Source organism: Erythrolamprus reginae, chromosome 3, assembly GCF_031021105.1.
Source record: "Erythrolamprus reginae isolate rEryReg1 chromosome 3, rEryReg1.hap1, whole genome shotgun sequence".
NCBI lineage: Eukaryota > Metazoa > Chordata > Lepidosauria > Squamata > Dipsadidae > Erythrolamprus > Erythrolamprus reginae.
The window spans coordinates 101,063,044-101,135,132 of NC_091952.1; the positions used below are offsets into that span (position 1 = coordinate 101,063,044).

General features: G+C 40.3%; 2 pseudogenes; both read right to left on the minus strand.

Moving 5' to 3' along the window:
* Positions 1-33,479: 33,479 nt before the first annotated feature.
* LOC139165354 (mucolipin-3-like) lies at positions 33,480-45,813 on the minus strand (annotated as a pseudogene).
* A 16,346-nt stretch (positions 45,814-62,159) lies between these two features.
* LOC139165355 (mucolipin-3-like) overlaps positions 62,160-72,089 on the minus strand; it is a 17,940-nt pseudogene continuing 8,010 nt past the window's right edge.

Sequence of the window (72,089 nt, forward strand, 5' to 3'; positions counted from 1 at the left end):
TTAAAAGTTTTCTATCCTATATCCTATATCGAGGGCTGGCAACAGAACAGAGGGAAATGATTACTGGAAAGCAACATCGGTACATTCATTTCGCACTTAACAACCAGTGATCCGAATGTTACATGGATTCAGGATCCAACAAAAGCAAATAAGCATAGTTCGCTCTTACACACCGACCGTTCATCGGCATGCTAAAGGCAAAAGCATACTGGAACCTGTAGTTCGCTCTATGCTTTTGGCTCCATTCTGCAAGAGGGGGAGGGCTAAGCGTAAAACAGTGTCAAACAGCTGAATGAACCCTGAGACTCGCTGGTAGTATTTTTGCAGCATTGCTGGCTTTTTGTCAATGGGACCCTAGGGCAGTGTTTCCCAACCTTGGCACCTGGAAGATATTTGGACTTCAACTCCCAGAAGGAAGGAATGAATTCTGGGAGTTGAAGTCCAGCTGTCTTCAAGTTGCCAAGGTTGGGAAACACTGCCCTAGGGCATATAAACTGCTCAAAAAATAAATAAATAAAGGGAACGCTCAAATAACACATCCTAGATCTGAATGAATGAAATATTCTCATTGAATATTTCATTTGCACAACTATTCCATTTGCACAACAGCATTTGAAATTGATTGTAAATCACTGTTGCTTCCTAAGTGGACAGTTTGATCTCACAGAAGTTTGATTTACTTGGAGTTATATTCTGTTATTTAAGTGTTTGCTTTATTTATTTATTTTTTGAGCAGTGTATAAGAAACTGAAAGGAAAGAGTTGGTTCACCTTGATCAGGACCATCCTAAGTAATTTTGCTACCTAAAGTAGAGCCTATTTGCTACCTAAAGTAGAGCCTATATGTCCTTCCTTTGCGGAAGGAAGGAAGGAAGGAAGGAAGGAAGGAAGGAAGGAAGGAAGGAAGGAAGGAAGGAAGGAAGGAAGGAAGGATCATGGCATTCTAAACCAGCTAACACTGTAGCTTATTAGGTAAGCCACCTCGAGTCTTCGGAGAGGGGTGGCATACAAATCTAATAAATTATTATTATTATTATTATTATTATTATTATTATTATTATTATTATTAAACTAATATTTCAAATTCCTGACTTAAAAGTGTTTCTTAACCATGGCAACTTCAAAGTAAATAAACTTCAATTCCCAGAATTTCCTAGCCAGTATACTCTGGGAACTGAAGACCATCAAGCTTAAAGTTGCAAATATTGAAAACCACTGATTTAGTGTGATGTGTGAACCCAGGTATTATCTTGCTCTGACGGAGTTGAATAAACTGACAATCAAGTGGCAATATTTAGCTGACTTGGGGCCTGGTGCGCATTTGGATGGTAGCCCACTGGAAAATCGCAGGGCTATATGTTTTTTCTAGGAGGTGGGGAAATATCTTGGAGAAGACAGGAACATATCACTTCTCTATTACTAATGAGACCATTATATAGACATTTTCCTGGAATCATCAGGAGTCAAATGTGACTCAAAGATGACTTTATATTTTCCTTAATCGAATGCAATTGATTGTATTAAAAGTCATTTGCTTCTGATTGCTTATTACCTCCAAGATGGAAAGGATTTGTGCAATTTCTAGATTATACTTTCATCTTCTTGAGGAAATATCTGGAGACACAGGTGAGGGAAGAAATATGAGGAATTGGGCAAATTCTGCAGCATTTTATAGCATATTGAAAGCTACATATAATAAGAAGGAATAGTAATTTTAAGATAGGACACTAGAGTAGCATCTATAGGTTCGGGGCAGGCTACCAACCACAGTCCTATCGGAACACGCTGGGAGCGCACCACTGCAAGCGCACCCGGCATGCACCCGTGCCCGGCGCACAGTTTGGCTTCTGTGCATGTGCAGAAGCTAAATATTGTGCAAAGACGTGTGCATGATTTCCGGGATTTTTTGCTTCCATGCATGCTCCCCTTGCTGAACCACTTGCCCTCACTCCCCCGCTGCATTGCTCACCCTCGCTCGCTGCGCCACTCACCCTCGCTCCCTCCGCCATGCCCCTTGCCCTCACTCCCCTCGCCAGGCCCCTCGCCCCGCTTACCTGGATCACCTCCTGCAGGGGCTATGGCACAGGGAGCAGGGTGGGTGGCCCCAATTCTGGCCGCACGGCCTATTCTGTGCTCTCCCACACTGCAGGCATCTCTCCTGTGGCCCGGGAGATCAAAGAGCAGGCCACATGGCCGGAGCTGGGGCAGGACGCTTTTGCTGCTGGCCCCAGCTGCTGCTCTAGGCATGGCAGCGAGAAATCTCCTTCTGCATGTGTGGAAGCAAAAAACCCATTAATTTTTACCGCAATCGCGCCATTGCGCATGCACAGCGCATGCACATCCAACAGCAATGAAGTGAGCCTACACGCTCCATTTCCATCAATGGAATGGCATTCCCCCCGTTCCGCCTGGGTGGGTTCTTCCCGGTTCGGACCAGATCACCCAAACCGTTAGCAACCTGCTGGTAATGTAATTTAGGCGTCATAGATCAGATTCTGTCTTTGCCGGTCTGTGCTTTCCACCATCTCTCTTTTTTTGGAATTTTCAGTGATTTTTTTGGTTGTTGTTTGCATGGCTTCTTCTTCTCTACTGTGGAAAAAGCCACCCCTCCTGCCCGCACATTATTACCCACCTATATTTCTTCATCCGAAGCACAGCTGAGTGGGTCCACAGCTGTGTTTCGGCTTGAAACCACCTTCTGAGCATGTCCGGAAGTGAAATTGCGTGTACGAGTGTGGCACCTGCATTCATGCAACATCACGATGCGCACTGGTAGCGAAGGTAAGTTGAACCTGCGCCTGATCCATAGATATTCTTAGTTTTCCCTTAAAAAAATAATACAGTGGTACCTCTATTTAAGAACTTAATTCGTTCCGTGACTAGGTTCTTAAGTGGAAAAGTTTGTAAGTAGAACAATTTTTCCCATAGGAATCAATGTAAAAGCAAATAATGCGTGCAAACCCATTAGGAAAGAAATAAAAGCTCAGAATTTGGGTGGGAGGAGGAGGAGGAAGAAGAGGAGGAGGACAGTCACTGCCCAGAGTGAAGGGAGCATTTCTTTTCTCTGGGCGCTGGCAGAGGTTTATTCCCTCTCCAAGCGCCCAGAGAAAGGAAAATGCTTCGTTCACTCTGGACTGCCAAAGCCTCCTTAAGCGCCACTGAAAGGCTCCTCTGGCAGTCCAGAAAAGCCCGAGATGGCAGGATTAAAGGGGGAATGGCAGGAAACTGGCCAGGCCTTCGTGCCGCTCTCAAATTCCCTGGGAAACCTTTCCGGGCTCGGGTTCTTAAGTAGAAAATGGTTCTTAAGAAGAGGCAAAAAGATCTTGAACATCCGGTTCTTATCTAGAAAAGTTCTTAAGTAGAGGCGTTCTTAAATAGAGGTACCACTGTACTTAAGTGTTGGCATTTACTGAACGCCCTAGTAACCTCTACACAACAGTTAAAGTGAACCCACTTACAAAATTGCCACCATTTAGAAACAAATTAAAAAAGTTTTTTAAAAATGTAAATGTAACAAAAAGCAATAATTAAAAGAACTTAATACTAGACCCTTTTTAGATTTGGCCCAAGAGCAGGTGGCATCTATCCAGTGGAACAAACAGGGAACCCTAAAAGCTGAAACATCTTTTTTTAAAAAAAATTCTGTTGCTGTTGTAACTGGCTTTTAGGGTTAAGATGGGATTTATTTTACACCTGTGTCTTTTGATGATTCAGGGGTTTTTTTGCCCCAAAACAAATTACAATCTTTAATCTTTAATGAGTAAAACGTCTACATGGGACATTAAAGCATTTCAATCTCAGTGCTAATTTATCATTCTTCCTTCCTGGAACAAACAACATTCATGTCTTTGCTGTTAACTAATTAACTATCCCCATCCTTGCATACTTAGCAACATGCTGGTTCAGTTGTGTAAGGTTAAATATTTTACCCCATTAGAATGTGATCTTACTCTATTTCTCCCCCCTCTTTCTGGCCTAAGATAACTGTCAGTTTTCTAGCACAACAACCATCTGTCAGTCATTTTTCAACACTGGAATGAGGGAAGTTGAGTGCACAAATCAGTCCATACCACTTTACAAAGAAAACCAAAAAGATATTTATTATTTATTTTTATTTTATTTATTATTTATTATTTAGATTTGTATGCCGCCCCTCTCCGCAGACTCAGGGCGGCTCACAACAAGACACAACAATTCGTAACAAATCCAAATAAATTTAAATATTTAAAAAGTTTAAAAAGAGTCCCAATATACTAACACACACACACACAAACATACCATGCATAAATTGTACATGCCTGGGGGAGGTGTTTTAGTTTCCCCATGCCTGACGGCAAAGGTGGGTTTTAAGGAGTTTACGGAAGGCAGGGAGAGTAGGGGCAGTTCTAATCTCTGGGGGGAGTTGGTTCCAGAGAGTCGGGGCTGCCACAGAGAAGGCTCTTTCCCTGGGGCCCGCCAACCGACATTGTTTAGTTGACGGGACCCGGAGAAGGCCCACTCTGTGGAACCTAATCGGTCGCTGGGATTCGTGCGGCAGGAGGCGGGCCTCGGAATATCTCGGAGATATTCTGGTCCAGTGCCATGAAGGGCTTTAAAGGTCATAACCAACACTTTGAATTGTGACCGGAAATTGATCGGCAGCCAATGCAGACTGCAGAGTGATGGTGAAACATGGGCATACCTAGGTAAGCCCATGACTGCTCTCGCAGCTGCATTCTACACAATCTGAAGTTTCTGAACAGTTTTCAAAGGTAGCCCCATGTAGAGAGCATTACAGTAGTCGAACCTCGAGGTGATGAGGGCATGAGTGACTGTGAGCAATGAGTCCCGTTCCAGATAGGGGCGCAACTGGTGCACCAGGCGAACCTGGGCAAACGCCACCCTCGCCACAGCTGAAAGATGGTTCTCTAAAGTGAGCTGTGGATCGAGGAGGACGCCCAAGTTGCGGACCCTCTCCGAGGGGGTCAATAATTCCTCCCCCAGGGTAATGGACGGACAGATGGAATTGTCCTTGGGAGGCAAAACCCGCAGCCACTCCGTCTTATCCGGGTTGAGTTTGAGTCTGTTGACACCCATCCAGGCCCCAACAGCCTCCAGACACCGGCACATCACTTCCGCTGCTTCGTTGACTGGACATGGAGATAGCTGCCTTTGGGCCAAATAAAAGGTGATTGGAAAAGTGGAATTATATTTTTGTTGTTCTAAAACATAAAATGTTGGCTTCTAGCTGATGTGGAAATTAACCAGAAGCCATGAGCTTAATGATCATGTATTTATTGAGTTTGTATAGTAGTGTAGCTCAACAAATCACTCTTAATGGTGAACAAAATTAAAATAAAAACATTGCAAAAATTAAAATACAAAGCAGTTGAAAAACATCCAACCCAAATTATTAGTACAACAAAGAAGCTGGTTCCCTGAGCCCAGAACCAGGCCTTCATGGCTTTATGAAAGGCCAACAGGGTGTGGGGCCATCCTGATATATGGAGGAAGAATGTCCACAAGGTGGATGCTATGGCAGAAAAGGAATGTCCTCTAGGTCCAGTGGTGGGCTACGAGCCAGAATGCTAAATTGCGCTCACCGCCGCGGCTCGTATGTTCTTCTACCTTTGGAGGTAGCAAAATTGTGCATGGGCCGCAGGTGTGCCTATGTTTTGGTGAGGGTTTTTTGCTTTCACGCATGCCGAAACACGGGTGCACCTGTGGCTCCATGCACGATTTTCCCTCTCACAGTTCCTGTTTTTGAGCCAGGTTTCACCTAGTCTGTACTTATACCTTTGGGGTTTTTTGTTGACATTAGCAGTGGTGGATTCTAAATTGTTTTGTTACCAGTTCACATGCTCACGTACGTGCACAATCCTGGGTGGGTGGGCGGAGTCTCCCACTGCCACTGCTACCAGTTCAGACAACCAGGCTGAACCGGGAGCAACCCACTGCTGGACATTAGACCAGTGAAGGGCCGCACTTACCTTCTTTCCCTACCGTATCAATCCCGGATGCTGATGTGGGTGCACACACTCCCGTGCAAGAATTTGCTTCTGTACATGCGCAGAAGCAAAGAAATCAGTGAAAATTGCCGAAATCTCAGGTGAGGACATTCACATGTGAGAGATTTCAGCTATTTCTTTGCTTCCGCACATGCGCAGAAGCAAAGAAAGGTTGAAAATCGCCAAAACTCGCCGATTTTTGCCAATTTATTTTGTGCTTCAATGTGACCATCTTTGGAAAAAGCAACTTTGAAAGGCAACTTTATCCTGAATAAATAAGAGTAGAAGGCAATCAAAAGAGAGATAAATATAGTCATACAGGGGGGAAATCAACTAATGACTTATTTTTGTAATGACCACATAAAACCTCCAGGATTAGAAGAAATGGGATTTCAAATATGGGTATGGATTGCAAATATGGATTGATGGAGAATATCAGCAGATGGAACCTGTTGCTTCTGTGTGCTGTTTACACAATACATTGAGAGGCTTCTGACTGGCCATAATGGAAACGTGATCCTGGGATAAAAGTGCTTTTAGTCTGATCAAACAGGGCTCTTACGATTCTTTTTCATTTTCTATCTGTCTGCCTCACAGTACTGTAATATAGAGCAGGTCTTCAGCCAGAGGTAATATTCAGATGTGAGCGTTCTTCCAACATTGTTGCACATGATGGTGACTCCAGGATTGCTGGGTTTACTTTGAGACCACAAGTTGCACACAAATGCAGAGCATTATATCTGTGGAGAAAGTAGCAGATGTTTGAAAATCACATGTACATGATCATATATCTTAGAGACTCCAGGTGCAGTCTATGGTGTGCTTTGTGATAGGAGTACACCTATTTTTGTTAAATACGTAAGCAAAAAGTTCCAATGCAGAAAAGTAGATATATGTTGAGACACGCACACACCCAGCAGCTTGTGCAGCTGGTAGCGGATCCCATCCGAGATGACGCCAATGAGGTGATGCTGGCACACAAGTTGGATAGTGAGGAGGCTGGTAAGGATTCGGTGCCAGTGGCAGAGGTTCAGCCAGGACTTCTGAACCTCCAGCACCTCACAGCAGAGATGAGGAAGAAGAGGAGGAATCCCTTCTTAATGCACATGTGCTAAGTTTTCTCTGGTCTGTAGTTGAGGCGGAGCAATATAACAATTAATTGTGGCACCACAATACTTGTTTTTTTAGGTTGCTAGCCAGTACGGGCCACACTGCGTACCGGTAGCGAAAAATGGAGCTGCGCTTGCAGCTCTGTGTTGCCAGCATGTGTGCGCCCCAGTGAGATTTTGCTTCTGCGCATGCGCGGAAGCAAAAAAAAAATACTGAAATCTCACGCGCACATGCCCTTTCATGAGATTTTGCTTCCTTCCATATGCAGAAGCAAAATCTCGCTGGGGCATGCGATCGTACACACTGGCGACGCAGACCTGCGCACGCATCATACCAGTAATGGCGGTAAGCACCAACCCCACCTGCACTGCAACATTATTTGAGCTAGGAAGTAGGCAAGGTAGGACCTGGTCAATACTTGATTAAGAAATTTCTAAAAGGCTCAGGATCTAGTTTAGGATCTAGTCAGAAAAAGATTATAATGGTAAGAATATTATAAATACATAGAGAAAATCCTATTTTCCTCTTGTTTCATTTCATTCACTAAATTTTATTATAGACCATAATCATCTGCTACTTAGTAAGTTTATTCTAACTTGTTATCTAACTTGACTCATGTAAAAGTTTTTACGTGTAACTTAAGTTATTCTGAAAATAATTCATTTTAACTATGTGAGAGCAATCCCGTAGGAATAAGTAGGAACTTTCTTCATGGTTTTGCAAATTGCTTTCTAAAAATAGCTCGGTGATTAATCTCTGAAACTACAGTGTTGTCCATGTGACTCAAGTGTTTGGATGACTTGATAGAAGCAATCATATTTTCCAATCTGTGGGTTATTTCAGTTCCTTATTGTCATAACAATAATCCTTGTTTCTACAATATCCGGTTTTTTATTTTCTATTTAGGAGCATTGAGCATTCTTGTGCGTTTCTCCCATTTTCTGAAATCTGCTGTTACATCAAATTTAGTACTTACTTTGATGGGATGTCTGTCCTGTAATATGCAGTTTCAGGAATGACATCCGAGCAAACCTAAGGTCTTTTAATTAAATGAATGCTAATGCTAACCTCAAAGTAAGCTAATCTCATTCCTGGGAAACTTTGGAAAGAAAACTTGTTTCTGTCCTATTTATTTATTTGTTTGTTTGTTTGTTTGTTTATTTATTTACTTACTTATTTATTCCAATACAGAATGAGGGTTTTAGTGAGTATATATCAATATACACATAGTAAAATACATGATGAAGGTTATAGAGGAGATATTCAAAGTAAAATATATCTAAGAAATAATAGAAAAGAAGATATATGAATAGAATATATATGAATAGAATATATAGAATATATAGAATATAGGAATAGAAGAACCGTTGTACATACCTGGACGGTCTTCTCAGTGCTCTGGAAGGAGAGTCCATCATGGGTTGTAAACCAATCCTATTGGTAGAGACTGAGTTAATTTAAATAATTAATTAACTGGCACCGCCCCCTTAGCAGCCCCCATGAGCCAGTTTTAAAAACGAAGACAAAATACAAATCAGAAAGTTTTATTAACTTCATAACAAGCATAAACTTGAACTGTCCCAACACTCCGGCGACCTGGCCAAACACCATGCCGGGCGGGTATGGACTCTCCTTCCAGAGCACTGAGAAGACCGTTCAGGTATGTACAACGGTTCTTCTCCATTGACTCTGGAAGGAGAGTCCATCATGGGATATACCAAAGATCAAATCCCCTGGGAGGGAAAAGGCTGGGCCGAGGTCGGTGGAGTGACACACACTCGCTGCAAGACCCGCCTGCCAAATGAAGCTTCTGCAGAAGCCAATGAGTCCAGTTTATAGTGGCGTATAAAAGTAGAAGATGATGCCCAAGTAGCAGCTCGACAAATATCTTCCAAAGAAGCTTGAGTTGACCAAGCCGCCGAAGTAGCTGCACTTCTAGTGGAATGTGCCATAACACCGGTGGGAGGAGATTGAGACCTTGATGAATAAGCCTCAGCAATGCAATCCCTAATCCAGCGACTAAGCGATTGGGAAGAAACTCCAAGACCCATCGTGGCCTGAGCAAAGGAAACAAAGAGCCTTTCAGTCTTTCTAAAAGATGCTGTCCTCCTGATGTAGAGCTTCAAGGCTCTTCGGACATCAATCTTGTGCCAACGAAGTTCGGAAGGATGTTGACCATGTGCGCAGAAGTCCGGAAGCACCAGCTCTTGCCTTCTGTGAAAATCCGAATTTACCTTCGGGATGAACGAAGGATCCAACCGGAGCACCACTCTGTCCGGGTGGAACACACACAAGTCCGATCTGATGGACAGTGCAGACAATTCGGAAACCCTTCGGGCAGATGTAATTGCCACCAGAAACAATGTCTTAATGGATAACAATCTATATGAAATGGACCTCATGGGCTCAAAGGGAGGTCCCGTGAGTGCACGTAGCACTAGGGTAAGATCCCACGTAGGGAATCGCCGTACTGGAGGAGCGTGTTGATTAATAGCTCCCTTGAGGAAATCCCTCACCCATGGATGGTGAGCCAAAGACCTAAAGTCTGATACCTGAATTATAGTGGACAGGGCAGCCACTTGTCGCTTCAGGGTGTTAGGGGCCAATCCCCGCTCGATCCCTGATTGGAGAAATTCCAGAACTACAATGAGTGAGGCATGCTTTGGATCACAGTGGCGGTTAGAACAAAAGTTGCAGAATGCAGACCATGTTGCCTGGTAGATCCGCACTGTCGACGGCCTCCGAGCCGCCTGCATTGTTGCAATGACCGTGTCCGGAAGGTGTTGCTGCGTTAGTCTCTCCCGCTCACACGCCAGGCGGCTAACTGGAACCATTGAGGATCCGGGTGACAAATGGATCCTTGAGTGAGGGAGACGAGCTGATCCGGTATCCTCCAAGGAGGGGACACCGAGAGGGCTACCAGGTCTGCGAACCACGGCCTTCGGGGCCAGTATGGAGCCACTATGATGATCTCGGCTCTCTCCCGGATTACTATGTCCAGTACTCGTTGAAGGAGACACGTCGGGGGAAATGCATACAACAGACCTGTGGGCCATGGAGACAAGAGGGCGTTGACCCTTTCTGCCCTCGGTGTTGGGAACCGGGAATAAAACCTCACTAACTGTGTGTTGGCTTGAGATGCAAACAGGTCCACTAGCGGAGTCCCGAAACGTTGACTTATCAGATGAAATAGTCCGGGATCCAGTCTCCACTCTCCGGGGTCCAGGGTAGACCTGCTCAGCCAGTCTGCCTGAACGTTGCTGGTCCCGGCTATATGCTCCGCCGACAGTGAGGCTAGACGGGGTTCCACCCAGTTGAACAGGGCCGCCGATTCGACCATCAAACGAAGAGACTTCGTTCCCCCTTGATGATTCAAGTGGGCCCTGGTAGCCACATTGTCGGTTAAGACCAACACATGTTTGCCCAGAACCCAAGGGAGGAAGGCCTGAAGAGCCAGAAAGACAGCCCTGAGCTCCAAATAGTTGATGTTGATTGGGCTCAGATCTTCCGGAGACCAAAGACCCTGGGCCATGTGTTGTCCCATGTGGGCCCCCCAACCGGACAGACTGGCATCCGTTGTGAGGATTAGGCGGTCCCGGTTGCAGAAGAGTGACCCGTTGCCCAAGGCAGGGGAAATCCACCACCTCAAAGAGTCCTTGACTGAAGAAGGGAGTCGGACTAATCTTTGTGAGTGACTCAGTTTGGCCTTTTGCCATGGCAAAAGGAACCATTGAAGGACCCTGAGATGATGACGGGCCCAAGGCAGAATTCCGATAGTTGAAACAAGGGTGCCCAGGAGCTTGGACAGGAATGCGAGAGACACACGGTGCTGGTTTCGAAGATGCAGGATCAATTGTCGGATGTTTGCCATCCTTTCCGGAGATAAAGTCACAGTCCCTGTGGAGGTGTCTATCACGGAACCCAGGTGTAACAGCCTGGCTGTCGGAAGAAGATGACTTTTTTCTTCGTTGATCGTGAACCCATGGGATTCCAACGTCTGTCTGGTGACTGCCAAATCTGCCAGAGCCCTCTGAGAGGATCTGGACAGGATAATGAGATCGTCCAGGTATGCTAGAACCCGAATTCCCTGCGATCTGATATGTGCCGTCAATACGTCGAGCAACTTTGTAAAAGTGCGAGGGGCCGAAGACAGGCCGAATGGCATTGCCCTGTACTGGTAGTGAGAGCCTCCCAGGGCGAACCGGAGAAATCTCCGATGAGACTGCAGGATGGGCACATGCAGGTAGGCCTCTTTTAAGTCTATGGATGTTAATAGATCCTGCTTCCGGATTGCGGCCAAGATGGTTTGAAGGGAATGCATCCGGAATCGCCGATATTTGATGTAAGTATTGAGGTGCTTTAAATTGAGAATCATGCGCACCCCTCCTGATGACTTTGGTACAAGGAAGACCGGTGAATAAAAGCCGGTACCTATTTCGTGCCTGGGCACCTCCTCTATTGCCCGTATCTCCAACAGACGGGCTACCTCCAGCTGAAGCTGAGACCTCCTCTGGGGGTCCCGCTGAACCGGGCACTGCACGTAACGGTAAGGTGGGGGCTGGAGGAACTCCAAGCGCAAGCCCCGGGAAACAGTTGCTAACGCCCACCTGTCGGAAGATGTTGTCCGCCAGGCGGCCTCGAAAAACCGAAGTTTGCCTCCCAGGGGTTGTTGAAAAGAGTCACTTAGAGCGCTTGAAGCCCCTCTGGTTGCCACGAAAGGGACGCCTGGACTGTTGATACCCTCTCTGGCGATCCTGGAAGGGCGCTCTATCACCTCGGAACGTGTTGGAACCATACTGGGCCTGGGAATAGGGCCTTGTATTTTGACCCGCTGGAGCAGAAGAGTCCCACCGAAAGGACGGCCTGCGTTGGTAGGGAGTATAGCGACGCTCCTGGCGCCGGTAGGCTCTGGGGAGGGACTTTTTCTTATCCTTGTCTTCCACAAGGACTGGATCTAACGCCTCCCCAAAAAGTTTTTCCCCTTGAAAAGGTGCCGAGGCCAGGTTCCATTTAGACTTCAAGTCTGCTGGCCAGCTTCGCAGCCAGAGTAGGCGTCTCGATGACAGTGTGGCTGCCATACTCCTGGCCGAAAACTTGGCAGCATGCAGAGTGGCGTCCGCTGAAAACTCTGCTGCTGCCAACAGCTTCCCAAGATCCTGTCGCAAGCGACCCTCTTCTGGTCCCAGTCTGGCCTGCATCTCTTGCAGCCACACGATAGATGCCCTTGTGAAAAAGGAAGCAGCCGCCGGTGCTCGAAATCCCCAGCTCGCCATCTGGTGCGTTTTGCGTATCAACACCTCTGCCTTTCTGTCCTCAGGTTTTAGGCTGTCGCCTGTCTCAGAGGGCACGAAGGACTTGGAAATCAGCTGCATGACAGGCTGATCTATAGGAGGGAATTCCAATAATTTCTCCACGTCCTCTTTCTACTGCAGAGGGACCCTGAGCTGCAGCTGGGTGTTGCCAGGGTCTTTTCACACTTTGCACAATAATATCAGAGGATGGAATGTGCTCTGACTCAGGTTGGGGTTCCTTAAAGAGGACTGTAGCTGGTTTGGTCCCATCTGTGGTGTCTGTTGATTTTCCAGGACCTGGCAAGTCTACAGTCTGCTTGGCCTTATGAAGCAATACCCTGAAAGTTGATGCTTTAAAGAGCCCAACAGCCACAGGCAGTTCTGGTGGTGTCTCATCATCAGAGAGCTCATAGTCCTTTTCAGTTTCCTCTATAGGGCTTGCTTCCTCAGCCCAAGACCCCAAGCCTGAGGGGGGCGGTGCGCACCACAGGTTTTTTGATTGCACCTGGCGAGGCTGCTGCGTAACTTGTTGCACCCCCGCCGCCATCCCCTGAGTATAGGCATTGTTAATTAAGTCCTGAACCGAAGGGGACATCTGAGGCCAAGTATCTGGCTGTGGTCTAAGTCCAGTAGATGGCCAAGTCTCAGGTTGACCTCGAAGCCCCGCTGCAGTGGGCGTGAAAGTGGCTGAGGGTCCCTGGCCGCTCCTTAGAGACTGACTTGCTGACCCTGGCCTAGGCTGGATAGGCCCAGGGGAAGGGAACACCTGAGGCATAGTTGATGTTTGCCTGTCTGGAGACCAATCGCGGTCTGACAGCACCTCTGCTGGCCTTATGGCGGTATGAGGAACTGATGTGTCCCTGGCCAGGGGCAAATATTGCGCAGACAGTGGAGAAATGGTTAAGGGGGTGTGAAGGGCCGCTTCCAGCCTTTTTTCCAAGGCCTGAATCCTCTTTTCTGCATCTTTAAGTGAGGAAGAGGAATGCTGGGACTTGGCTTTATCTTTAGCCTTGGCCTTGGCCTTGGGGGCTGTGCTAGGAGAAGGCACATTCCCTGGATTCATTTGATCTTCCATTGTACTTACAGTAACACCGGAGATTAGAAATTGGCAACTAGCTCACACCAACACCACGCACAAAATGGCGACCAGGCACCTCTGGGGCTAGCGCATGCGCAATTCCTGCCCCGATCGGTTGATCGCGCCCATTCTCTGGGCGGAGAGCAACTTTCCCGCCTAGGGACAAAATGGCGGGCGCGGGAAAGACTTCTGAGGGAAATTAGCCCTCCATGCCTCCGCGCTGCCCCTGTGGGGGGGGGGCAACCCCCCCAGGGCAATGTCTCTCCACTTTGAACAGCCGCCGGCACGCTCAGTAATTTTGAGTTATTTTCGCCGCTCTCGTGCGATCCCAGCACGAGCGACGCGGCGGCGGCTTCAGCGGCGGCTTTTTTACGAGCCGCCGAACAGCTGAGAGGCGCTGGCTCCGCGCCAGCCCTTTCCTTCCAGGCAAAGCTGCCGGCGGAGTCCTGGAAGCCTCTTGATCTTGCTGGGGAAGTGGAGATTCCCCCAAGCCTCCCAGTGGGGGGGGCGGACCCCCCCACCTTCGGCTCGCAGCCGGGTCTGGCCTCGGAGGCCAGGGACCCCAGGCTGTGTTGCTCCTCGCTTGGGGTGGTACCCGCGGAGGGAAGGGGCCCCCGAGGAGAAAAACGGTGGGGGAGTGCCCACGGAGGGCAGAGACCCCTTACTGGAAAGTTGACCTGTGAAAACACAAGAGAGAAAACATTAAAACGGTAAGGTATTCAATTTTAAATAACAAAACAATTTTAATCAATTTTAATTAACCAATATGTCAAAATAACATAAGGTAACTCATAAGACAAAAACTCAAACGTCTCTACACTTAGACTGAGTTTTTAAAACTGGCTCATGGGGGCTGCTAAGGGGGCGGTGCCAGTTAATTAATTATTTAAATTAACTCAGTCTCTACCAATAGGATTGGTTTACAACCCATGATGGACTCTCCTTCCAGAGTCAATGGAGAATATACAAAATTCAAGTCCAGGTGGGTATGGCTAGCTGATGAGGCCAAAATAAGGCCGAAATAGATCTATCCTAGTCTCCCTTAATTTTCAAATTCAGCTAAAACATGTGACACATATAGATAGAATTGTCGGCTATCAATAAAATTAACTGCCTTGGAAATGGCCCTGGGTTGGGCCGAGAGGCAAAAAAGGAGCTGTGATGTTCCTTCAATATACCAGGGTGATTCGACACAAAAATGTAACCCTTCCCTGGTACAGAGCTGAAGGGATTGGATACTGTAGCCTAGAGGATAAATCTCTGCCTTACAAGGCAAAGGTTGCAGGTTCAAGTACAGGTGGGTATGGCTAGCTGATGAGGCCAAAATAAGGCCGAAATAGATCTATCCTAGTCTCCCTTAATTTTCAAATTCAGCTTAAACATGTGACACATATAGATAGAATTGTCGGCTATCAATAAAATTAACTGGCTTGGAAATGGCCCTGGGTTGGGCCGAGAGGCAAAAAAGGAGCTGTGATGTTCCTTCAATATACCAGGGTGATTCGACACAAAAATGTAACCCTTCCCTGGTACAGAGCTGAAGGGATTGGATACTGTAGCCTAGAGGATAATTCTCTGCCTTACAAGGCAAAGGTTGCAGGTTCAAGTCCAGGTGGGTATGGCTAGCTGATGAGGCCAAAATAAGGCCGAAATAGATCTATCCTAGTCTCCCTTAATTTTCAAATTCAGCTTAAACATGTGACATATATATATATATATATATATATATATATATATATATATATATATATATATGTTTTCGTAGATTTTCACGGGTACAGGTATGACGGTCTTGGTATATTCGGGTTTCTTCCCGTGTAGGATTTGGAAATTTCTGGCGACGTTTCGATGAGGTCCCACTAATCATCTTCAGGCTGGTGTTTCTGTCCTTGTTCTCTTCGCCTGAGAACAAGGACAGAAACACCAGACTGAAGATGAGTGGGACCTCATCGAAACGTCGCCAGAAATTTCCAAATCCTACACGGGAAGAAACCCGAATATACCAAGACCGTCATATATATATATATATATATATATATATATATATATATATATATATATATATATACATACATACATACACATACACATACACATACACATACACATACACATACACATACATACATACATACATACATACACATACACATACATACATATACATATATATATATAAACATACATATATATGTTAAATGTTTTTTTAGCTGGAATTTTAAAATTAAGGGAGACTAGGATGGTCCCATTTCGGCCTTGTTCTGGCCTCATCAGCTAGCCACACCCTTTCCTTTACTGGGATTCGACCCCTCTCTTGTAGATATACATATACACACATACATACATACATACACATACATATACCTATATATATAGGAATAGAATATATCAATGAAAGAATAGAAGAAGAGATATAGGAGATATAGGAGAGTAATAGGACAGGGGACGGAAGGCACTCTAGTGCATTTCTACTCGCCCCTTACTGATCTCTTAGGAATCTGGATAGGTCAACCGTAGATAATCTAAGGGTAAAGTGTTGGGGGTTTGGGGATGACACTATGGAGTCCGGTAATGAGTTCCACGCTTCAACAACTCGGTTACTGAAGTCATACTTTTTACAGTCAAGTTTGGAGCGGTTAATATTAAGTTTAAATCTGTTGTGTGCTCTTGTGTTGTTGTGGTTGAAGCTGAAGTAGTCGCCGACAGGCAGGACGTTGCAGCATATGATCTTGTGGGCAATACTTAGATCTTGTTTAAGGCGTCTTAGTTCTAAACTTTCTAGGACCAGGATTGAAAGTCTAGTCTCGTAGGGTATTCTATTTCGAGTGGAGGAGTGAAGGGCTCTTCTGGTGAAGTATCTTTGAACATTTTCAAGGGTGTTAATGTCTGAGATGTAATATGGGTTCCAAACAGATGAGCTGTATTTGAGGATGGGTCTGGCAAAAGTTTTGTAAGCTCTAGTATGTAGTGTGAGATTGCCAGAGCAGAAGCTACGTAGGATTAGGTTTACAACTCTTGAAGCCTTCTTGGCTATATTGTTGCAGTGGGCTTTGGCACTTAAATCTTTTGTTATTAGTATACCAAGGTCTTTAACCGAGTGGGGATTATCTGTGATAATTTGATTATTAAGTTCGTATTTGGAGTTTAGATTCTTCTTCCCAATGTGTAGGACAGAGCATTTGCTAGTTGAGATTTGGAGTTGCCATGTGTTAGACCACTCAGAAACAGCGTCAAGGTCTTTTTGGAGAGTAGTTGTGTTATCGGTGGTGTTGAAGAGTTTTACATCATCGGCGAAGAGGACACAGTTGCTTGTGATGTAATCGCAAAGGTCATTGATGTAGAGAATGAAGAGCGTTGGTCCCAGTACACTACCTTGGGGAACACCGCTTTTAACTGGGACAGGGGTGGATATGGTGCTTCCTATTTTGACCACTTGTTGTCTGTTTGACAGGAATGCTGTAATCCATCTGTGGAGGGATCCTGAGATGCTATAGGATTTGAGTTTTAGGAGTAGTTTGTCGTGGACCACTGAATCAAAGGCTTTGCAGAAGTCAATATAAATTGCATCTGTAGATTTCCCTTGATCTAGATGAGTTGTCCATATATTTTTGCAGTGGAGGAGCTGCAGGTTGCAGGATAGTTTTTTTCTGAAATCAAATTGTTTGTTAGAGAGCAAATTGTTAGTTTCTAAATGGAGAGTAATTGATTTGTTTATCATTGATTCCATAACTTTGCATGGGATGCAGCATAGTGAAGCTGGTCTGTAGTTATCTACAAGAGAGGGGTCTCCTTTTTTGAAGATGGGGATGACCATTGCTTTCAACCATAGTTTAGGAAGTGTGCTGGTTCTGAAGGATTTTTCAAAAATTATGCTTAGTGGTTCAGCTATGGCAGAAGAGAGCTTTTTTAGGAAGTATGCACATAGACCATCTGGTCCGACTGATAGAGAAGGTTTAAGGTCTGCCATGTGATGTAGACCATCTTCACACGATGGTGCTACAATTATTCTTTACTCTTATTCCCCATTAATCTGGCCATTCATTTACTAAGGAACAAAACAACCATCTCAACAGACCTGTCATTTCTGACCCTGACATTTAAATAGTATTAAATGGCTATTACTGTATATAGGGCCACGTTAAAAAAAAAATTCCTTATCCACATAACAAATACAAGCAGGCTTCCACAGCCCCATAACTGGAGACCAAAAACGATCAAGGGTGTTTGAATCTTCATAGGAAGGTTGTTTATAAAGCAGGAATCTTGAGACAGAAAGCACACTTCCTAAATCCTATCTGTAAGCCCTGCGTGGAAACCAAGACTGATGGGACACAGAACTTATCCACCTTGCCTGATAGAATAAAATAACATTCTTGTGATCAATGTTCCCTCTAATTTTTTTTCGGTGTGGGCGGAAAAGTATAGTGTCTGAACGGCAGTCCCCTTGGGACTGGGCCGCATAGAAATAAATAAACAAACAAACAAACAAGAAATAAATAAGAAAAAAATCCCTTCTTTTTTATTAAAAGAAATTAATAATTTAAAAAAACCAAAATCCATTACTATTAAAACTAAAACAACCAGCAAAACCAAAAACATAACTATTAATAAAAACAGGTGAGGGCTGGGGTTTTTTTTCTCTGTTATTATTTAAGTGCTTGCTTTCTCTTTCTGTCTCTCTCTTGCTTGCTTTCTTCCTCTCTCTCACTCTCTTCCTTCCTCTCTCCTCTCTCTCTCTCTTTATCTCCCCCTCTTGCTCTCTTTTTTTCTCACTTTCTCTCTCTTGTTTTCTTTCTCTCTCTCTCTTGCTTTCTCCCTCTCTCACTCTTTCTCTCTTGTTTTCTTTCTCTCACTTTCTCTCTCTTGTTCTCTCTCTTGCTATCTCTTTCTCTCCCCCCTTTCTCTCTCTCTCTCTTTCTCACTTTCTCTTTATCTTGCCCTGTTGCTCTCACTCTCTCTCGTTCTCTCTCCGTTCTTCTCACAGCGGAGACCGGCGAAGGTGATTTTCAATGTCGGGCGCGTGGGCGGGCGCGCGCACTCCCCATCCCCCTGCCAGTCCGCCCGGAACATTCAAAGTAAAAAAAACCTTCGCCGGCACACCCGACATTGAAAATCACCTTCGCCGGTCTCTGCAGTGAGAATGCCCGCCCCGCCTCTCCTGCAGCTCCCTCGCTGAGAGGGGAAAGAATTCCTATCTATCCATCCATCCATCCATCCATCCATCCATCCATCCATCCATCCATCCTCCTTCCTCTCCATTTGCCTTCTCTATCTTTTTCCTCCTCTCTTGAAAATGGGACTCTCTGTCCTCCTTCCTCTCCATTTGCCTTTCTTTCTCTCTTTGGAAAACGGGACTCAACCCTGACTTTCTCATCGTTTCTTCAATATTTCAATTAGTTTTAATTTTAAACAAGTTTTACAATTTGAATAAAAAAACCTAAGGGGGCTAACTTCACTCTGCTCTTGATATTTTACAGGAAAATTACTTCAGAGAAAGAAGAGGAGATTGAAAAAATTATAAAACAAAATGAAAGTCTCAGCTGAAAAATTTAAAAATATGCCATCGAGAAAGTAGAGCTCCTCCACGAAAATAATGAATTGAAAGAAGAACTGTATAGGTGAGAAATGTTTATTTTTATTTTATTTATTTTATTAATTGGATTTATATGCCGCCCCTCTCTAAGGACTCGGGGTGGCTTACAACATATAAAAACATATACAATACAAATACAATAGCAAATCCAATTAAGTTAAAACTATAGAGACAATCTAAAACCCTCAATTATATTAAAAATCAGTCATACCCATTCAAACAACAGCCATACAAACATTTGGTCGGCCAGGGCGTAAGAGAAAACATTTGTTCATACGGTGTCACAGTAAATGTGTGATGGAACATATAGAAATTTTAGGCAGATAGTTAGGTAGCTAGGTAGGGATAGATAGGATAGATAGATAGATAGATAGATAGATAGATAGATAGATAGATAGATACAGATATTCAGTCAGACAGACATATAGATAGAAAGAACAGTAGGTAGTTGGAGAAACACAGATAGACAGACAGATAGAATATGAATTGTGATTTCTGTTTATCCTCAGTTGACCGTTTAGGTTTTTGTTTTGACCTTTGAAATACATTGTTAGCTTGCATTAGCAACCCAAGAAAGCCAGTTTGGTATCGTGGTTAAGGCGTCACCCTGCGCACCCAGAGACCGGCATTCCTTGTCCCACTTTAGGCACAAAGCCAAGTGGGTGACCCTGACCCAGTCACCTTTTCTTCCCCTAGAAAGGAGGCAACACCAAACCACTTCTGAAAAATCTTATTAGGAAAACAGCAGGAACTCATCCAACCGAGAAGAAACTGGACTTTCCTTTTTCTTTGCTTGGTTTTTTTTGAAAAATTGTAGACCGTAATCCAAGAAGTTTCTTCAGTTTTGGAAGAATAGTAAAATGTTATTTTTTTCAGTAGTGTGAATTTCCAGGCATGTGTCAAAGTTTAGATGGCAGAGATATAGTTGGTACCCCAGATTTGAAGAGGAAACAATGTTTAACATCAACCCAAGTCATTTAGAATTGTTGATAGAAAAATTAGTGTCTTTAATCACTGTCAATTTGCTTTTTTAAAATAGGGTATTTTGTCTCCGGAAGGAGAAAGTTCGAGACATCGTCTTCTGGCACAAAGACATGCTGAGGTATATAATGTATACTTGCAGCTCACCTTAGAATATTACTATGAGAAAAATGAAAATAAATGATTTTTTCACAATTGGTAATGGTTAATAATGCATGTGCAGCATATTTTATGTAGTATATATGTTCGCTTTATATTTCTATTGCATATATGAAATCCATACACACATCTATACAGACTAGTTTATTTGTAATTTCTGTAAAAGAATGGCAATTATCAGAGCTGATGCTAATTCTTGGTCGGTTCCTTCTTTGCTACATTAGCTACTTTCCTTGGCCACATACAATACCAATAGCAGTGAAATAAAATTTAGATGATTCATAATTGTTTTGAACCACTGTGTTTTACATTTCCTAAAGAAATTAACTAAGACTATTTTCTAGCCCAGCATAAAGTTGCGTTCCCATCAGGTAAGCAATCTAGTACATAAGGAACCTGTTGAGTGTGCATGACTGAGACATAGTTCATATCATAAAAAGAGGGGGGGAAAGCCCAGTGTGACTAATTGGGTAGTGAGGGGTAGCAAGTGGGCTGCTACGGAAATATATTCCTGACTTATGATCTATTTTGGCTTCTCTAGATTGTTCAGACAAAAGCGCAAAGATCAGATGCTGATTTGAAGAGAGTGAGGGAGCAGAGATATATGTAAGTCTTCACATAGTTAATCAAATCTTTGCACAATCCTCTTAAGTTCACCCTGTCTGTATGACATTCATAATTTCATAAGGTATTTTTAATGTGTATTTAATAAAAATTGAATAAAAAGGTTGATAATTCAAGTTAAAAAAAATCCTAGGGGCTAATTTCTTTCTGGTCTTCATTATTTGCAGGAAGACAAAGGACATTTCTAAACTGCTAACTGGAAAAAATGAATTAGAAATAAAAATTAATGAACTTCTTAAGGAAAATAAGAAACTTTGCCAAGGAAAAAATTGAAATTTGTGAAGACTTTGAAGAAAAGTTGAGGTGAGAAAATTTTAGATAGCAACCCTGACTTTCTCATCGTTTCTTCAATATTTCAATTAGTTTTAATTTTAAACAAGTTTTACAATTTGAGTAAAAAAACCTAAGGGGGCTAACTTCACTCTGCTCTTGATATTTTACAGGAAAATTACTTCAGAGAAAGAAGACGAGATTCAAAAAATTATAAAAGAAAATGAAAGTCTCAGCACAAAAATTAAAAAAGATGCCATCAAGAAAGTAGAGCTCCTCCAAGAAATTAATGAGTTGAAAGAAGAACTGGATAGGTGAGAAATGTTTATTTTTATTTTATTTATTTTATTTATTGGATTTATATGCCGCCCCTCTCTAAGGACTCGGGGTGGCTTACAACATATAAAAACATATACAATACAAATACAATAGCAAATCCAATTAAGTTAAAACTATAGAGACAATCTAAAAACCTCAATTATATTAAAAATCAGTCATACCCATTCAAACAACAGCCATACAAACATTTGGTCGGCCAGGGGGACTGAGATCTAACTGCCCCAAGCCTGGTGGCATAAATGAAGGGGGGGCAGAGCGAATCTCCAGGGGGAGCTGATTCAGAAGCCCCCACATAAAAGGTCTTCACCTACGCACCACCAAACGACATTGTATAGTTGATGGGACCTGGAGAAGGCCAACTCTGTGGGACCTCACCAATTGCTGGGATTGATGCGGCAGAAGGCGGTCCCACAAGTACCGCCAAGTACCGATGCCATGTTTGGCTTTATAGGTCATTACCAACACTAATTGTGTCCAGAAAACAATCAGCAACCAATGCAATCCACGTAGTGTTGGAGAAAGAGGGGCATGTCTAGGAATGCCCATGACCGTTTGCACGGCTGCATTTTGCACAATTTTAATTTTCCAAACACTCTTCAAAGTTAGCCCCATGTAGAGAGCATTGCAGTAGTTGAATCTCAAGGTGATAAAGGCATGAGCGACTGTGAGTAGAGACTCATGGTCCAAGTAAGGCCGCAACTGGTGCACCAGGCAAACATGCCCGTTGCCACAGCTGAAAGAAGATGGTTTCTTCCCCCCCAGAGTAATGGACCAGCAGATGAAAGTATCCTCTGAAAGCCCTCTGGGTCCATCAGGCGCCTGGGAAGGAATCACCTAATCAGTTCCATCTCCCTGCAGAGGAGGATTGAAGCCTTGAAATCAAGCCGTAGCAGAAAATGACAAAGGCAAAATATTTAAGACCCTTAATTTCAGATCATTGCTCAACTGCTCTGTGGGGAATACCATGTCAGGAGCATGCCCCCCTCATGAGTTGCACCCTAAATTACTTCGGTCAGGTCCATGGTTGCCATGGTGGCCATAAACTCCTGCACCAATCCAGAGGATTCTCCGAGCAACAGGTTAATGTCCACCAAGACAATAAGCTTGGGGAACTCCACTGCCAGCCCAGCTACCTCCTCGAGTAGCACAGGCAGGGCTGTTGACACGCAGCTGGGAGGCAGGTACATGAGCAACAAGCCCACCTGAACCCCTAGGTTCAACTTCACAAAGAGGGACTCACAACCCGTAATCTCAGGCCAGCAAGCCTGCGTAGGCTGAAGGTCTTTTTCGCTATAATAGCCACTCATCCCACCTTTCCTGGGGTCGTGGCTGGCGCCACACCTGCAACCCAACTGAGCACATTTCAGAGAGATGGACTCCTCCTTCTGGGCCCAGCCAGATCTCAGTAACACATGCCAGGTCAGCCTCCTCATCTAGGAGTAAATCCTGGATGAGGGGAGCTTTATTTACAACTGACCTGGCATTGAATATCAACAGCCTGAGCATATGGTTCGAGATTTGCTTGTCGCCAGTACCCCGAGCTAAACTCATGGGGCCGGAACAAGGGATTGCTTTCAAGCAGCGAGCTCTTGTTCCCCGAGAGCAGCCTACCCCATGTCTCCCAACATATCTTCCTCTCCCCAGCAAAACCGGGATATTCCGGCCCTGTGCTACCCTAGATATGGGCTCCTCCACTCCTCCCGCCTCTATATTGCAAGAGGGCTAATATCTCTCTGGTCCTTATATTTTGCAGGAAAATGGCAGTAATAGAAAAAATTACCATAGAAAAAGAACAAATGAAAATTGAAATGGAAAAAAACACATTCCAAAAAATTGAAAATATTGATAAAAATGAGGAGCTCTGCCGAGAACATTACAAATTGCAGTGGAGGTGAGAAATTTTTAGATAGCCACTAGAAACTACAGAGGAAAGGCTCGTAAGTCTTCACATAGTTCATAGAACCTGTTGAGTGTGCATGACTGAGACATAGTTCATATCATAAAAAGAGGGGGGAAAGCCCAGTGTGACTAATTGGGTAGTGAGGGGTAGCAAGTGGGCTGCTACGGAAATATATTCCTGACTTATGATCTATTTTGGCTTCTCTAGATTGTTCAGACAAAAGCGCAAAGATCAGATGCTGATTTGAAGAGAGTGAGGGAGCAGAGATATATGTAAGTCTTCACATAGTTCATCAAATCTTTGCACAATCCTATTACGTTCACCCTGTCTGTATGACATTCATAATTTCATAAGGTATTTTTAATGTGTATTTAATAAAAATTGAATAAAAAGGTTGATAATTCAAGTAAAAAAAAACCCTGGGGGCTAATTTCTCTCTGGTCTTCATTATTTGCAGGAACACAATGGAAATTTCAAAACTACAGAATGAAAAAGAAGAATTACAAATAAAAATTAATGAACTTTTTAAAGAAAATAAGAAACTTTGCAAAGAAAAAACTGAAATTTATCAGGAGCTTGAAGAAAACTTGAGGAGATGTTTCCGTTTGCGTCGAGGCTTGTAGACCAGTGATGGGCAACCTTTTGAGCTTATTGTGTCAAAATTCGCCAAAAAAACGAGCATAACTCGGGTGGTGTGTCACCTTGAGAAAAAAAACATAATTTTGTGCTAAAAGTGTCTGGTAACCGATTCCAGGAACTCCAAATTTCCCGTTCATAGTGGCACTCCTCTTGATTCTCCAAGCGGCACCTTTCTACATTCTCAAGCTTTGACCTCAAGTCAACAAACAAGCTTCTCCGAGTCTTATTTTCACTTTGTGGAATAGTCCCCGAACTCTTTTTTTTAAAAAAAATCCTGCAGGAGAGGATGGGGCGCCCTTGTCCCAAAGACTCACTGAAACGGCGAATTCTCACGTGAATTGCAGGTTATTTCCAGAAGCCTGAGACAGATATCCTTGCAAAGGTTTGACAGAAAAAGCAAGCAAAGAGCAAACTTCAAAAGAAGAGAAAAGACGGGAGGGAAGGAGGAGACGAAAGGAGGAAGGGAGGGAGCAGAGGGGAGAAGGAAGGAAGGAAGGAGAGAGAGAGAAAGAATGGTAAGAAGGAAGGAAGACAGAAAGAAAGAGGGAGAGAGAAAGAGGGAGAAAAAGAAAGGAAAGAAAGAAAGAAAGAAAGAAAAATCCTGGATGAGGGGAGCTTTATTTACAACCGACCTGGCATTGAGTATCAACCGCCTGAGTCTAGGGTCTGAGATTCGCTTGTCGCCCGTACCCCGGGCTAAGCTCATGGGGCCGGAACAAGGGATCGCTTTCAAGCAGCGAGCTCTTGTTCCCCGAGAGCAGCCTACCCCATGTCTCCCATCATATCTCCTCTCTCTAGCAAAACCGGGATATTCCGGCCCTGTGCCACCCTAAATATGGGCTCCTCCACTCCTCCCGCCTCTATATTGCAAGAGGGCTAATATCTCTCTGGTCCTTATATTTTAGAGGAAAATGGCAGTAATGGAAAAAATTACAATTGAAAAAGAACAAATGAAAATTGAAATGGAAAAAATCACATTCCAAAAAATTGATAAAATTGATAAAAATGAGGAGCTCTGCCGAGACTATTATGAATTGAAATGGAGGTGAGAAATTTTTAGATAGCCACCATAAACTTCCTGGTCCAGAATTTTGTATTAGGTTCTCCTTAACTGAGAAAATTCAGAAAAATCTCACATTCTCCTTATTTTAGAAAAAAAAAGAATTATAGCTCATTATAATTTTACATCTATAAATCTAGTAGATAGCCTCATTCAACTCCCACTGCCCAACTATAGATATATACTTTAGGAATGAGAATTTCCGGACATCAAAGCAGTTCCCATTATTTTTAACTAAGAATACTTCGTTGTTGGTCCAGTTCATAGCTAACCTTCTGCTTTTTTTCAGAGAGGAACTACAGAGGAAAGGCTCTTGCCCATTAAGGAATGAAAAAACTGAAGAAAAAAGAAAGCCACATCAGCTCAATAAAAAATGGCTGAAAATTTCAGTGGATGAACTTAAAACAAAAAACCTTAAGAAATCCATTTCAAATATGCTGAACTGGCTTGAAAAGAAGAAGAGAGGATTCGTGTAAGCTGTCAGGGTACACCCTGCCCCAATGGCTTAATGAATGCCTAACCAACCTGCCGAAGGAATGCGCCGAGGATGTGAAAGGTTGGTTAGGCATATCACTAAGTAATGTCCAAGAAGAAGGGCCAGAAACATGTGATTTAGATGTGCGGGAATGGCTTGAAGCATTAATTATAGGCATTCAACCTCTACAAAAGTCCAAGTCAGAGTTTCAAAGAAGCCGAAAAAAGAGATGGCTTGAAATATCATCAAAAAACCCCAAGGAGCAATGTCCTGAAGAATCTGTGAATATATCAGAATGACTTCAAGAATCCTTAGAAAGCCTCCCACTACCTGGAGAACCTACCATGTTTCCCTGAAAACAAGACCTCGCCCTAAAATTTGACTAGCAGTAATTGTGTAGAGCTGTGGAGTTTCCTGTTTCACTCAGAGATCCTGTGGAGGACTGTGATTTTTGAATTTGTGCCACCCTAGATACGGGCTCCTCCACTCCTCCCGCCTCTACATTGCAAGAGGGCTAATATCTCTCTGGTCCTTATATTTTACAGGAAAACGTCAGTAATGGAAAAATTAACAAGAGAAAAAGAAGAAATGAAAATGGAGAAAATCACGTTCCAAAAAATGGATAAAATGGATACAAATGAGGAGCTCTGCCGAGACTATTATGAATTGAAATGGAGGTGAGAAATTTTTAGATAGCCACCATAAACTTCCTGGTCCAGAATTTTGTATTAGGTTCTCCTTAACTTAGAAAATTCAGAAAAATCTCACATTCTCCTTATTTTAGAAAAAAAAAGAATTATAGCTCATTATAATTTTACATCTATAAATCTAGTAGATAGCCTCATTCAACTCCCACTGCCCAACTATAGATATATACTTTAGGAATGAGAATTTCCTGACATCAAAGCAGTTCCCATTATTTTTAATTAAGAATACTTTGTTGTTGGTCCAGTTCATAGCTAACCTTCTGTTTTTTTTCAGAGAGGAACTACAGAGGAAAGGCTCTTGCCCATTAAGGAATGGAAAAACTGAAGAAAAAAGAAAGCCACATCAGCTCAATAAAAAATGGCTGAAAATGTTAGTGGATGAACTTAAAACAAAAAACCTTAAGGAATCCATTTTAAATATGCTGAACTGGCTTTAAAAAAAAAGAAGAGAGGATTCGTGTAAGCTGTCAGGGTACACCCTGCCCCAATGGCTTAATGAATGCCTAACCAACCTGCCGAAGGAATGTGCCGAGGATGTGAAAGGTTGGTTAGGCATATCACTAAGTAATGTCCAAAAAGAAGGGCCAGAAACATGTGATTTAGATGTGCGGGGATGGCTTGAAGCATCAATTATAGGCATTCAACATCTTCAAAAGTCCAAGTCAGAGTTTCAAAGAAGCCGAAAAAAGAGATGGCTTGAAATATCATCAAAAAACCCCAAGGAGCAATGTCCTGAAGAATCTGTGAATATATCAGAATGACTTCAAGAATCCTTAGAAAGCCTCCCACTACCTGGAGAACCTACCATGTTTCCCTGAAAACAAGACTTCGCCCTAAAATTTGACTAGTAGTAATTGTGTAGAGCTGTGGAGTTTCCTGTTTCACTCAGAGATCCCGTGGAGGACTGTGATTTTTGAATTTGGACTTTGAATTTTGGATCTTAGACCTTGGATTTTTGGATTTAGGCCATAGGACATTGACTGGTGACTTAGGATTTCAACTGGAGATTTGGTCTGGTCAGTTCTTTTTTCTCTTACTGGATTAAAATTCTGAAATTTTATTTATTGGTGGATTTAGATGAAACCCTGTGCATAACTCTATCCGGTTCTACCACCACCACTCCCCCCCCCAAAAAGAAAAGATAGAACAGATTTACTTTTTGAAAGGTAGAATTTGTCTTACTTAACTAGAATCTCTATCCTTCCTCCAAGACTTGCTTAAAACTCAAACTCCTAAACTAATTAAATTGTGTTTGATCATTTCCCCTTCTTCCTCGTAACAATCGGATATATTGAATGATAAAAAGACTAAAGCACTAGAAATGGTGTGTATATTTATAGTAATTTAAAGACTATAATTTAAACTACTAATTATTAAATTAAATTACTAAAAGAAAATGGCTTCTAGAACATTTACCCAAAACAAAGGAACAAAAAACCAAACTCTCTTACTGACGACTCAGACAAGACAAAGATTTCTTGAAAGTACGTTAACAGAAGAGAAAATATCACCTCAAAAACTTGAAGTTACTCTAAATACACTACAAGAAACTCTACTAAAAATGCAAGACAATATTACAAAAAGCAATGACGGAGTGAGAGAAGAAATTAGTCAACTGAAGCACAACATGGGAAGAATGGACGAGAAGATTGGAGTAATGAAAACTCCTTTAACAAGAAACCAACAAGAGATAGAAGCGGTGAAGAAGAAAACAGCAGAAATTGAAAGGAAAACGGAAAGAACTGAAGACAGATTGGAAGTTGTCAACCATAACTTAGAAGAGGCCATTCTTCATCTCAAACTCGAAAAATCACCTTTCTTTTTACGAATACAAAACATAGATGAATTTAGAGACGAGAACCTCCCTGACCTGATTGCTGAAATTTTAGGTCTTGTACTTGACAAATCAAAAGAGGAAATGAGTAAGGAGATTGACAAAGTTTATAGAATTAGTATAAGCCGCCCCGAGTCTACGGAAAGGGGCGACATACAAATCTAATAAATGAATGAATGAATGAATGAATGAATGAATGAATAAGTTATGCGACAAGCTTCAAATACCCAAGAGAGATCCATGTCAGACTCTTAAAAAGAAAGCTACGAGATGAAATCTTAAATACTGTCAGAGTAGAATCACTGAGATATAAAGGAAAAGAGATTTTGATCCTGAAACAAATTCCCCTCAGAGTAAGAGAGAAGAGGCGCAGGTTCCAATTCTTGTCAACACAATTGAACAGAAATAATATCCCTTTCAGATAGTTAGTCCCGGAGGGAATGTTCATTACTTGGAAGGAGAAAAAATACAAAATCGATTCTATAGACAAGGCACAAGAGCTCCATGAGATTATTCTGATGAAAAATGAAGATTTCAATAGAGAAGAAAGTGGAAGCCGTAACTTGGAAGAAGTAGCAATAGGATTGAGAACAGGGGAGGGGGAGGTTATGGAACCTGGAAAACCAGTAAGACAGGAAAGTGAAGGAGCCAGGGCCACAGCTCCAGTGGAAACAAGGTCTAAAACCATCATTAAATCAAATAACCAATAGGCAGGCTACAGGGGGTGAAACAAAAATGTTGTCTGTTAATGTCAATGGATTGAATTCTTTAATTAAGAGAAAATGTGTTTTCTTAGAATTGGGTAAACTAAATTCAAGTATTACCGTATATACACGAGTATAAGCTGAGTTTTTCAGCCCCCAAAATTGGCTGAAAAACACAACCTCGGCTTATACTCGGGTCATTGACAAAGTCACCACAAGAGGGCGCCATTGCTTGAGCAAGAGCGAGGAGGCACCAGCTTTTTTCCCCTCTCGCACGCCGTAGGAGCTGTGGGAGGGGTGGGGCTGGTGTCTCCTCTCCCTGGCTCAAGCAAAGGAGGCAGCCATTTGCTCCAAACGGGAGGGGGGAAAAGCAATGGGAAGCTGGTGAGGTCGTGCGTGCGTGTGTGTGTGTGTGCATGCCCCCTCCCTGCATTGCCCTTAGTTGGATTAAAAAGGCCCCCTGCTGTAAGATTCTTCCCCCCCTCCTTTGTAAGGATTTAAACTGTTTAAAAAATGGTATTTTGTGGTAGTTGATGTCCTTGCTTGGATAGGAACTAATAAGGCAAGAGCTAGACAGGAATTCCTAAAGTGTGTTTGTGGATCTTTAAAAGTTGCCTTTTATAAAGTGGGTTTGAGAGCAAGTTTCAATTAACAAGTATGAGGGGAAGCATTTTACATATTTTAAAAATGAGTTTGATTCTTAATAGGACCTGCATATTTAGGATACAAAACCACAAGAGCTGTCTGTGTTGTGCAAGTTTTGCTTGTCTCACTAGTCTGTCTGTCTGTCTGTCTATCTATCTATCTATCATCTACCTACCTACCTACCTACCTACCTACCTATCTGGTTTTCTATGCTGATAACCTCACAGCAGCTAATGCTGAAGCTCTGTTTGGATATACAGATTTATTTATTTATTTATTTATTCATTCATTCATTCATTCATTCATTTATCTATTTAATTAACTGGATCTGTATGCCGGCCCTCTCCAAGGACTCAGGGTGGCTCACAGCATATATAAAAACAGAACAATAATGTAAATCCAATTAATGATGAGATGATGAGAAGGAATCCTGTTTTAAATTTACAGAGCTAGTTTACTGGTTTTCTTTAAAATAAATATTCTAAAACATGTAATCTTCTGATGTTTCAATTAATGTAATTTTATTGGTTTCCATTTTTATAAGTTACCATTAGCCACTGCATTTTCTAACCTCGGCTTATACTCGGGTCAATAAGTTTTCCCAGGTTTTTTGTGGCAAAACTGGTGCCTCGGCTTATACTCGGGTCGGCTTATACTCGAGTATATATGGTATTTGTAGGCAAGAAACAAAGACTTGGAATGTTCAAAATTAGGGAAAATGTTCTGTGCCTTGGCACGGGTAAGCAAAAAAGGTATTGTGATATATGTCAAAGAATATTTAAATCCTAGCATAATTGATAAAGATGTTGAGGGAAGAGTATTGATGGTGGAAATTTGTACAGATAAGATCAGACAATCAATTGGCATTACTTTTTATTGATGTGCAAAAAACCTTCGATAATGTAAACCGAAATTTTCTAATGACATTAATTAAAATGATGCATTTTGGAGATAAATTTAATAATTTGATGGAAACTATATATTCAGGCCAAACAGCTAATATAATAATAAATGGAGATAAGACATAATTAATATTGAAAAAGGAGTTAGACAAGGTTGTCCAATCTCTCCACTACTATATATTTTGTACATTGAAATCTTATTGAACTTTGTGACAACAAATCTAGATATTAGAGGTTTGAAAATTAAGGATCAACATTATAAGACACAAGCCTTTGCCGACGACCTAATCTATATTATACCATTAAATTCAGGATTGGAATTGTTAAGGGAAATGGAAAAATTTGGAAAAGTAGCGAGGCTCAAAATCAACAAGGATAAAACAAAGATGTTAACTAAAAACTTGTCCAAGAAACATATAGAGGAATTAGAGGAAAGAATAGGAATTAAATCAGTTAAAAAAGTTAAGTATCTGGAGATTTGGCTTCCAGCCAAATGTACTTTGATAAAAAAAGACAACTACCCAAAATTTTTAAAGGATATCCAGAAAGATTCAACGAAATGGTCTAAATTACAAATATCTCTGTTAGGGATCTCAGTAATTAAGATGAATGTACTTCCAAAGTTACTTTATCTATCTTCCTTGGTGACTTCAACCCACCTCACATTTCCCAGGGGGAAAAAAACAAGGAATATAAAATCTTACTGGAGAAGATTTGTCCAATGTCAGCTAAGTTATGGCAGGCGCTGCACTCTTTTGGACTATTTTCAATGGATCTTCACTGTTGATCGTTTTGTTTGCTTGGAATCAAATCAGCTGTATGTATAAATTGATATAGAGAAACATGTGTATCTGGCATTGAAAAGCCAAATTGAAAGCTGGACATTTTGAAAGTGAAAAGGAATGAACCAAAATCAGGATTGCTTCCCTGACTGCAACATTGCTAGCATAACAGTACAGCCTTTGTGGAAGGGAAGTGCTGCCTTATGAGGAGAGTTCTCAGACTTCCATGGCCATCTCACAGTTATAAGCCATGACCCTGGAATTTGGGTGCCAAACTTTAATTAAAAAGTTGAAATTGGATTTCAATTGGATTTCAATTGAAAGGCCATGAAATTGCCCTTTCAGCTCTGAGCTTTGCAGTTGAAGTCCAATTTCAACTTTTTAATTAAAGTTTGGCAGCCAAATTCCAGGGTCATGGCAAGACCAGACCACGGCTTATCCAGGGCCTCAGAGTATCTCTGTTGCTTGAACTGGAGTTCCCAGCAACTATAGAATGATCTTTGGACTTGATATGTCCTCCATTTAATTTGCCTCCTACAGGTACTTAATAAAGCTTGAAATCTCATTATGAACTGGTGTGTTTGTTTGGTTTTGATTCTCAAAAAGCCATTTATTTGGCAGCTGGCCATTGCCTGACACTTGCACACACACACACACACACACACACACCACAGAAACATATCAGATTTATTTACTTTGAATAACAAGGTAAATTTACAAGTCTTCAGAGAGGGGTGGCATACAAATCTACTAAATAATAATAATAATAATAATTATTATTATTATTATTATTATTATTATTATTATTATTATTATTTTTATTATTACAAACAAACCAAGGAGCCACCCACACACATTTAATGTTCAGAAGCAATTGTGCCAAGAGAACAAGATCACTGGTAAACCAGGCTGTCACCAGAAATCCATTGTATCCGTAAGGTACCTGGGATGGACCACCAAAATGGATCTGGCCTTGCATAGGCAGTCCAAAGCAGGCTGCAGCACTACCAAACCATCAAGCCACACCGTGCCAAGGATAGGAAGCTTTGCTTGCTTTCCTACGCAGTAACCTCCCCGGCTGAGCAAAGATGCTGGAGAGGAGCACAAGCCCCTTGCCACTTTGTCTGAAAGGGAAGAAGCCAGGCTCTGCTCACCCCTCCTGAAATGGAGCACATCATCTCCATGCCAGGAGAAGCCTTCCTCCCAAGTCATTTTTCTAGAAAGCAGAATTCTGGGCTGGCTCCTGGTTCTACAGCCATGACAGCTAGTATTTGGGCACCAGCAAAGAAAGCCTTCCGTTCCTTTCATTCTAGGTTAAGCTGAAAGAAAAGAGCCCACAAGGGACCACATAATGCTATACTACATTTGCCAAATGACCTCACCTAATGGTCTCATCTCCTTTTAGTATTAAAAGGAACAGGAACAAACCCTGATCACTCAGACCATGCTATTCATGTGTTCACACAGTGCTTGGAAGCTTTGAATTTTGGATGAGAATTTTGTGGGCGTGGCTTAATTTGTAGAAGTTGCTTGTCGGTCATATAACTGGGTGGGAGCGGCTTTGTGGTCATGTGACTGGGGTGGGGTGGCTGGGTGGTCACGTGACTGAGTCAGGGTGGCCAACTTGACATCACTAACATCAAGGGTTAGTTAGGGTTAGGGTGTCTGACCTCTCCTCACCTCAATGAGATACAATTTCCCTATCTATTTACTATTACTGAGCATGCAAACTATGTTATTTAATCCTATGTATATATGCCATATGTAGACTTACATATTACATACAGGCACACAAAAATATACATTATCTACTATGTGTACTGTATGTGCATGTACACGCACACACACACACCTCTTCTGAAACTATACATTTTCAATCTCACTTATTGCATTTGGAAAAAACATACCCAGAGTTCACGCTCTGCCACACATTTAACTCTGACTTCTGTACATTAAAACATTCCACATGCCTTCAGATTTACTTCCCTAGTTTGCACATCACTATTAGAGCCAGGAGATGTCATGGATTGAATAAAATGTGGTGAAACTCACTTAACAACGCTCAATTGGGCTCAATTGTGGTCATAAGTTAAGGACTATCTCTGCCTTCCTCTGCATGGCAGCCTTGTCCTAGTAAACTCCTTCTTCTTTCTGGCAATTGTTCTCTCTGTTAGAGGCACCAAAATAATCCAGACAGTGTAAGCTTTCCTGCTGCAGCAGGGGGTTGGACTAGATGACCTCCTAGATGTCTTCCAGCCCTAAATTGCTGTGTTGTTTCAAAGTGTCTTCTGAAACGATGTCTAGAACCACAGTTTGTGGTGCTTCCTTCCTCTTCTCTCTCTCTCTGTTTTCTTCCTTTTCCCCCTCCTCTTTCTTTCTTTCTTTCTTTCTTTCTTCCTCTATTTCTTTTTTCTCTTTTTTGTCTCTCTTTCCCTTCATTCCTTTCTTTCCTCTTTGATGATTTCTTACTGAATCTGTGATGATTGTCCAGCTCCAGAATCTCCAACTACTTTCAGCAATTTTTGCCAATGTTTTTATTAAGACCTAAAGAAGGGAAAAAGGTACAGAGATGTTATCCAGCTGCTCAAAAATATAATAAAGAAATCAAAATGGTCCCATTTTATAAATCAAACAAGATCTATTGATCTAAAGAAAATAATTTTAATAAAAATAAGTCACCCTGAATAAGAAGTGCAAGGTTAGAAACCGTACTGTTAAAAAACCCCAAAGAATTAGTGGGGATAATCACAATTGCTCACTTTACAAAAGTATAACTGACACCAAAGTTATTTTATGCACCATTATTTTAAAGGTTCACTGGTATCTTTATTCCTCAAACCTCAGAAAGTTTAAAATAAATCAGTAATTGCTTTCACTTTTAACCATTTGCAATTCTGAAAAATTGGTATCTATCTATCTATCTATCTATCTATCTATCTATCTATCTATCTATCTATCTATCTATGACATTGGGGGATCATGGGAATCCAGAGCAGCTTTCAAAACAGTGTAGGGTCACTAGGCTAATGAGAAAGTACCTACAGTTTCACTAGATTCAAGACTGATGTTCTGTTAACCTGCTTTCTATTCTCACAGCAGTCAACTTAATTAAATATTGAAGAAACAAAACTGTCAGATGATGCATCTGTCACCCAGGCCTTTAGTCACCAACCTTTTACAACAACAGAAAATATTTATAGGACTCTCCTCTTCTAATCTGTATCTTCCAGAGTTTGGCAGGTCTTTGCACTGGGCTATGAATGAATGAAGTTCTGTCTCTGGAAAGCCTTCACGCTGGTAATGCTAAAAAAAAAAAAAGTTGTTATGTAGTACAACTCCAGTGGATATTATATGGCTATGAAAAACACAATTTTTAAAGAGGGGTGAGGAAAAATAGGAAAGGTCAGGTTTCTCTTGGTGAGTTAGAAGCCATTAAATGAGTAGAAAAGTGAGGTTCTTGAACCCTATTTCTCATCCACCTTCCCCCAAGTTTCCACATGAGATTGGGAAATTAGGGTGGACTTGTAATCTGCATTTTATTGGTCTTGAAACCCTGGTAGAAATGACAGGGGAACACAACTTTGAGACTCAGGATTCCAGGCAGACTCTAGTAGCCTTGGAGGAAATATTCAGATGTCTTCCAAATGATGCTGCCAAATTATACATTTTCATATGAGAGAAGAGGAAAATTCTGAAATCAAAGAGCAAAGCCATCTTCTCTGGACCCTTGTGATTTACATGGATACATCCATTCAGTTTTATTGCCCAGGAATGGTAAGAAAGTGATGTGGTTCTGCCCTCTTCCAGGATGGGTTTTCAACCTCCCACAGCACTAGATTTTTTTCAACTTCCGATATGAAAGCTAACCAGAGCCAAATCTGCTTTGTCAAATCGTACGTTAGCTACCTGAGGATGCGGACGGCTGTTAAGGCAGTAATAAAATAATAGAGAGGGAGCAAGGCCTTTGAAATATGGTGCTGGAAAAGACTTCTGCGAGTCCCTTGGACTGAAAGGGGATTAAATCGGTCAGTCCTAGATATCAACCCTGACTGCCCTTTAAAAGGCCAGATGCTGCAGATAAAACTCAAATACTTTAGCCACCTAATGAGAAGGAAGGACTCACTGGAGAAGAACCTAATGCTGGGAGAGATTGAGGGCAAAGGAATAAGGGGATGATAGAGAATGAGGTGGCTGGATGGAGTCACTGAAGCAGACAGCGTGAGATTTAATGGACTTCAGGGGATGGTAGAGGACAGGAAGGCCTGGAGGAATGTTGTCCATGGGGTCACGATGGATTAGACACAACTTTGCATCAAAAACAACAAAAATCATAGGAATTGTGTTGAATTAAATATCCTTGTAATTCAATATAAACATAACATTAACTTAAAATATTGTCTTGCTCCTGGGTTCTTCTCATGTCAGTATTGCAAGAAGAGTGCTTGAGGGCTTTTCATATTTTTTTTGTCTTTAGGGCCTACAGAGGACATTAGGAAGTTGGAGCACCCAAACTATCTTCTGAAGAGATTCCCTCATATTATAGGCAATGGGAAGGGAAAAACAACTGTTATCATAGTACATGTCCTCTTGCCCAAGGGAAATTAAGCATAGTAGTTCAGATTAGAGTTGGAAAATTAAGCAATAGGTTATAGCCTTAAACTTCAGTCTTGGTTGTTCTAAAGAACTTGCTCAGTTCTTTAGAACCAGATAAACCATGCTAACAAAAAAAAATTAAATACAAAAAACTTATCACTCAGCTATGGAATAAATCAAACAGATGGCCTGTGATTTGGATACATTATGCGCAGGCCAAGCCCACCCCAGTTCCGCAAAGGGGGGAAACATCGCAATACATTATATGACGGTAACATGACTCTGTGAGTTTGACATAGACTGAATAAATGATGACACTGCATCATGATGTCATCATGCAAATGGCCCTTTTTTGCTTACTTGCAGTAAATATGAACTTATCAGAGCTCTGTGTCATTTGTATGACGATGTCATGATGTTATGCTGAATTCTTGCAAAGGTGTAGAATATCTCTGTTTGCACAAGAGACTAATGAAATGAACAAAATCATTTGATATTCAGAAAACTATTTCAGAACTTTTGGAAATTCACATTTCAAAAATTAAACGTAACATCCTATAGTGTTGTTTATGTACCTTCACTGTTTCATACGTGTCTGTAATTAAGGCAATGAAGAGACTCAGGACCATGTAGATAAAGAGGCTAATGAAGGAGTAGAGGTAGATCCGGCTGAACAGCCACACCAGGTATCTTTTCTGTTGCATTTTTGCAAAAGTAGCAAACATGTCATCTCCATTTATCAAAGAGAAAAGACATTCAGAAACCATATTCAAGGTATGGAACTAGAAGAGAACAAATATTCAGGAACAAACAGACAAAAGAAAAGAAAATTATTTCCATTTTTTGCTCAAGTTGTTTAAAAAATACTGGTCAAATACAGTAAACTACAAATAAATGTTACATGTTTTACTCAATACCAGCCCATGAAAATCTCTGGATATTACAATATTTTATTAATGTGCATCAGTGCCTCAGATAATGCAGAATATATACCTATACGTGACAACTCCATATTCTGGTGATCATGTATAGTTACATAACTAAAGTGATAAACTGGCCTTTCAGATATCTTGGCAGCGTGCTCATTTTGTTAACATTTGCGCAAGACCCTTCAGATACAAATCTAGATGACAAACATCCAACTCACAGTACCTTAGCATGATATGGGCCCAGCACAATCCAGCCACAGAAACAATAACCCAGATAGATCATAGCCGCACAGGAGCAAAATCGAATGACATCGGGCAATGCTGCACGGAGAGTTAAAATAAGCAGCTGAAAAACAAGGCCCAAGAAAAACCCAGAGATGCTCATTAGACTTTCCAAAGACATTCAGCATTGCCAGGTAATAACAGAAAAGAATACCAAGAGCATGAGTGTTCCAGAAGATCCTTACATTATATTTCTTAAAGAAGCTGAGGTAGCGGATAACTCCAAGCCACACAAGCATGGTGGAAGTTCCTAACAGGATACTGCAGACGTCATAGTTTGTCAGACTCTATATGAAGATTAAGATGATGTTCAATAAATTACACTAACGGAATTTTAGGGGGGTGCCCATAAAAAAAGGACCTTTTATATTCATTTTAACTCTTGGGGATACCATATTTTCTTTTCTTTTGACACTGAGATGGGAGACATAAAGTTCTGCTACGTAGATTAGGAGACCGTTGTTGGGAGGTGAGTAAACCTTATTCCATTAAAAAGAAATGGGCTAAAAATATCAGGGCTGTTTCCTGGTGGACAAAGAGCACAAATGCATTGCACAGCAAATTAATAGACTTTTGATGATATGCACATACTGCTCATTTCTAATTTCTAATGATATTAGCATGGATAGGTAAAATATACAGCTAGAAAAATGCCTTCTCTGGAGCAGCAGTTTTCTCAATGTGACCATTTTCCCCAGTTGAAGACTCAAGTGAACTATAAAAATAACAAAATTCAGGTTGGTCAATAAGATTTCAATTGGGACTTCCAAAACTGGAACACAGGCCATCTAATCAGCATTCAAGTCACTTACCTTAGCTTGTATCTCCATCTTTAATGTAGAACCAACTATGGTAAGAAGGTCACTAACGATGATCATGATATACCATCCATTGACAAATTCAACTAGATCAGAGAAAGATACTTCTTTCTTATAGTGATGTTGGAAAAAGTCACAAATTCCTAGGATACGTGAGAGGGCAAGAAAAGAGAAATTGCTATTGAAAAGCTGCAATTAAATTTATTAAGAGATACTGACAAACATAAGCTTACCCTTTGTAGATAAATTCCTTTAATTACAGATCGTGTGCAGAGAATCAGTGATGCAAGACATGTCAGTATGACAAAACCATCAAAGATCATCATATAATGGGTATTCTTCTGTACTGGGAAAAAAAGATTGATTTACTTGTCTATGCATAATAGTCAACCTGATACACTCATAGAACACATACTCATTTGTTTCTGAGGGGAAATTTTCTTCGTGAAATTGCCTTGAGAGAGTGCTAATAATGGAGAAGAGGCCTCCATCTTACTTAATTTTTCAATACAGGGAGAGGTGGATAATTAAAGGATTCAAAGCCATCAAAAAGAATGAATGCTTCACACTTTTGGTAGTCTAAAGAGGACCCCTCCTCCCTCAAGTTATATAGTTATTTGCACTTGGGGCAAATTTCCCATTGTGGGGAATTCCCTTCTAATATACTGTAAATCAGAAGTGAAATTCAGCAGGTTCTGACAGATTCTGGAGAACCAGTAGTGGAAATTTTGACTAATTAGGAGAACCGGCAAATACCATCTCTGGCTGGCCCCAGAGTGGGGTGGGAATGAAGATTTTGCAGTATCCTTCCTTGCCACGCCCACCAAACCTCACCCACCAAACTGGTAGGGAAAAATTTTGAATTTCGCCAGTAATGTAAATATTAACCATATAGAAAGAGACTTTTTTAAGGACTATAGGTGAAATGATGTAACACACATATTCAAATTGCGTGCTCAGTTGACAAACATACTTTTAAAAATATAGTTACTACAGATCATAGCAAATACTATATTTAACATCATGCATCACTAGGCCTTCAATAAAACCTAATAAGCACTAAATAAGTAATAACAAAAGTATGTTTTTTAAGCTTACTTGATCCAGAAACATGCCAGTCTTTACATTCCTTGATGGCAATATCATTGTCTAGGCTTATTTTAATTCTTCCACTATGAGCTTTGTTATCAAAGAGTATCTGTAGATATTGTGGAGATACAAAAGATGCTATTATTCTTATTTCTAAACACTCGTTAGTTCAGATAGAATCTGAATAGTTTATACCTAATGCTTGGTAATAAAATCAAAATCTATATCTATCTATCTACCTACCTTCCATCCATCCATCTATTTATCTATCTACTATTCTTCTCAAAAAAGCCATAAAGTCTTATAGTTAGCTTGAAGTATAACTTTGAAGCAGTGATGGCATATAAAAAGCATGTTTTGTAGAAAACAGAAAATGCTTGGAGTTAGTTTAGTTCTGTCAGTGTACCATTCTCCCCCAAATCTAAGCAGTTTAAAAATAAGGTGGAGAAATAGAATAAAGGAAGACTATATCTGAATAATCCTCGAACAAAACTTAACAAGAGAACATGACCCAATGTCTTCATCTTTTTAATATTGTTTCAGAAATATTGCTATTCTTATCACTATTTGGGTTTTATTGCACTTTTACATCTGAGGAGTATTCAAGTTGATCGCCAGCCACAGTCAACCAAAAATAAATAGAAACAAATTTTAAAATGTACAATTACAATATAGTTACACGCATAATAAAAGTATTAATATTATTGTTAATATTATTGTCAAAAAGCTAATACTATACAGAATTATGTTTTGAACTTAACTAAAAGAAGAGTAGGTGAGTTACCGCGAGAATTAATGTGAATTGTAGGGGACACACACACACACACACACACACACACACAGAATAGCTGATTTACCAAATGGGTATTTGTAGCTGTGGGCAGGCAAATCTCTGGTAGCAATAGATCATTGGTGCCTGCCTCTTGATTAGCTTCAGCGTTATCATTTCACTTTATTCTCTACTTCTAAGTTGCTAATGTATATACTGCAATAGTCCACTTTAAGAAGAAGCTGACACAATCTAGGCCCATTTCTCCCATCCCAAACCTGCCCTTCAGAAAATGACTAATTACAAGTCTTCATCAGTTCAATTTTTTTTACTTGCTTCCTAGTTTATCTGTACATAAACAACCAAGCTCAGAAAGTTCCAAGGACTCCACCTCCGTACTTACTGTTAGTGTGAAATCATAGCAGTCTGGGAGTTCATGTTGTCGAACGGTCTGGAGATTAATGGCCTTCAGTTTGAACGTGAGTGTCAGAGTTACAAGTCTAGAACAGAGACCGGAGCTTTATTTCACCATTACTAAAAATATTCAAGAATGCCAGCAACTTTTATTTCTCCTCACCTCTGGAAGTCCAAAGTAAAATTGAAAGGAGTCTTCCTCAGTGTCCCATTTTCCAGAGGTAGCATTGGCTCCACATAAAGACACTCTGTGGGAAGACAGATGCTTTATGGCATATAGAAAATACTCAATATTTAATAAGATGAGGAAGACAGAAAATCAGTAATAAGGAAATTGAATCCAATCTGGTCACTAGTAGTCTTATCTAAATAATACGAGATGTAAAATCTTTCTTCATACTTGCAAGAAAAAAGCAGCTATGTTTTTTCATTAATTTAATGCATATATTTACTGAACTTCTGCCTTATGGGAATTCTTATTTGATAAAGAATCCCTGAAAATATCTGCTTGTTAAAAATAAACCCAAAAAGGAAATTTTATACTTGATCCAAAGATCAGTACCCTAATACCCTAATTTCTATGGTTACAGGCCCTTCTACTTATGACTGTAGAATGATGTTTCAATGCAGTTATGAATTACTTCCATCTGAATAAAATGAAGAAACAGTAATTCAGAAAGTTCTTGTACTGTAATTATTTGTATATGTTACACATTGCTTCATGTAATTGCATACATATATCAAGAAAAGACCCTCAATCTTTCAACAGTCCTTTAATATCTTTCATACCCAAGAGGTTTAAGCTAAGATATCCTTACAGAATTCAGCTTTTGGTATTGTTTGGAAATGTTGTGCACATATGTTTACTACATTAGTTCGCTAAGAGATTATTATTTATGTCACTATTTCCAAACTCCAAAAATAAGTCACAATGCTTCTGAATTCTCATAACAGACAATACCAATAATTCTATATGTTCAGTAATCAATATTCATGTTGAACAGTTAAGACTGTCCACTCAAATTTATTCACAAAGTTTCAGAGGCCAGTAGAGTCAGCCAATATATTTCGGTATTTGCCTAAAGCACATAAACATGAATGGCTCAGGCAGGTAAACTAACTGGATTTGTAAGTGCATTGTAAGGTGACATTTTCTTCAATACTTCAGGGCAAAAGTAAGAGCACAAAATAATCCACACAGCAAACATTTATGTCATCCAACAGGTTACTAATGCTTTCTATCACATGTCTACAGTCTGAGGGCACTGCCTCACTTTTCCTAATAGTAAAGTTCACCATGAACCTGAATCACCAATTAGTGTTGGTGATGTTTGCAATGTTGAGTTGGCAAGACACTTTTGTGGATGAGGGACATCAATTGCTTCAATTTTGATTATACTATAGTATCTTCCAAGTAGATGCACCCTTAACTCTGTTCAATAATTACCAGTATGAAGAACCTGCTTCAGATACAATAAAGTCAACACACTGGGCTATGAGTCAGCCATTTTTATCAGCAGGGTATCAGGCCACTTGGAAACTAAACCACGTACACCCTAAAGGTGCTTTTTCAAGAGGCACCTGGACTTTCTGGTTTTTCTTTCAAGATGTTCTGTTTCTCATCCATGAAGCTTCTTCAGCTGAGAGCTGAAGAAGCTTATTGGATGAGAAGCAAAACATCTTCAAAGAAAAACCAGAAAGTCCAGTTACTTCTTGAAAAGCACCTTCAGGACAACCATAACCTGGATGACTGAGAATCTCCATAGATATAAACAATGTACATCCACTGTATATGGAATATATTAGGTCTGACAGAAGCTGACATCATTTGAGTGAAATGGGGCAAGGAATTAAATGAAGCACCACTACTGCAGTTTTCATGACTTAAACAAGACTCTAATGTACAAGTAGTCCTCACTTACTAATCACAGTTACTAAGTGATATAGTCATAAAGTGAAACATCCCATGACAGTTCCACTGCAGTCATTAACCAAATCACCTCAGGTTGTTAAGCAAAATGGCATGTGACTTTTGTGACTTCCTGCCATTTTCCACAATGATTCTGCTTGTTGGAAACAAGCTGAGAAGGTGACAATGGATGTTGCAATAGCTGCAAGTTCAGGGATTGGTCTTAAATATACCTTTTCACTGTTGTCGTAACTCTGAACTGTTACTGAATGAAGCAATTGCTAAGTGAGGACTATCTGCAGTAGTTGAATTTCTTCCTGTACAAATAAAACATCTGAAGTGTCTACCCATTATATTGTAATGATACTGGAAATTACTATGTGTTTGCTTTTAAACACTATGACTTTGCTCAAGTTGTCTTTCTTTCTGACCTCCGCCCACCCCACTCTCATTCTTCTCTCTCACACACAGAAACAATCTATCTGATTTGAGTAGTTCAGTATATCACCAGTTTCAATTTCTGGGTCAATATCAAAAGTGTCATTTCCAGGGCTGATAATTCCTCTCTTGTAGAAGTACTGACATATGGCCATGGGCGTCTTTTCTGATCCTTTCTTTTCGTAGGCGTGATTTCCAACCGAATTAGCAAGCAGCTGTAAGAACTAAGCGACAAGGTACAACCAGTTAATGGAGCTGCCCGATAATTAAAACTGAACTAATTGGAGACGCAAGAGAATGTCTGCGATGGAACATACTGCTTTTCAGATTTATTGATCTCATGAATAGAATTACAAAGACTAAGCTTCAAATAAAACTCGGTGAAATGGATTCAGTCATAGAAAACCTCATTTTTATGGGCCAATTGCCTGTGTTACCTTTATCTCATGAGGTTACTATGGAATTAAAAGGTCTGCATCTCTTGCCTCATTAGAGCCAATGCAAGCTCTATGGTATAGGAAACCAATGTGATTTTCCTTCCATTCATATCTGTTTACATATACTGACTTGGCTTTTTCAAGCTTAGTTTAGGTTCAGTGTACAATATTTTATAAAATACTAGCTGAAAACCCAGCGCTACACGGGTATTTATAGACCTCAAAGCATTTGTCTGACAGGGAGCCATTGAGAAGGGTCTTTTGCCCCCTACTCCCATGCCTATCACCCCTGCCCTCCCCTTCCCATGTGATCTTTCCGCTCTTTCTACAATCTTGGCACTTTGCCCCAAATCCACCAGGGGGCATCATCTGCCTCTAACAAGGAGTCATTGAGAGGGGCCTTTCTTCCCCCTACTCCCATGCCCATCACCCCTGCCCTGTCCCTCCCCCCTCCAACGCACTCCTCTTTCCCACCCTTTCTACAATCATGGCACTTTGGGCCACCTTCTGTCAAGAGAAGGGAATATCAAGTGCTTTCCCATTGGCCCAGTGGAGGGCAAATGTCATGGCTGGCTTTCTAGAGGAAGCTGTGACAGAAGTGAATCATAGACAATGTCCACTCTAGGACGCTGCACTCGCTCTCATTAATGGCCCAGATGTTTCAGAGTTATGCTGGAACACAAACACACACTAAGGGGTACTAGGGTGTCTTACTCCCACAGTATTTGTTTCCAGAGGGTAAATCATCTGTGTACCAAGCTTGTTTAAAATTGCTTGAGTCATTCCAGACTTATGCTGGAACATACAGCCGATAGATAGATAGATAGATAGATAGATGGATGGATGGATGGATGGATGGATGGATGGATGGATGGATGGATGGATAGATAGATAGATAGATAGATAGATAGATAGATAGATAGATAGATAGATAGATAGATAAATAAATAAATATTACCTGGTTTATTGCGAAAGAGATCTGGTCATAGACCTCTGTTTGCGTGTATACTGCATAGGTGTCATCCATGCTGTCCATATAGCCTTTCAGGAATAGATGCTTAAAGGATACCGTGTTTTCTTCTTTAAATGTAACCACCATTTGATTGCTTAAACCAAAAACTACAAGCTGAAAATATCAATAGAAAGGGAATTCTTCAGCTAAAATACTCAAAAAGTCCATTCTGACCACAAGTACATTAAATTTTTTAATTGATGGAGCATTCGTAGCTACCGTATCTTTCAGAGTATAAGACACACTGGAGTATAAGACGCACCTTAGTTTCGGGGGAGTAAAATAGAGGGGGGGAATCTACCTATCAGGTATTCATCTGGTTAGTGTTCTTAGTCAGTTCAGCTCGAACACATTATTTTATCCTCTGGTTAGGGCTGAAAAAGCCTTTTTCAGAGGGGGTAGGAATGAAAGCAAGCCTGCAAAGACTTGGGGCTGGAAAAAACCTTCTTCGGAGGGCATAGGAAGCAGAGAAGATTGTCAGCACCTTGCTAGGGCTGCGGAAAAAAACTTTGAAAAAGTAACATTCAAAGTATAAGTCACACCCAAATGTTCAGCCTCTTTTAGGGAGGAAAAAGATGCCTCTTATCTGTATATTCCGAAAAATACAGTAGTTCTACCACCATTCCCTACTCATTCTCTAGGTAGTTTCATTTTACCCTGAGAGTGTGAAAGGTAAATAAATCAGGAATTGAACATATAGGAAAAAAGAACTGGGTACCATCCCTCTGATTTACAACTTTTATTTTCATTCAGTGGTCAAAGACTCCTCCTATATTTATGTAACTATGTTACACTTATAATTTAGCCCAGTTCAATATCATGACTATTTTATTCTTTTTGATCTTGGATCTGTTTTGCTAATAAAAACATAATATAATATTAGTATAGTTCATATTGGACATTTTCATACTATATTCTGAACACACAGATTTCCTTATAGTTGGTGAACAATGAGCATTTAATTAGTAGAAGGCTGAAGAGTGACATATATAATAATGAAATGAAACTGCAACTATAATCTTGATATTGTTCATTGTCTCCACTTGACTAATAGCCTATTCTGTTTATTACCCCAATCCAGCATCCATCAAATATTTGGACTAAAAGTACTATAATTCCTAAACGAGATAGCTATGTTAGCTGGCACTTATGAAAGTTCTTTTGCAACACAGATGGAGAACATATGATGAAGATACATATATTATTAAATTTGTCAATACTAAATACTTGACAAAAATATTTTCTTCCAAAATATTCAGTGTGTAAGAACACAGGTCATTTCAATACTTACAGATGGTCCTTGATTTACAATCACAATTATGACCAACATTTCTGTTGCTAAGCAAGGCAATTATTACATGAGTTGTACCTGATTTTATTTTTAAAAATGGGGGCGGGCATAGTTTTTAAATGAATCACTGCAGTAATTGATTGAATTATGCAGTTGCTAAATAAACCCAGCTTTCCCTATTGACTTTGCTTGTTGGAAGCCAACTGGGAAGATTGCAAATGCAGGTCACATGTTTCTAGGATGCTGCAACCATCATTAGTATATGCTGGCTGTCAAGCGCCCAAATTCTAATCACACGACCATGCCCTTGTAACTTTAGACAGTTGCTAAACAAATGGTTATAAGTCGAGGACTGCCTGTATTAAGGTCTGAAAGTTTCAAATACCAACCGTACAGATGGTTCTAAAAACACAAGTCTCTAAAGAAGCAGTAAATCAGAGGTTGTCACTCAACTGGTTATAATTTCTTGAATTTATATAGCAGTAGCTAAAAATGTGTAAGTAATAATTGTACTGAAGCTGTGTATCTCACCTGGATAGTGACCATAGCTATTTTCAGAATTTGTATGCCCAGCTTCCACGGTTTCCTTCCTCGGCCCCAGAACTTTTCACAGGGATTCATAAAGAAAAATTTAAGTTTTCTTCTTAACTGATCTTCCAGAAGCTGGCACATTGATGCATGATGTTTTACGCTGTATAAATGTTCATCATCCTGAGTACTGCAGCTGCCTACAAGCACTTGAGGATTTTCCATTGCTGGAACAGAAAAAAACATTAGCAATATTGGAATGATTAACCAAAAATGCTATGCATGTATTTGTGAGCATATCTAAAACTCAAGGTGTGATTGTCTCCTTTAACAATGAGAGTTTCAACTCCAAACTACAAGTATTACAGCACCTTCCATGCCAACTTATAGCTCATCGATGTTATTTCATCAACTAATCACAGCAGTGAAAAAGATATTAACAGTGAAGAAAAATGAGTTCTCCCACAGTTCTCATGTTCCTATCATAGAAAGCACTATTTTTGGAACCAAACATAAGGAGGTTTTTTCCATAAACACATTATTTTGTTTATCAGTTTTCCTGTTAAGATTTTACAGGATATTGTTTCAAGAGTTATTTCTCAAAAAAATCTTCCACATTTCTCCCATCCTCCCCCTCTCTTACGTGCACATTTATCCTTGACTCTTGCTTGATTTCTGCGCCATCATAAAATGGCTGAGAATCACGGCTTCTGAATGGTCTAGAAGTCCAATAATGAATAACTGTGGGTTCTTTAAGACATGTGTATTATATGGAACTCCATTCTATGTCTTACCGTCATACAAATCACCCTTTCAGAGAAAAGTCACAGAACCAATTTTTAAATCCAATTCCTTGAAATGCTGTGAGCTAAGAAACTTTAGCACATTGAGGGAGTTCCATAAACTTCCTGGGCTTTTTAGTATTAGGAACCCTAGAAATTACAATATATTCTGTTTGCTCTTAAGAGTACAAATGTCACAGAATCTGCTTAAACTTCCTTCTAGTTCTAATAACCCTCTAGTTCCACAGAAGGCATGTGAATTATTTAGTTCTGTATTTGCAACATTGGCCTTAATGTATTACAAATTGTTGGTAGAGGACAACAACAATGTTAAAAGCAGGTGTAGCTCCATTCCAAAATAAGTGTGCTCAGAGGCAGGTCTCTCATCTGAAAAATGGAGCTTTCTTCCATTCATGTCTGGGTAGAAAGACAATAGATAGGAAGTAGATCCACTGTGAGAATGAAGACAAGATATTATCAACATCTTCAATACTGAAGATACCAGAAAACCAGGTTAACTAAATTCAAAGAATTTATTATTGAGAATTGTATGATACTCAAGAAATATAATTGCATTACTGGTATTGCTATGAAAAACAAAAGAAGCAATATTTGGGGAACAGATTCCTGTGCATACGAAGGACAAAGAAGCTAATCTATAAAGCAGTAGCTCACTTCCCTTATCTTTCCCTCCTCTTCCCTGGTCCAGGATCTATATTATATGTGGCAGATTCCTCAATTCATCTCTTTCTGTTTCAAAAAGCACCAACGCACAATTGATATATTAAGATAAATGGGAGGAAAATCATTGTTATCTCATTTGACACTGGCATTTAAATGGGACATAATGTTGTGCTCATTTTAAAGCAGTACAAAAATATTTTCATATATAAATTGTTTTGTGGGACCTATCATATTTGTACAAGGTGACTGTCTATTCCACAGGATTATTAATGTCATATCGATCCTGTAATACTGCCAACCCAATAGAGATGCTCATAATCTCACAAGATACAGTAAAACCCATGCAAAAACAAATTATTTATATAAATGTTGCAGTCAACTTATCAAATATAATGCTAAACATTCTCTTTATTGACTTCAATTGCCAAATCAGAGCCAGAGGAAGTAAATGTATGCATAGAGTTAATTAGTGAATATACAGTCCATTTTTGGTATCATCATTTGAAAGGAATACGCCGCCTCCGAACTGATTTAACTGTTGCTCATAAAATCATACATCACAATGTACTCCGTTGGCAACTACTTCACCTTTAACAACAACAACGCAGGAGCATGCAATAGATACAAACTAAATGCAAATCGCTCCAAACTAGACTGCAGAAAATACAATTTCAGCAATAGAGTGGCCTGGAATTCACTACCGGACTCTGTTGTTTCTTCCCCCAATCCCAAAATCTTCAACCTTACATTATCTACAATAGACTTCTCCCCTTTTCTAAGAGTACATAAGTGCCTACCGTTCCTGTCCTAATGTCTCTTTATCTTTTCTATCTCTACTTTATACTTATATTATGTTAAACATACTACAATACAATACTATATTTGTAAGATAAATAAAATAAAATAAAATAAAATAAATAAATAAATAAAATAATCAGAATTCAGAAAAATCTTCAAAGAACGGGAAGGCAATAATGTACCGGTAATCAAATCCTTGAGTTGAATTTTATTCCTGATGACAACATAGGTAGATTCATAAAGTGGGGTTTTTTGCGGGGGTGGAGGGCTACAATCAGTGAAGGGCTATCAAACTTTTTACTACCACACTGTGGGCGTTGTTTATGCAGGACTCCCTGCATTTTCTTTCATCATCTTTCAGTGCAAATTGGATGCTCTGGGATGGAGCTCCATTTTTGCTACCCCACTGCATCTCCCCCCCTCCCAGTCCGGGCAGTAGCCCACCCCTGGCTACAATATGGAAATGGTCTTGCCATTGCCTTCTAGGATTTTTTTTCAGCTAGTCTAAACATGAGATCCTTCACAGACCAAGTGTTTCTAAGTGCTAAATACAGTACGCCCTACTCCACTGTTCAACTAGACAAGATTTGTTGAAATTTTGATTTAGTTGGCCAGATTTTTCAATTCAATACAATTAGTATATTTTTCATGTATTTATTAGATTTGTGTTTAGGAAGTTCAGAGTAGGTTTATAAATTAAATTAGAGTGGTAGATTTAGCTGGCCATCTATGGTTTGCCAACACTACTATACGAGTGTCTCATAGAAGCAGAATCTAAATTTCTGACACTGTCTCAATACTAGCCACTGATGATTATTATATCATACCCTATAATTAAAATCCATTTCAAAAAACTGAACTGTTCCAAGCTAAAATTAAAAAGCCAGATGAATTTGAAAAAGGGACTATGATTAACTTGCACCACTCAGTTGAAGTTAAAAACAAAGTTCTAGAAAGCTTTTGTTCATTCACTTAGATATGCAAGTACAGTATTTTAACTTTTTCCACAATTCTGAAAATTATTCAACTATCCTTCAAATAAAAAATAAGCCTCCAGAAAGATGTGGATTTTTTTTCTTTGTAGTTATTCAGCATCATCATGTTTGTGGGAATGATAAATAGCCATGATTCATCTGCATAACCAATAACATAGTGTCATTTATTAAAATGATTTCAAAGAAAGGACATATAAAATTAACATTACCTCTATAATGTAACATAAGGCAACAATAATTCCATAGCAATTTTAATCTGAATGGAAGGAACATATTTTAGCATCATCCAGAGTTTTTTTTTAATTTAAGAACTCTCTAAGTTGTCCAGTTGAAGAAACTTAACACCATTTACCTAAAAAGAAATCTACTGTACAAAGAAAGGGCATATAGATTTAATATTACCTCCACAATAAAACATACGACAGCGACACATTCATATAACTTTCATATAATTTATTTGAATGGGAAGGAAGGGATTTGATTATTATTATTAATATTTATTATTATTATTTATTAAATTTGTATGCCGCCCCTCTCTGCAGACTCCAGAAGACTTCCCCAAATCCAAAAGACTTCCAATTGAAGAAACTTTTTTAAATGTTCATTTATCTAAGGAGGAATCGAAAGCAATGCCCATCTATCTAAGAACTTAACCTTAATTAGAATAATGAATATTTCCATTAAGTCAACATAGGCTTCCACTGATGAATTAAATTAGTTTTTAACAGTCGATCGCTTCTATACATATTGCTATCGGAGTGAAAGTATAATTTCTGAAGGAAAAAAGGATGCCACCTTCATGTTTAGATGGCATATGCATTTACGCCCAGAGTCCTTCAGGAGTTGGGCATCATATTATTTATTTCTTATTTATTAATTGGACTTTTATGCCACCCCTCCCCAAAGACTCAGGGTGGCTTACAACACATAATGAAACAATATATAACGTCCCAAATCCAGTTAATTTAAATTATAATCTTATTATAATTTATAATCAAGTCTGTGGAGAGGGGCGGCATACAAATCTAAATAATAAATAAATCAATAAAAATAAAAAAACCCAAACCATAAAAAGTCAGTCAGTCAGTCAGTCAAATCAATCAATCAGCATGCAATTTTAGAAAAATCATTCCCTTCACATAGCAGCAAAAGTGGGAGGATGCAAACTTAAGAGTTTGTCCCAAATAAAGCATCTCTTTTGAGAAAAATGAACAAACGTGATATTAAATAAATATTAAATTATTCTTATTATTATTTTAAAAAAACTCAAAAAATCACCCAATCAAGAGGGAGAAGAGGTTTTTTAGTTCAGCAGAAAGGCTTAGAAAAATTCAATTCAGTTCAATACGTTGCTTTCTTCCTCCTTCCAGCCACAGCTCTCAGTCCTGGAATTTTACCGCTTCGTCCTTTATTGGTCCTTCGTCAAAAGATTATCGGGGCCACCACAAAAAAGCAAGCTTCGTCGCCGGGAAGGGTCTGCCTTAAAACACGGTCAGACCCTCTCGATGGCTTAGTTCCATAATTCAGAGGCGGATCCCATCCGAAGCAGCCTCATTTTTTTCGCCTCTCTCTGTGCTCAGGAAGCCCCTTCCTCCCGCCATCCCAAGGAAGGACAGAAGCGGCCGCCGACCCCAGACTCACCTTCCCAAAAGAAAGGAGCCGGGCAGGGGAGGGCCTTTTTTAAAAAAACTCCTACTTCAGCCCTAGCAGGTGAAGCTGGTTCCTCAAAGCGAGCGAGGGAGCGAGCGCCGGGCTTGCCTTACATCGCCGCCGGGCAGAAGAGTCACCTGAGCCGCACGGCAAAGGCAAAGCGACGCAAGACGTCGGCGACTTCGCCCTGACTCTGCTACCACAAAGCCGCGTCTGGGGAGCATCCCCAGAAAAAGCCGCGCGATGAGCAGCCGGCGGAAAATTGCAGGCGGCAGAAGCTGCTCCTCTGCGCCGGCACCACGTGACCGAGGCCGGCTTCTGCCGCCCGCCTCGTCGGTCGCCTCCTCCTCCTCCTCGCCCAAAGGCAAGGAGAAATCCGAGGCCAGTCAGCCGCCCCGCCCTGCGCAAACCGCAGCAGGCCTGAGGGGTTGTTTGGAGAGAAGGCGGCATTTAAGTTCCCTCGCCCCGATTCTCAGCTGCCTTTGTCTCTCTCCAGACCAAATCTCAACCAACAAATGCTCTGTCCTACACATTGGCAAATAGATCACCAAATAAAGGCTGAATAAAAAAGACCTTGCAGACAACCCTCACTCGCTAAGGACCTTGGAATACTCATATTCCAAGGCTAGTATGAAAGGCTAGTATGAAAATAAGGAACATAATATCAGTCTGTCAAATATAAATTGAGTGAGGATAGGAGCCACTCAGGAAATGGACAAAATAAATAAATAAAATAAATAAATATTAAATGGCCTAAGTGTCAAAGCCCACTGCAAGGACATCGCCAAAAAGGCTTCAAGAGTTGTTAACCTAATCCTACATAGCTTCTGCTCCGGTAATCTCATACTAGCCAGAGCATACAAAACTTTTGTCAGACCAATCCTTAAATACAGCTCATCTATCTGGAACCCGCATCACATTTTGGACAGAAACACTCTAGAAAATGTCCAGAAATACTTTACTAGAAGAGCCCTCCATTCCTCTACTCACAACAGAATACCCTACGCAACTAGATTTACAATCCTAGGTTTAGAAAGCTTAGATCGATGTCAGCTAAAACACGACCTAAGTATAGCCCATAAAATCATCTACTACAACGTCCTTCCTGTCAACAACTACTTCAGCTTCACACACAACAACACATGAGCACATAACAGATACAAACTTAAAGTAAACTGCACCAAACTTGACTGCAGGAAATATGATTTTCATAACCGAGTAGTTAATGTATGGAATTCACTACCTGACTCTGTAGTATCATCATCTAACCCCCAAAACTTTACCCTTAGACTATCCACTGTTGACTTGATTGCTAAGATATCAGTAAGAGGCGTGCATAAGTGCACCAGCATGCTTTCTGTCCCCTATACTATTGTTTCCTCTCTTATTAGTATCATGCATATAAACATTGTTATATCTTTGTATACTACCAATATGTACTTGACAAAAACAAACAAATAATAGAATAGAATAGAAAAGAAAAGAATAAAATAGAATAATAGAGCTCCACAAGAAATGATAGTTAAAAAAATTAAGCTATAGCAATATTTTAAAGAATAAAAATTGAATTAATTGGTGGTTGGCCCAGGAGACAAAATTAGGGGATTAGGTGACATTAGAGTCATGTAACATATGCCAAGGTTGTAGAAATTATAAACATAGCAATGAAACAAAAATAATAATTTGAGAAGTGGCACCGCAAGTATGAAAATAAGGAACATAATATCAGTTTGTCAAATATAAATTGAGTGAGGATAGGAGACACTCAGGGAACGGTATTAGAGGGAGGAAGAGGAAGTAGAAGGGGAAGTTAGAGGAGTGAAAAGAAGTAGAAAATATAGAGTGTTAATAGAGGATGAATGGAGGGAAGGAGAAAGGGGAGGGAAGGAGTAAGAAAGTAGGAAGGGGATGAAGGTTGTGAGAGAGGAGTGTTGGGTCAGACTGAAGAATAAGAGTTGAAAAAGGTGCAAAATAAGATATTAGTTTATGAAATATTGAAAATGTATATATATCTTATTGATACAGTATATTTTAAGGTGTATATGTTTTGTTATAAAATGGAATTTGTGAAGAGAAAAAATAGAATAATAGAGCTGGAAGGGATCTTGGAGGTCTTCTAGTCCAACCTCCTGCTTAGACAGGAAAGCCTACACCGCTTCAGACAAATAGTTAACAAATCGCTTATTTGAAACTTCCAGTGTTGGAGCATTTACAACATCTGGAGGCAGGTTGTTCCATTGATTGTTTTAGTTATCAGAAAATTTCTCCTTAGTTCTAAGTTGCTTCTCTCCTTGATTAGTTTCCACCCATTGCTTCTTGTCCTACCGTCAGGCCTTTGGAGAATAGCTTGACTCTCTCCTTTGTGACAGCCTCTGAGATATTGGAACACTGCTATCATGTCACCCCTAGTCCTTTTCATCAGACTAGACATACCCAGCTCCAGCAACCATTCTTTGTATGTTTTGGCCTCCAGTCCCCTAATCATTTTGTTGCTCTTTTTTGCACTCTTTCTAGAGTCTCAACATTTTTTAAAAATTGTGGCGACCAAAACTGAATGCAATATTCCAAGTGTGGCCTTACCAAGGCATTATAAAGTGGTATTAACATTTTGTATGATCTTGATTCTATCCCTCTCTTTATGCAGCCTAGAACTATGTTGGGTTTTTTGCTCGCTGTAGTGCTCTGCTGGTTCATATTTAAGTGATTGTCCACTAGGACTCCAAGATCCCTCTCACAGTTACTGCTGTTGAACAAGGTACCACATTTACTATATCTGTGCATTTTATTTTACTTGTCTAAATGTAGAACCTTACTTTTTTCATCTTTGAATTTCATTTAGTTAGATAATGTCCAAATTCAAATCTATCAAGATCCTTCTATATCTTAAGCTTATCTTCTGGAGTGTTGGCTATTCCTGCTAGCTTGGTGTTGTCCGAAAATTTGATGAGTTCTTCATCTATACCCTTATCCACATCATTGATGAATATGTTGAAGAGTACTGGCCTTAAAACAGATCCATGGGGTTCCTCACTGTATATGTCCCTCCATGTAGATGCAGTTCCATTGAGGACTACACGTTGAGTGTGGAGTACAGTGATACCTCATCTTACAAACGCCTCGTCATACAAACTTTTCGAGATACAAACCCGGGGTTTAAGATTTTTTTGCCTCTTCTTACAAACTATTTTCACCTTACAAACCCACCGCCACCGCTGGGATGCCCCGCCTCTGGACTTCCGTTGCCAGCGAAGCACCCATTTTTGCGCTGCTGGGATTCACCTGAGGCTCCCCTCCATGGGAAACCCCACCTCAGAACTTCCGTGTTTTTGTGATGCTGCAAGGAATCCCAGCAGGGGAATCCCAGCAGCGCAAAAGCGGGCACTTCACTGGCAACGGAAGTCAACAAGTGGGGTTTCCCAGCGAGGGGATTCTCAGTGAAATTGCAGCATTGCAAAAACACAGAGGTCCGGAGGTGGGGTTTCCTATGGAGGGGAGCCTCAGTGGAATCCCAGCAGTGCAAAAACAGGCGCTTCGGCTGGCAAAAGGGGTGAATTTTGGGCTTGCACGCATTAATCGCTTTTCCATTGATTCCTATGGGAAACATTGTTTCGTCTTACAAACTTTTCACCTTAAGAACCTCATCCCGGAACCAATTAAGTTTGTAAGACAAGGTATCACTGTACTGGATTAAAGTGACTTATCATTAAACATGCTGCTAACCCTGTTTGGCTAGCCTTACTAGTGCCCATCTGAAATTTGCCCCTGGTGTTTATGGGTTTTCTGCTGTATTGCTCAGTGTTGGTAGACTTACACAATCTACAACAAAGGAGTACACTTTCAAGCAACTAATGAACATGACATAAATCAATAAAAACAAAGCATAGGTGCCATGTCATATTTAATAAAACAGTTAAGGTCATATAAAGCCTAGGTTTTTTTAGAGAAGCTGTACCCAATCTGGTGGCCTCCATGTGCACTGGACTTGTAACTGCAAGACACATCATACATGAAGGGAATTCTCCATTGTAGAATCCTGTTCAAAAATATTGAGGACTTTCATCTTCCTGAAATGTCCAATGAGCCATTGAGGCTCTGAGCTATTTTATGGATGAAACATCCCAAAAAGGCAGATCAGAGAAATGCAAGGTAAATAAGGCCAACCAACAGAGTTGACTTTTTTCTGTCCTGCCCTGGATTATAATTCCCATACTCAAATGAAAATACAAATTATAAAAGTGGAATTTTTCAGGCAAAATAGATGGCTTTTAGGACTATTTAACTTGCTCATATTGCATTTTAGCAATTGAATATTTGACTCATCGTGCACACAAAGTTCCATATAATTCCAAGAAATTTTATTTTATTTCAGATCTTTGGAGCTAGACTTCACAATGGTCATTGAATGATAATGAAAGACACATTATATTCTAATTACTATTATTTTCTTTGGATTATCACATTAAACCAAACCAATATCTGTGCCAAAGAGCTTATAAACGTTCAATTTTGAATCTTGGCAGAGTTAAAAATTGTACAAAGATTCACTTCAAATAAATCCAATAACTCATCAACAACTTGACCCAGAACTGGGCATATCATCTGCTCGGATTAGGATTGATTGATAGATGTGTTCAGTGAAGGGCTACCAAAATTTTTACTACCACAATATGGGCATTACTTCTGCAGGACACCCTGCATTTTCTTTCAACATCTTTCAGTGCAAATTGGTGCTCTGGGGTGGAGCTCCATTTTCACTACCCCACTGTGTCCCTCCTCTCCCCGTCCGGGCAATAGCCCACCCCTGGATGTGTTGCCCATCTCCTTCCACTCTGTTGTGCAATCAATTGTGCAGACTGGGGGCACTGTTAAGCTTCTGGGTGTTCAAATGATAGCATTGTCTATTTTATATAGCAGATAACTCAACATAATCTTACACTTGAAAACTATAGTTATTGCAAGGCCTGTGAATCAAAGCCGTATATTGTGAACTGTCGTTTTTCCATTTTTTTCTAAATCCAATTGAGAATTCTAGTTCTTACCTATACAATTATAAATATTTTATGACTAGAATTTCTGAAAAACTGTTTCCACACATTTGAATCTGAATGTAATTTGGAGCCCAGTTGCATATATCAATTACTAAACTGGCTAAATTGGGATTAGTGGAAAACACCTTGTTGAAATTTCCTTCTCAGAGATGATAGATAATTAATGATAGGCAGCCCAGTTACTTCCTGGCTACATAAATTTGATCAATCAATCAATAAAATAAATCAGCATTCTCCAAAAGGACTCTTGTACCTTGGCACTTTAATTTCTCAATTCCCAGCATCAATTTCTGACAATGTGTAATTTAGCCTAGATTATTTGAAGTGCTAAATGAACAGAAAAGCAATTTTTATAACAGCTCAAACATTACAAAAGAGTTTAGAAAACAGCTTCATTAGCATCACAAATCATCTTGTTAATAAGGGCTATGAATTTTAAGTATGGCTACTAAATGCGGTAAGAAAAGTATCCTAAAATTTACTGATGTTATACAGAGGCTACATGTTGCAGTGTTAAGAAATTATAAAGAGAATTTGCCAATCTTGATTGATCATTTATCAGTGATCTCTTGTGGCTGTACTATGTGGCATAGCAATTTGTGAGTCTAATGAAATCTTGTTTTAGCACTGAGAAAGATCTACAGTGATCCCTCGATTTTCGCGGTCTCGATTTTCGCGAAACACTATACCACGGTTTTTCAAAAAATAATAATGAAAAAATACTCCACGGTTTTTTTTCTATACCACGGTTTTTCCCACCCGATGACGTCATACGTCATCACCAAGAGTCACTTCTCTCTCTCTTTCTCTTTCTTTCCTGTCATTCTCTGCTTCAATCATTTTCTCATTTCTCTTTTTTCTCCCTTTTTCTATCATTTTTTTCTCTCTCTCTACCTTCCACTCTCCCCCCTCTTGCTCTCTCTCTCTTTCTCCCTCTCCCTCTCTGTGAGAACGCCTGCCCCCACCTCTCCTGCAGCCCCCTCGCTGATACCTGCGACGAAAGTGCTCCCTCTCCCTTTCTCTTCCTTTTTCTCTATCCTTTCTACCTCTTACTCTTTCTTTCTCTCCCTCCTTCATTCAATTTTCTCTCCCTCCCTCCCTTTCTCTCTCTTTCCTTTCTCTCCCTCCCTCTCTGTGCCTGCCCTGCGCCACCCAACAGGGAAGGACAGCCTCTGATCGTCGGTTCGTGGGCCCCTCCCCACAGAGGGAGATCGGGCTGCGAGGACAGTGGATCCGCGCCCCCAGCCACCGGAGGGAGATCGGGCTGGCGAGGGCGTTGGATCCGTGTCCCCAGCCACCGGAGGGAGATTGGGCTGGCAGGGGCGGTGAATCCACCTCCCCAGCCGGGCGGAGGGATATCGGGCTGGCGAGGGCGTTGGAACCGCGTCCCCAGCCACCGGAGGGAGATCGGGCTGGTGGGGGCGGCGAATCCACCTCCCCAGCCGGGCAGAGGGAAATCGGGCGGGCGGGGGGCAGCCAAAAATGGTGTTTTTACTTCCGCGCCGCTACATCGCGGAAAATCGATTTTCGCGGGAGGTCTTGGGATCACTGTACTGTACTGTACTTTCTTTGACTGTATCACTACAGGTGAAGCCAAAATAGAGCCAAAGTGTATTTAAGTTATTAAAGTGATTAGATCGGTTTAAAGGAAAAAGACAGCCATGTATCTGAAGAGATTTCCCCCTCAAAAAAATAATTATTAAAAAACCTATTATAAAGTTTTTTTATAATTCTTTTTATTATAAATTATAATTTTTTTAAAAAACCACCAAAAAACGTTAAAAGTTTTTTATCCTATATCCTGTATCGAGGGCTGGCAACAGAACAGAGGGAAATTATTACTGGAAAGCAACATCGGTACATTCATTTCGCACTTAACAACCAGTGATCCGAATCTTACATGGATTCAGGATCCAACAAAAGCAAATAAGCACAGTTCGCTCTTACACACCGACCGTTCATCGGCATGCTAAAGGCAAAAGTATGCTGGAACCTGTAGTTCGCTCTATGCTTTTGGCTCCGTTCTGCAAGAGGGGGAGGGCTAAGCGTAAAACAGTGTCAAACAGCTGAATGAACCCTGAGACTCGCTGGTAGTATTTTTGCAGCATTGCTGGCTTTTTGTCAATGGGACCCTAGGGCAGTGTTTCCCAACCTTGGCACCTTGAAGATATTTGGACTTCAACTCCCAGAAGGAAGGAAGGAATTCTAGGAGTCCAGCTATCTTCAAGTTGCCAAGGTTGGGAAACACTGCCCTAGGGCATATAAACTGCTCAAAAAATAAATAAATAAAGGGAACGCTCAAATAACACATCCTAGATCTGAATGAATGAAATATTCTCATTGAATATTTCATTTGCACAACTATTCCATTTGCACAACAGCATTTGAAATTGATTGTAAATCACTGTTGCTTCCTAAGTGGACAGTTTGATCTCACAGAAGTTTGATTTACTTGGAGTTATATTCTGTTATTTAAGTGTTCTCTTTATTTATTTATTTTTGAGCAGCGTATAAGAAGCTGAAACAAAAGAGTTGGTTCACCTTGATCAGGACCATCCTAAGTCATTTTGCTACCTAAAGTAGAGCCTATTTGCTACCTAAAGTAGAGCCTATATGTCCTTCCTTTGCAGAAGGAAGGAAGGAAGGAAGGAAGGAAGGAAGGAAGGAAGGAAGGAAGGAAGGAAGGAAGGAAGGAAGGAAGGATCATGGCATTCTAAACCAGCTAACACTGTAGCTTATTAGGTAAGCCACCTCGAGTCTTCGGAGAGGGGCGGCATACAAATCTAATAAATTATTATTATTATTATTATTATTATTATTATTATTATTATTATTAAACTAATATTTCAAATTCCTGACTTAAAAGTGTTTCTTAACCATGGCAACTTCAAAGTAAATAAACTTCAATTCCCAGAATTCCCTAGCCAGTATACTCTGGGAACTGAAGACCATCAAGCTTAAAGTTGCAAATATTGAAAACCATGATTTAGTGTGATGTGCGAACCCAGGTGTTATCTGGCTCTGAGGGAGTTGAATAAACTGACAATCAAGTGGCAATATTTAGCTGACTTGGGGCCTGGTGCGTATTTGGATGGTAGCCCACTGGAAAATCCCAGGGCTATATGTTTTTTCTAGGAGGTGGGAAAATATCTTGGAGAAGACAGGAACAAATCACTTCTCTATTACTGATGAGACCATTATATAGACATTTTCCTGGAATCATCAGGAGTCAAATGTGACTCAAAGATGACTTTATATTTTCCTTAATCGAATGCAATTGATTGTATTAAAAGTCATTTCCTTCTGATTGCTTATTACCTCCAAGATGGAAAGGACTTGTGCAATTTCTAGATTATACTTTCATCTTCTTGAGGAAATATCTGGAGACACAGATGAGGGAAGAAATATGAGGAATTGGGCAAATTCTGCAGCATTTTATAGCATATTGAAAGCTACATATAATAAGAAGGAACAGTAATTTTAAGGTAGGAGACTAGAGTAGCATCCATAGGTTCGGGGGCAGGCTACCAACCACAGTCCTACCGGAACACACTGGGACCGCACCACTGCAAGCGCACCTGGCATGCACCCGTCCCTGGCGCACAGTTTGGCTTCTGTGCATGTGCAGAAGCTAAATATTGTGCAAAGACGTGTGCATTATTTCCGGGATTTTTTGCTTCCATGCATGCTCCCCTCGCTGCAACACTCGACCTCACTCCCCCGCTGCATTGCTCACCCTCGCTCGCTGCGCCGCTCACCCTCGCTCCCTCCGCCGTGCCCCTTGCCCTCACTCCCCTCGCCAGGCCCCTCGCCCCGCTTACCTGGATCACCTCCTGCAGGGGCTATGGCACAGGGAGCAGGGTGGGTGGCCCCAATTCTGGCCGCACAGCCTATTCTGTGCTCTCCCACACTGCAGGCATCTCTCCTGTGGCCCGGGAGATCAAAGAGCAGGCCACATGGCCGGAGCTGGGGCAGGACGCTTTTGCTGCTGGCCCCAGCTGCTGCTCTAGGCATGGCAGCGAGAAATCTCCTTCTGCATGCGTGGAAGCAAAAAACCCATTAATTTTTACCACAATCGCGCCATTGCGCATGCACAGCGCATGCACATCCGACGGCAATGAAGTGAGCCTACACGCTCCATTTCCGTCAATGGAATGGCATTCCCCCCGTTCCGCCTGGGTGGGTTCTTCCCGGTTCGGACCAGATTTCCCAAACCGTTAGCAACCTGCTGGTAATGTAATTTAGGCGTCATAGATCAGATTCTGTCTTTGCCGGTCTGTGCTTTCCACCATCTCTCTTTTTTTGGAATTTTCAGTGATTTTTTTGGTTGTTGTTTGCATGGCTTCTTCTCCTCTACTGTGGAAAAAGCCACCCCTCCTCCCCGCACATTATTACCCACCTATATTTCTTCATCTGAAGCACAGCTGAGTGGGTCCACAGCTGTGTTTCGGCTTGAAACCACCTTCTGAGCATGTCCGGAAGTGAAATTGCATGTACGAGTGTGGCACCTGCATTCATGCAACATCACGATGCGCACCGGTAGCGAAGGTAAGTGGAACCTGTGCCTGATCCATAGATATTCTTAGTTTTCCCTTAAAAAAATAATACAGTGGTACCTCTATTTAAGAACATAATTCGTTCCGTGACCAGGTTCTTAAGTGGAAAAGTTTGTAAGTAGAACAATTTTTTCCCATAGGAATCAATGTAAAAGCAAATAATGCGTGCAAACCCATTAGGAAAGAAATAAAAGCTCAGAATTTGGGTGGGAGGAGGAGGAGGAAGAAGAGGAGGAGGACAGTGTTTGTTTGGTTTTGATTCTCAAAAAGCCATTTATTTGGCAGCTGGCCATTGCCTGACACTTGCACACACACACACACACACACACACACACACACACCACAGAAACATATCAGATTTATTTACTTTGAATAACAAGTTAAATTTACAAGTCTTCAGAGAGGGGTGGCATACAAATCTACTAAATAATTATAATAATAATAATAATAATAATAATAATTATTATTATTATTATTATTATTATTACAAACAAACCAAGGAGCCACCCACACACATTTAATGTTCAGAAGCAATTGTGCCAAGAGAACAAGATCACTGGTAAACCAGGCTGTCACCAGAAATCCATTGTATCCGTAAGGTACCTGGGATGGACCACCAAAATGGATCTGGCCTTGCATAGGCAGTCCAAAGCAGGCTGCAGCACTACCAAACCATCAAGCCACACCGTGCCAAGGATAGGAAGCTTTGCTTGCTTTCCTACGCAGTAACCTCCCCGGCTGAGCAAAGATGCTGGAGAGGAGCACAAGCCCCTTGCCACTTTGTCTGAAAGGGAAGAAGCCAGGCTCTGCTCACCCCTCCTGAAATGGAGCACATCATCTCCATGCCAGGAGAAGCCTTCCTCCCAAGTCATTTTTCTAGAAAGCAGAATTCTGGGCTGGCTCCTGGTTCTACAGCCATGACAGCTAGTATTTGGGCACCAGCAAAGAAAGCCTTCCGTTCCTTTCATTCTAGGTTAAGCTGAAAGAAAAGAGCCCACAAGGGACCACATAATGCTATACTACATTTGCCAAATGACCTCACCTAATGGTCTCATCTACTTTTAGTATTAAAAGGAACAGGAACAAACCCTGATCACTCAGACCATGCTATTCATGTGTTCACACAGTGCTTGGAAGCTTTGAATTTTGGATGAGAATTTTGTGGGCGTGGCTTAATTTGTAGAAGTTGCTTGTCGGTCATATAACTGGGTGGGAGCGGCTTTGTGGTCATGTGACTGGGGTGGGGTGGCTGGGTGGTCACGTGACTGAGTCAGGGTGGCCAACTTGACATCACTAACATCAAGGGTTAGTTAGGGTTAGGGTGTCTGACCTCTCCTCACCTCAATGAGATACAATTTCCCTATCTATTTACTATTACTGAGCATGCAAACTATGTTATTTAATCCTATGTATATATGCCATATGTAGACTTACATATTACATACAGGCACACAAAAATATACATTATCTACTATGTGTACTGTATGTGCATGTACACGCACACACACACACCTCTTCTGAAACTATACATTTTCAATCTCACTTATTGCATTTGGAAAAAACATACCCAGAGTTCACGCTCTGCCACACATTTAACTCTGACTTCTGTACATTAAAACATTCCACATGCCTTCAGATTTACTTCCCTAGTTTGCACATCACCATTAGAGCCAGGAGATGTCATGGATTGAATAAAATGTGGTGAAACTCACTTAACAACGCTCAATTGGGCTCAATTGTGGTCATAAGTTAAGGACTATCTCTGCCTTCCTCTGCATGGCAGCCTTGTCCAAATAAACTCCTTCTTCTTTCTGGCAATTGTTCTCTCTGTTAGAGGCACCAAAATAATCCAGACAGTGTAAGCTTTCCTGCTGCAGCAGGGGGTTGGACTAGATGACCTCCTAGATGTCTTCCAGCCCTAAATTGCTGTGTTGTTTCAAAGTGTCTTCTGAAACGATGTCTAGAACCACAGTTTGTGGTGCTTCCTTCCTCTTCTCTCTCTCTCTGTTTTCTTCCTTTTCCCCCTCCTCTTTCTTTCTTTCTTTCTTTCTTCCTCTATTTCTTTTTTCTCTTTTTTGTCTCTCTTTCCCTTCATTCCTTTCTTTCCTGTTTGATGATTTCTTACTGAATCTGTGATGATTGTCCAGCTCCAGAATCTCCAACTACTTTCAGCAATTTTTGCCAATGTTTTTATTAAGACCTAAAGAAGGGGAAAAGGTACAGAGATGTTATCCAGCTGCTCAAAAATATAATAAAGAAATCAAAATGGTCCCATTTTATAAATCAAACAAGATCTATTGATCTAAGGAAAATAATTTTAATAAAAATAAGTCACCCTGAATAAGAAGTGCAAGGTTAGAAACCGTACTGTTAAAAAACCCCAAAGAATTAGTGGGGATAATCACAATTGCTCACTTTACAAAAGTATAACTGACACCAAAGTTATTTTATGCACCATTATTTTAAAGGTTCACTGGTATCTTTATTCCTCAAACCTCAGAAAGTTTAAAATAAATCAGTAATTGCTTTCACTTTTAACCATTTGCAATTCTGAAAAATTGGTATCTATCTATCTATCTATCTATCTATCTATCTATCTATCTATCTATCTATCTATGACATTGGGGGATCATGGGAATCCAGAGCAGCTTTCAAAACCGTGTAGGGTCACTAGGCTAATGAGAAAGTGCCTACAGTTTCACTAGATTCAAGACTGATGTTCTGTTAACCTGCTTTCTATTCTCACAGCAGTCAACTTAATTAAATATTGAAGAAACAAAACTGTCAGATGATGCATCTGTTACCCAGGCCTTTAGTCACCAACCTTTTACAACAACAGAAAATATTTATAGGACTCTCCTCTTCTAATCTGTATCTTCCAGAGTTTGGCAGGTCTTTGCACTGGGCTATGAATGAATGAAGTTCTGTCTCTGGAAAGCCTTCACGCTGGTGATGCTAAAAAAAAAAAAGTTGTTATGTAGTACAACTCCAGTGGATATTATATGGCTATGAAAAACACAATTTTTAAAGAGGGGTGAGGAAAAATAGGAAAGGTCAGGTTTCTCTTGGTGAGTTAGAAGCCATTAAATGAGTAGAAAAGTGAGGTTCTTGAACCCTATTTCTCATCCACCTTCCCCCAAGTTTCCACATGAGATTGGGAAATTAGGGTGGACTTGTAATCTGCATTTTATTGGTCTTGAAACCCTGGTAGAAATGACAGGGGAACACAACTTTGAGACTCAGGATTCCAGGCAGACTCTAGTAGCCTTGGAGGAAATATTCAGATGTCTTCCAAATGATGCTGCCAAATTATACTTTTTCATATGAGAGAAGAGGAAAATTCTGAAATCAAAGAGCAAAGCCCTCTTCTCTGGACCCTTGTGATTTACATGGATACATCCATTCAGTTTTATTGCCCAGGAATGGTAAGAAAGTGATGTGGTTCTGCCATCTTCCAGGATGGGTTTTCAACCTCCCACAGCACTAGATTTTTTTCAACTTCCGATATGAAAGCTAACCAGAGCCAAATCTGCTTTGTCAAATCGTACGTTAGCTACCTGAGGATGCGGACGGCTGTTAAGGCAGTAATAAAATAATAGAGAGGGAGCAAGGCCTTTGAAATATGGTGCTGGAAAAGACTTCTGCGAGGGGATTAAATCGGTCAGTCCTAGATATCAACCCTGACTGCCCTTTAAAAGGCCAGATGCTGCAGATAAAACTCAAATACTTTAGCCACCTAATGAGAAGGAAGGACTCACTGGAGAAGAACCTAATGCTGGGAGAGATTGAGGGCAAAGGAATAAGGGGATGATAGAGAATGAGGTGGCTGGATGGAGTCACTGAAGCAGACAGCGTGAGATTTAATGGACTTCAGGGGATGGTAGAGGACAGGAAGGCCTGAAGGAATATTGTCCATGGGGTCACGATAAATTAGACACAACTTTGCATCAAAACCAACAAAAATCATAGGAATTGTGTTGAATTAAATATCCTTGTAATTCAATATAAACATAACATTAACTTAAAATATTGTCTTGCTCCTAGGTTCTTCTCATGTCAGTATTGCAAGAAGAGTGCTTGAGGGCTTTTCATATTTTTTTTGTCTTTAGGGCCTACAGAGGACATTAGGAAGTTGGAGCACCCAAACTATCTTCTGAAGAGATTCCCTCATATTATAGGCAATGGGAAGGGAAAAACAACTGTTATCATAGTACATGTCCTCTTGCCCAAGGGAAATTAAGCATAGTAGTTCAGATTAGAGTTGGAAAATTAAGCAATAGATTATAGCCTTAAACTTCAGTCTTGGTTGTTCTAAAGAACTTGCTCAGTTCTTTAGAACCAGATAAACCATGCTAACAAAAAAAAATTAAATACAAAAAACTTATCACTCAGCTATGGAATAAATCAAACAGATGGCCTGTGATTTGGATACATTATGCGCAGGCCAAGCCCACCCCAGTTCCGCAAAGGGGGGAAACATCGCAATACATTATATGACGGTAACATGACTCTGTGAGTTTGACATAGACTGAATAAATGATGACACTTTTTTGCTTACTTGCAGTAAATATGAACTTATCAGAGCTCTGTGTCATTTGTATGACGATGTCATGATGTTATGCTGAATTCTTGCAAAGGTGTAGAATATCTCTGTTTGCACAAGAGACTAATGAAATGAACAAAATCATTTGATATTCAGAAAACTATTTCAGAACTTTTGGAAATTCACATTTCAAAAATTAAACGTAACATCCTATAGTGTTGTTTATGTACCTTCACTGTTTCATACGTGTCTGTAATTAAGGCAATGAAGAGACTCAGGACCATGTAGATAAAGAGGCTAATGAAGGAGTAGAGGTAGATCCGGCTGAACAGCCACACCAGGTATCTTTTCTGTTGCATTTTTGCAAAAGTAGCAAACATGTCATCTCCATTTATCAAAGAGAAAAGACATTCAGAAACCATATTCAAGGTATGGAACTAGAAGAGAACAAATATTCAGGAACAAACAGACAAAAGAAAAGAAAATTATTTCCATTTTTTGCTCAAGTTGTTTAAAAAATACTGGTCAAATACAGTAAACTGCAAATAAATGTTACATGTTTTACTCAATACCAGCCCTTGAAAATCTCTGGATATTACAATATTTTATTAATGTGCATCAATGCCTCAGATAATGCAGAATATATACCTATACGTGACAACTCCATATTCTGGTGATCATGTATAGTTACATAACTAAAGTGATAAACTGGCCTTTCAGATATCTTGGCAGCGTGCTCATTTTGTTAACATTTGCGCAAGACCCTTCAGATACAAAACTAGATGACAAACATCCAACTCACAGTACCTTAGCATGATATGGGCCCAGCACAATCCAGCCACAGAAACAATAACCCAGATAGATCATAGCCGCACAGGAGCAAAATCGAATGACATCGGGCAATGCTGCACGGAGAGTTAAAATAAGCAGCTGAAAAACAAGGCCCAAGAAAAACCCAGAGATGCTTATTAGACTTTCCAAAGACATTCAGCATTGCCAGTTAATAACAGAAAAGAATACCAAGAGCATGAGTGTTCCAGAAGATCCTTACATTATATTTCTTAAAGAAGCTGAGGTAGCGGATCACTCCAAGCCACACAAGCATGGTGGAAGTTCCTAACAGGATACTGCAGATGTCATAGCTTGTCAGACTCTATATGAAGATTAAGATGATGTTCAATAAATTACACTAACGGAATTTTAGGGGGGTGCCCATAAAAAAAGGACCTTTTATATTCATTTTAACTCTTGGGGATACCATATTTTCTTTTCTTTTGACACTGAGATGGGAGACATAAAGTTCTGCTACGTAGATTAGGAGACCGTTGTTGGGAGGTGAGTATACCTTATTCCATTAAAAAGAAATGGGCTAAAAATGTCAGGGCTGTTTCCTGGTGGACAAAGAGCACAAATGCATTGCACAGCAAATTAATAGACTTTTGATGATATGCACAGATACTGCTCATTTCTAATTTCTAATGATATTACCATGGATAGGTAAAATATACAGCTAGAAAAATGCCTTCTCTGGAGCAGCAGTTTTCTCAATGTGACCATTTTCCCCAGTTGAAGACTCAAGTGAACTATAAAAATAACAAAATTCAGGTTGGTCAATAAGATTTCAATTGGGACTTCCAAAACTGGAACACAGGCCATCTAATCAGCATTCAAGTCACTTACCTTAGCTTGTATCTCCATCTTTAATGTAGAACCAACTATGGTAAGAAGGTCACTAACGATGATCATGATATACCATCCATTGACAAATTCCACTAGATCAGAGAAAGATACTTCTTTCTTATAGTGATGTTGGAAAAAGTCACAAATTCCTAGGATACGTGAGAGGGCAAGAAAAGAGAAATTGCTATTGAAAAGCTGCAATTAAATTTATTAAGAGATACTGACAAACATAAGCTTACCCTTTGTAGATAAATTACTTTAATTACAGATCGTGTGCAGAGAATCAGTGATGCAAGACATGTCAGTATGACAAAACCATCAAAGATCATCATATAATGGGTATTCTTCTGTACTGGGAAAAAAAGATTGATTTACTTGTCTATGCATAATAGTCAACCTGATACACTCATAGAACACATACTCATTTGTTTCTGAGGGGAAATTTTCTTCGTGAAATTGCCTTGAGAGAGTGCTAATAATGGAGAAGAGGCCTCCATCTTACTTAATTTTTCAATACAGGGAGAGGTGGATAATTAAAGGATTCAAAGCCATCAAAAAGAATGAATGCTTCACACTTTTGGTAGTCTAAAGAGGACCCCTCCTCCCTCAAGTTATATAGTTATTTGCACTTGGGGCAAATTTCCCATTGTGGGGAATTCCCTTCTAATATACTGTAAATCAGAAGTGAAATTCAGCAGGTTCTGACAGATTCTGGAGAACCAGTAGTGGAAATTTTGACTAATAAGGAGAACCGGCAAATACCATCTCTGGCTGGCCCCAGAGTGGGGTGGGAATGAAGATTTTGCAGTATCCTTCCTTGCCACGCCCACCAAACCTCACCCACCAAACTGGTAGGGAAAAATTTTGAATTTCGCCAGTAATGTAAATATTAACCATATAGAAAGAGACTCTTTTAAGGACTATAGGTGAAATGATGTAACACACATATTCAAATTGCGTGCTCAGTTGACAAACATACTTTTAAAAATATAGTTACTACAGATCATAGCAAATACTATATTTAACATCATGCATCACTAGGCCTTCAATAAAACCTAATAAGCACTAAATAAGTAATAACAAAAGTATGTTTTTTAAGCTTACTTGATCCAGAAACATGCCAGTCTTTACATTCCTTGATGGCAATATCATTGTCTAGGCTTATTTTAATTCTTCCACTATGAGCTTTGTTATCAAAGAGTATCTGTAGATATTGTGGAGATAGAAAAGATGCTATTATTCTTATTTCTAAACACTCGTTAGTTCAGATAGAATCTGAATAGTTTATACCTAATGCTTGGTAATAAAATCAAAATCTATATCTATCTATCTACCTACCTTCCATCCATCCATCTATTTATCTATCTACTATTCGTCCCAAAAAAGCCATAAAGTCTTATAGTTAGCTTGAAGTATAACTTTGAAGCAGTGATGGCATATAAAAAGCATATTTTGTAGAAAACAGAAAATGCTTGGAGTTAGTTTAGTTCTGTCAGTGTACCATTCTCCCCCAAATCTAAGCAGTTTAAAAATAAGGTGGAGAAATAGAATAAAGGAAGACTATATCTGAATAATCCTCGAACAAAACTTAACAAGAGAACATGACCCAATGTCTTCATCTTTTTAATATTGTTTCAGAAATATTTCTATTCTTATCACTATTTGGGTTTTATTGCACTTTTCCATCTGAGGAGTATTCAAGTTGACCACCAGCCACAGTCAACCAAAAATAAATAGAAACAAATTTTAAAATGTACAATTACAATATAGTTACACGCATAATAAAAGTATTAATATTATTGTTAATATTATTGTCAAAAAGCTAATACTATACAGAATTATGTTTTGAACTTAACTAAAAGAAGAGTAGGTGAGTTACCGCGAGAATTAATGTGAATTGTAGGACACACACACACACACACACACACACACACAAACACAGAATAGCTGATTTACCAAATGGGTATTTGCAGCTGTGGGCAGGCAAATCTCTGGTAGCAATAAATCATTGGTGCCTGCCTCTTGATTAGCTTCAGCGTTATCATTTCACTTTATTCTCTACTTCTAAGTTGCTAATGTATATACTGCAATAGTCCACTTTAAGAAGAAGCTGACACAATCTAGGCCCATTTCTCCCATCCCAAACCTGCCCTTCAGAAAATGACTAATTACAAGTCTTCATTAGTTCAATTTTTTTTACTTGCTTCCTAGTTTATCTGTACATAAACAACCAAGCTCAGAAAGTTCCAAGGACTCCACCTCCGTACTTACTGTTAGTGTGAAATCATAGCAGTCTGGGAGTTCATGTTGTCGAACGGTCTGGAGATTAATGGCCTTCAGTTTGAACGTGAGTGTCAGAGTTACAAGTCTAGAACAGAGACCGGAGCTTTATTTCACCATTACCAAAAATATTCAAGAATGCCAGCAACTTTTATTTCTCCTCACCTCTGGAAGTCCAAAGTGAAATTGAAAGGAGTCTTCCTCAGTGTCCCATTTTCCAGAGGTAGTATTGGCTCCACATAAAGACACTCTGTGGGAAGACAGATGCTTTACGGCATATAGAAAATACTCAATATTTAATAAGATGAGGAAGACAGAAAATCAGTAATAAGGAAATTAAATCCAATCTGGTCACTAGTAGTCTTATCTAAATAATACGAGATGTAAAATCTTTCTTCATACTTGCAAGAAAAAAGCAGCTATGTTTTTTCATTAATTTAATGCATATATTTACTGAACTTCTTATTTGATAAAGAATCCCTGAAAATATCTGCTTGTTAAAAATAAACCCAAAAAGGAAATTTTATACTTGATCCACAGATGAGTACCCTAATACCCTAATTTCTATGGTTACAGGCCCTTCTACTTATGACTGTAGAATGATGTTTCAATGCAGTTATGAATTACTTCCATCTGAATAAAATGAAGAAACAGTAATTCAGAAAGTTCTTGTACTGTAATTATTTGTATATGTTACACATTGCTTCATGTAATTGCATACATATATCAAGAAAAGACCCTCAATCTTTCAACAGTCCTTTAATATCTTTCATACCCAAGAGGTTTAAGCTAAGATATCCTTACAGAATTCAGCTTTTGGTATTGTTTGGAAATGTTGTGCACATATGTTTACTACATTAGTTCGCTAAGAGATTATTATTTATGTCACTATTTCCAAACTCCAAAAATAAGTCACAATGCTTCTGAATTCTCATAACAGACACTACCAATAATTCTATATGTTCAGTAATCAATATTCATGTTGAACAGTTAAGACTGTCCACTCAAATTTATTCACAAAGTTTCAGAGGCCAGTAGAGTCAGCCAATATATTTCGGTATTTGCCTAAAGCACATAAACATGAATGGCTCAGGCAGGTAAGCTAACTGGATTTGTAAGTGCATTGTAAGGTGACATTTTCTTCAATACTTCAGGGCAAAAGTAAGAGCGCAAAATAATCCACACAGCAAACATTTATGTCATCCAACAGGTTACTAATGCTTTCTATCACATGTCTACAGTCTGAGGGCACTGCCTCACTTTTCCTAATAGTAAAGTTCACCCTGAACCTGAATCACCAATTAGTGTTGGTGATGTTTGCAATGTTGAGTTGGCAAGACACTTTTGTGGATGAGGGACATCAATTGCTTCAATTTTGATTATACTACAGTATCTTGCAAGTAGATGCACCCTTAACCCTGTTCAATAATTACCAGTATGAAGAACCTGCTTCAGATACAATAAAGTCAACACACTGGGCTATGAGTCAGCCATTTTTATCAGCAGGGTATCAGGCCACTTGGAAACTAAACCACGTACACCCTAAAGGTGCTTTTTCAAGAGGCACCTGGACTTTCTGGTTTTTCTTTCAAGATGTTCTGTTTCTCATCCATGAAGCTTCTTCAGCTCAGAGTTGAAGAAGCTTATTGGATGAGAAACAAAACATCTTCAAAGAAAAACCAGAAAGTCCAGTTACTTCTTGAAAAAGCACCTTCAGGACAACCATAACCTGGATGACTGAGAATCTCCATAGATATAAACAATGTACATCTATATGGAATATACTAGGTCTGACTGAAGCTGACATCATTTGAGTGAAATGGGGCAAGGAATTAAATGAAGCACCACTACTGCAGGTTTCATGACTTAAACAAGACTCTAATGTACAAGTAGTCCTCACTTACTAATCACAGTTACTAAGTGATATAGTCATAAAGTGAAACATCCCATGACAGGTTGTTAAGCAAAATGGCATGTGACTTTTGTGACTTCCTGCCATTTTCCACAATGATTCTGCTTGTTGGAAACAAGCTGAGAAGGTGACAATGGATGTTGCAATAGCTGCAAGTTCAGGGATTGGTCTTAAATATACCTTTTCACTGTTGTCGTAACTCTGAACTGTTACTGAATGAAGCAATTGCTAAGTGAGGACTATCTGCAGTAGTTGAATTTCTTCCCGTACAAATAAAACATCTGAAGTGTCTACCCATTATATTGTAATGATACTGGAAATTACTATGTGTTTGCTTTTAAACACTATGACTTTGCTCAAGTTGTCTTTCTTTCTGACCTCTGCCCACCCCACTCTCATTCTTCTCTCTCACACACAGAAACAATCTATCTGATTTGAGTAGTTCAGTATATCACCAGTTTCAATTTCTGGGTCAATATCGAAAGTGTCATTTCCAGGGCTGATAATTCCTCTCTTGTAGAAGTACTGACATATTGCCATGGGCGTCTCTTCTGATCCTTTCTTTTCGTAGGCGTGATTTCCAACCAAATTAGCACGCAGCTGTAAGAACTAAGCGACAAGGTACAACCAGTTAATGGAGCTGCCTGATAATTAAAACTGAACTAATTGGAGACGCAAGAGAATGTCTGTGATGGAACATACTGCTTTTCAGATTTATTGATCTCATGAATAGAATTACAAAGACTAAGCTTCAAATAAAACTCGGTGAAATGGATTCAGTCATAGAAAACCTCATTTTTATGGGCCAATTGCCTGTGTTACCTTTATCTCATGAGGTTACTATGGAATTAAAAGGTCTGCATCTCTTGCCTCATTAGAGCCAATGCAAGCTCTAGGGTATAGGAAACCAATGTGATTTTCCTTCCATTCATTTCTGTTTACATATAATGACTTGGCTTTTTCAAGCTTAGTTTAGGTTCAGTGTACAATATTTTATAAAATACTAGCTGAAAACCCAGCGCTACACGGGTAGTTATAGACCTCAAAGCATTTGTCTGACAGGGAGCCATTGAGAAGGGTCTTTTGCCCCCTGCTCCCATGCCTATAACCCCTGCCCTCCCCTTCCCATGTGATCTTCTTTCCGCTCTTTCTACAATCTTGGCACTTTGCCCAAAATCCACCAGGGGGCGTCGTCTGCCTCTAACAGGGAGTCATTGAGAGGGGCCTTTCTTCCCCCTACCCCCATGCCCATCACCCCTGCCCTGTCCCTCCCTCCTCCAACGCACTCCTCTTTCCCACCCTTTCTACAATCATGGCACTTTGGCCCACCTTCTGTCAAGAGAAGGGAATATCAAGTGCTTTCCCATTGGCCCAGTGGAGGGCAAATGTCATGGCTGGCTTTCTAGAGGAAGCTGTGACAGAAGTGAATCATAGACAATGTCCACTCTAGGACGCTGCACTCGCTCTCATTAATGGCCCAGATGTTTCAGAGTTATGCTGGAACACACACACACACTAAGGGGTACTAGGGTGTCTTACTCCCACAGTATTTGTTTCCAGAGGGTAAATCATA